Source organism: Lytechinus pictus, chromosome 3, assembly GCF_037042905.1.
Source record: "Lytechinus pictus isolate F3 Inbred chromosome 3, Lp3.0, whole genome shotgun sequence".
Classification (NCBI taxonomy): domain Eukaryota; kingdom Metazoa; phylum Echinodermata; class Echinoidea; order Temnopleuroida; family Toxopneustidae; genus Lytechinus; species Lytechinus pictus.
The window spans coordinates 55,302,061-55,374,149 of record NC_087247.1 but is presented as its reverse complement, the minus strand read 5'-3'; the positions used below and the strand labels follow the sequence as shown (position 1 = coordinate 55,374,149).

At 35.1% G+C, this 72,089-nt stretch overlaps 3 protein-coding genes across 7 annotated transcripts in view; 2 read left to right on the top strand and 1 right to left on the bottom strand.

Moving 5' to 3' along the window:
* Nucleotides 1–13,946: 13,946 nt before the first annotated feature.
* LOC129256963 (tafazzin-like) lies at nucleotides 13,947–41,476 on the bottom strand. Of its 2 annotated transcripts, none has more exons than XM_054895192.2 (8): nucleotides 41,227–41,476; nucleotides 34,330–34,461; nucleotides 33,885–33,930; nucleotides 32,900–32,985; nucleotides 29,572–29,652; nucleotides 28,934–28,975; nucleotides 20,877–21,070; nucleotides 13,947–15,783 (listed from the first exon to the last, which is right to left on the bottom strand). In XM_054895192.2, exons 1-8 carry the CDS (start codon nucleotides 41,336–41,338, stop codon nucleotides 15,679–15,681), a joined length of 798 nt encoding a protein of 265 aa, XP_054751167.2. In that variant the 5' UTR covers nucleotides 41,339–41,476; the 3' UTR covers nucleotides 13,947–15,678. The 2 variants fall into 2 exon arrangements, with proteins under 2 accessions (XP_054751167.2, XP_063953464.1); XM_064097394.1 differs by having other exon boundaries at nucleotides 41,305–41,435.
* A 76-nt stretch (nucleotides 41,477–41,552) lies between these two features.
* LOC129256964 (ras-related protein Rab-7a-like) lies at nucleotides 41,553–59,961 on the top strand. Of its 2 annotated transcripts, none has more exons than XM_064097393.1 (5): nucleotides 41,553–41,758; nucleotides 50,420–50,513; nucleotides 53,027–53,153; nucleotides 55,391–55,609; nucleotides 55,962–59,961. In XM_064097393.1, the coding sequence occupies exons 2-5, from the start codon at nucleotides 50,461–50,463 to the stop codon at nucleotides 56,178–56,180; spliced, it is 618 nt and encodes a 205-aa protein (XP_063953463.1). In that variant the 5' UTR covers nucleotides 41,553–41,758; nucleotides 50,420–50,460; the 3' UTR covers nucleotides 56,181–59,961. The 2 variants fall into 2 exon arrangements, with proteins under 2 accessions (XP_063953463.1, XP_054751168.1); XM_054895193.2 differs by having other exon boundaries at nucleotides 41,609–41,806.
* A 7,331-nt stretch (nucleotides 59,962–67,292) lies between these two features.
* LOC129256211 (uncharacterized) overlaps nucleotides 67,293–72,089 on the top strand; it is a 10,418-nt gene continuing 5,621 nt past the window's right edge. Inside the window, exons 1-8 of one of the 3 annotated variants that reach the window (XM_064097392.1) lie at nucleotides 67,293–67,310; nucleotides 67,617–67,850; nucleotides 68,333–68,401; nucleotides 69,044–69,130; nucleotides 69,477–69,512; nucleotides 70,169–70,214; nucleotides 70,661–70,797; nucleotides 71,590–71,733. In XM_064097392.1, coding sequence (XP_063953462.1) covers nucleotides 67,803–67,850; nucleotides 68,333–68,401; nucleotides 69,044–69,130; nucleotides 69,477–69,512; nucleotides 70,169–70,214; nucleotides 70,661–70,797; nucleotides 71,590–71,733 — 567 coding nt within the window. In that variant the 5' untranslated portion in view covers nucleotides 67,293–67,310; nucleotides 67,617–67,802. Of the gene's footprint in view, nucleotides 67,429–67,616; nucleotides 67,851–68,332; nucleotides 68,402–69,043; nucleotides 69,131–69,476; nucleotides 69,513–70,168; nucleotides 70,215–70,660; nucleotides 70,798–71,589; nucleotides 71,734–72,089 lie in introns of all 3 variants that reach the window. The other 2 variants (XM_064097390.1, XM_064097391.1) reach the window with 2 other exon arrangements.

The window sequence follows — 72,089 nt, the reverse complement described above, 5'->3', positions numbered from 1 at the left end:
GCTTACGAACATTTTGGTTTTAGATAAGCGAAAGACAACAATTTGAGATGAAATAAAACGACAAGTATTTGAAAATATGATGAGAAGTGCATGAATGAGCGATCTTTCTTTCTTCTATATGTTTAGGAAACGGATGTTTGTATTCCTTCTAACCTATCTCAACACGGAATTACAAAGTTTTTTGTCTTGGGTCATGAATGTTCTCCAACTTCCCTAAAAATCTTATTGCTTGCCTTAACTTTGTCATTTTGAGATGTTTTCACCTATACATTTTAATGTATTCTCCTATGTGTTTATGGGTTTCAAGTAATCTACCTTTGCATAAATGAATAGCATAATGCTATTCGAAATTAATTCAATACCACTTTGAACAAAAATTGCCCACTCCGTTCCAAAATTGGCATATTTCACGAGAGTTTGGCTTTCCATATAATATTCCATACCCAATTGCTGGTATATTCATTTGAAGCAGCTCGCTGTGCTGATTGAAATTATAATCTTTCAGGATAATTGAGTATGGGTTTTACGACTCAATATTGTCGACATACATTCTAACCGAATTTACTCCTGCGACATTTGCTTCTGTCTTATTATCCCCGAGGGCATGTATTTAGAGTCAGGATTGTAATAGAGTTTTTGGTTCAGAATAAGGTAAAGATAAGGATTAGGGTTTATTTAGTTAGGTTTTATGTTTAGCTTAACGTGCAAATTTTCCATCGGGGCAATTGCCGCCGGAGCACAAGTCTTGTAACCGATTTCAGTAATATGACAAAAGGGGCGTACATTATCACAAAACGTTCCTTCATCAAACAAACAAAAATAGGCATACAATGTTGGTTGGAATGGGTCTCGGCATTGTGTCTAAATTCGCGGTAAACAGCATCGCGTCTAAATTATAAAAAAAAATCCAACTCCCTGAAAAAATAAAAATTCTATTGTCCACTATCATGGTAAGTTCAGGTACATCACGAAGTCAATAGTTAGAATTGAGGTCCCACAGATCTCGAAACCACTGGTCTGTGATAAGGTACAATACGGAGAATTTTATTGGACCAGTCACACGAGATGCAGTCAAATAACTTCATTTATTGTTCATTCCATTTTTATTTACCATCATTCCAATAGCTGATAGAAGAAATACTCTCAATGGTTCGCCACACAGCGTCCCACCCCATGAGCAGAACTAGGCCAGTCTAATAGCGTGTTCACAATGTTAAAAAATAAAGAGGCTGCTCTCGAACATGTCAAAAGAAGTTGAAGAGACAGAGAAGGTTATTTAGCTTATATTTATTTTACATTTTGTTAGAAGCATTAACGATCGTATAGCCAAAGTAGCACCATGTTAGAAAGCATGAGTCTTCACCATCCTAGTAACTGACCTAGTATATGCCTACCATGTCTCGAACCTCTGCATGAAGTATTCTTAACTTCCCCGTGTTGCTTGGATTTCAGGCACTTGCCGTCGCGCAAAACATGCAAAATTGTAAAATGTACCTGATATAATGATCTTGCTATAGTTGTGGGTTTTTTAAAGAATATGTTTCATAATTTTTTTAAATGTTAATCCGCCAAAGTTTACCGTTCCACTTTGTTTCTGGCACATTCTTATATTTTTTGACGAGATATAAATAGTCATAATTGCACAGGGCAAAGCGAAATACTAATGGGAAGTAATAGGGGAAGAGGATAAGAGAAGAGTATAAACCAAACAAAAGTCTGTCAAGTTTCTCTGGGACACCATGTACAGTCTATCGTATTCTCATTTCTCTCCAGTGTACAAGGCCAAGTGTATAAAGTAAATAGGGTATTCAGAGCCCCATGAACCAAGCTCACATTGTCTTGAATCAAAAGAAATCCTTCGTTGTTCAAAGATCAACAGAGTATTCTTTTGTTGATTTATTTGTGAGGTGAATGGACCACGTACAGATTTTTGCTGTCCCCCCCCCCCCTCTCTCTCTTTTGAGCCACATATTACCACGTACGAATATATACATGTTGATAAAATGGAATATTATCCATGTTGATGTCTTGTTACTTCATGTAAAAAGTGAAATAGTATTCAACCTGATATGTACTTTCGGCAATTTGTCAAATGAGTAAAAACGCAGAATAGATCGCACTCGACGAGTTGCACAAAGGGCGATAGGAATAGAACTGTCCCCTGTCCAGGCACTTTATGAAGAACGCCTATATTATTAAAGTCTAGACCATATTCATGCGCGTATTATGGAGGTGCTTTCGGCCCCCCCCCCCCCCGATAGGCGAAAACTACGGGCGCCAAAAAAGTAGAAAATAAAAGGGGGAGAAAAAAGGAGGAAAAGAAGAAGAGAAAGAGAAAAAAGGGCGCCGAATGATTTTCAACCTAGGGGGGGAGGGGGGGGGGCGCCGAATTGGAGTTTGATATAGGGGGTGCCGAATTTATGTTCAATCTAGGAGGGCGCTGTATTGATGTTCGACCTAGGGACCCTCGAATTGATGTTCTACCTATGGGCGCCGAATTAATGTTTGACATAGGGGGCGCCGAATTGATGTTCGACATAGGGGGCGCCGGGTTGATGTTCGACATAGGGGGCGCCGAATTGATGTTTTACTTAGGGGCGCCGAATTGATGTTCGACATAGGGGCGCCGAATCGATCTTCAACCTTGGGAGGCGCCGAATTGACATGATTGATGTTCGACCAGGGGGGGGGGGGCGAATTGATGTTCTACCTGGGGCACCGAATTTATGTTCGATATAGGGGACGCCAAATTTATGTTCGACATGGCGGGGGGGGAGGGCGCCGAATCGATATTTTACTTAGGGGTGCCGAATTGATGTTCGACACAGGGGGAGGCGCCGAATTGATGTTCGGCATATGGGCCGAATTGATCTTCAACCTATATAGGGGGCGCCGAATTGATGTTCTACCTAGGGGCACCGAATTGGTGTTTGATATAGGGGGCGCTGAATTTATGTTCGATCTAGGAGGGCGCCGAATTGATGTTCGACCTAGGGGCGCCGAATTGATGTTCTACATAGGGGCGCCAAATACATGTTTTACTAAGGGTGCCGTATTGATGTTCGACATAGGGGGCGTCGAATTGATGTTAGGCCTAGGGGCGCCGAATTATTGTTCGACATAGGAGCACCAATTTTATGTTTTCCAGAGGCGCCAAATCATGTTCAACCTATGGAGGCGGTTGCCAAATTCATATTCGAACTCTGGGGCGCCAATTTGATGTTTGACCGTGGGCGCCAAAACCATGTTTCACATGAGTTTGGCGATCGCATCAAATGCATAGTTAGATGCCCATCCAGGTGGGTGTTTCATAAAGCTGTTCGTAAGTTAAGAGCGACTTTAAGAACGACTGGTGAACCTTTCTTGTAGTAAATGGTATATAGAATTGGCGATGCTTTAGCGCGTAAGAAAGGTTCACCAGTCGCTCTTAAAGTCGCTCTTAACTTACGAACAGCTTTATGAAACGGCCCCCTGTTCATGATTATCAAAAGTGCTTAGAAAGTCTAAATTTTAGGTCAGAATATCGAAAATTTTCAGCTCGCGCTTCACATGCGCATCAATTATTTTATAAAGATGCCTAACCTGTCTTGGTTTCAAAAAGTGCTTAGAATGTCCAGTTTTTGGTCGGATATTCAAAAAAATTTAGCTCGCACTTTGCGCTCGCATAAAATGTTGAAATAGATACCCATCCCCTCCCTGATTACCAAAAGTGCTCACAGACTCTATAAAATTGCACTCGCATAAATTGTTTAGATATACGTATATACCCATCATGTTCACGGTTATATAAAGTGCTTTGAATATCCGATCTGGAAACATATAGATGAAAATATCCCCCCCCCCCCTATTCGCGAAAGCTGGATCCCCCTGGTAAAGAAATATCATAATATATATTAATATATATAATTTTAGAAGGGCCTATCCTGATGAGATGTTGAAACCCCCAAATGCTTAAAATTCTATACTTTCAGGGGGCCGTTTTCAGAAAAAATTATGCTTTTCAATAAGTGGAATGACAACATATTCATGGATATCTTTTTTCATGAACACATTAAAAAAATGGTCTTCAATTGCCCCTTTTCACATGATTATGAAATAAGATCATTCATGCATTTAAGGCACCTTTGTCTGCCTGGCGGCAGTGGCGTAACTAACGCTGGTGCCCTCATGCCGTGACCCACAGTACGCCACTGCCTGACGGGAGGGGGGCGCCATTTTCCAAAAGTTCACAGGGGCGCAAATTTAGGTCGGACGGGGTTGCAAAATTCTGGATACGCGCCTGATAATGACAGACAGTTCTCATTCCCTCAATGATTGTTACAGGTTAACCAATTCTATAAAAACAATTCAAAATGTAATACGATGTCTTCTTTTTATTCCTTCTTCTTTCTGTTAAAATTTTCAAATCCTTACTCTGTCAAATCTCAACACTAGCATTGTGTTTTTTTTTGCTGATTCATTGTTTACTTTAGTCAGTCCACCTGTGCGCTTAATTTGAAACACCCGTATAAAGCGCCCTATAAATTTTAGCATTATTTATTTATTTATTCACGTTTTCTTTAAAAAACAGGGTTGTCCCATTCAAGCCAAATGGCTTGCTTTACAAGGGAGCCCTGTCAAAATGTACATACATAATGAACATAACATATATACAAAAAAAAACAGTGAACGAAAATGAATAAAGACAACGCTTTGCATTATTATTATTTTTTCTCCTTATTCTTCTTCCTTCTCTTATTTATACCAGCTACAGTCATTCTCACTTTTGGACATGGTAGATGCAAGCGTAGTATACAAGTGCTTCATGGACCCTCCAGGACATTATATACTTTGGCCGAGTCAATGAATAAGATGTAGGCCTAGACTATGTAAAACTCGTTTGTGTGAGTGTGTGAGTGGGGAGGGTTGTGAGGGTGTGTGTGTGTGTGTGTGTGTTTGTGTGCGTGGCTCACATATATGTCATGAATTTTGTTTTCTATTATTTGTTAAAGTATACATCCAAAGAATCAAAAGTATTTTATAATGACTTTATGTGGTCATCATTGTAAAGGGGAAGTATTACTAATCAGATATATAACTTCACTTTTCAAAATAGTGATCAGAGATTGCAGAAATCAGCTCTCAAAAATGATTTATTTTCATGCCATATTTCTGCCTTCCACCGGTCCTCTTGCGAGCTCCAGCTGAGTGACGTCACACAATGAGCAGTGAGCAGCTGAGCTGACAGCAGCCCATTGGAGACGATCTTTCCAATCAGCGTTTTTTGCTCTTAGAATTGTTTATTCCTCTTAAGATTGGTCTTGTTATATAGATAAAAGTTTGAATTTACTGAACAGTGAAAAAAAGTGCACATTTAACGTATTTTGGTAACCGATATTTAGCTTAGAATTTTTTTTTTTTTCAAGAAATATATGTGAATAAACAAAGCATATTTTCACGTAGAAATCACACTTGCGTCACATTAATGTTATAGTCAATATAAAGCATAGACATTCTTCTTTATGACTGAACAAAAATTATGAAATTTCATTAAGTAGCAAAGTCAGGAACCACAAAAAAAACACGGCAATATCCATCGCGAAATGACTGAAATTGCAGTTGAATTGCCGAAGCATTATTAGGAAACAGCTGCGAGCGGACTTTCTTTCATATATCTTAAAAATGACATCAAGTTAGGGCGATGGTCTGTGGCCAAATGCGTTGGCCATTGTTTTGTCATGTGCGAGGACCCTGGTTCGAAACTCGAATTTTTTTTTCTGGGTATTTTTTTTTTATTCCTTCCCCGTCCCTACCCATCTTTTTTTTTCTCTTTTTATTTTCTTGTGAAATTCTATTCAGACCTGTATTTATCAAATCTTGCTTCTTAATTGCTGCTTTTGATTTTCAAGTTCTTGATTAGATTATTTCTACTCTTATTTGGGATGGGAGGGGTAGAGTTAAAAGTCAAGTCCACATCAACTAAAAATTATTTGAATAGAGTGATTTCCCTTGTTGTTTTTACTCAAAACAGTCATATACACAAAACAATGATATGCAAATTAGAGTTGTCACTCACATCACATTCGTTTCTATTTTTTGTGGCATTTTGTTTTTTATTCTTTGCAGATTTGACGATAGGAAACTCTTCATCTGATCACAATAGGTTATATTTACGGAACTGTTAAAATAGTAATTATATAAATTTGAATCAAAGTTTTTATGAAATTTCCTGCAATATCTTGTTATTTTTCTTTAAATTCAAATGAATTTTTGATTGCGTGGACTTCTCCTTTACTCTTAATGTAGGGAATGCAAAGCAAAATTTATCCAGAAACAAAATTGTCTTAGAATATGCAAATCAGTAATTGGACACATGTTCACTTTTCTTTCATCCAGGCCACTTCCTCACATCCACCAGGCTTTCAGTCTTATAACAAAAATGATGAACCATCACACAACATTCACAGTGCTTAACAATAAATATTTCACTTCTGTTCATACATGCAATAAATATTGTGGAAAACAAATAAAAGGCGTACCCATATTCAAATACCGTTTAAAAGGACAAATATATTATACCTTTCGAGAAAAATCAGCACGTTAAATATCTGATAACAAAACATAATTATGGGGCACTGCAAGAAACTTATGTTCAATTGCAAATCAAGCGTAAGTCTTAAATTCAAATTCAAGCGTAATAAGGTCGAGTTGCAATCGCAATTCAACTACATGTTTAATCAAAGGACTTACCCTTGATTTGGGACGTGTGATTGAGTATAACATTTCTCGCAAAATGCCCTAGTAACATTTAAATTGTTCTTTCGTTTTAAATTGTGTGTTATTATTTTTGACAAGCTGTATTCCTGTCCAAGTCAAATTTCTTAGTTCTCTCCAAAACTGTGCTCAAAATTGTTTCCAAGATTGATAAAGAAATTTTTTCTTTTGTATCATTATCAGTCCACAACTTGCAAACCGTAGGTCCTGGAAAGAGTGAAGAAAAAAATGGCTATATCCAAATCATAGTAAAAGGACATGATGGAATCTCCCAGATTGAGGTAGCAAGCAGAGACCAGAAGTCACCAGAGTCAGCAATTGTGCAGATCTGTGTGTAGAAGAGAGAAAAAAATAAATAGTTTAAATAATCAAATCAAAGTATGAATTTAATTATCGTGATGATTGATGACGTGCGGTGGCATGTAATTCCCGGTCAACAACAAATGATAGTAGGTTTAGACACCTGAAAAGTTCCACTCAGAACACTGGTGCTCTACCTCAAGTGATGTTTGTGTAGGCCCCACTCCACTTCACTACCGCTACACTACCGTACATGTACGCCACACCTACCCGGGTAGGTGTGTAGCGTAGTGTAGGCTGTAGCAGTACTCCAGTAGTGAAGTGGAGACTACACGAACATCACTTGAGGTACGGTGCTCTCTGAGTCTCTGTGTCATTACAAAGATTGCATTTATCTTCATTGTTGAAGGCATTACGCATACATATATGCAGCAACACTCTAATCAGAAAGAAACACCAGACTCTAATTTTGGCCCACCCAAGGGTTCATTACATGCCGCCGCGCACAGAAAATTCAAGCCATAGAAGTCGTGGACCCAAGAAGTGAGATCCCAGCACGCGCGACCCACTAGTTAGAAATCCACTGCCAAACGCGGTTCGTGGTTAGTATACTAATACTATAACCTCGCAATACGTACTAGTAGTATACTAATACTAACCTCGCAATACGTGTGAGTGATTTTGGCCAGGAATCAGGGTAATCACTGCTGAAAATTTGTCTGGCTTCATGACATCGGCATCATGGTGATATAATTCTGTGTATAATAAAAACTTAAACATTCCTCTAAAACAGCAGATTTTCAGCCATGGTCCATACCACTCAGTGCTCCTAAATAATTTAATCGCCTGCCTGAGGCCGAGTCCTGACCAGTTTTAGAAATCTGAAGAAAAAATCTGCTGGAATTGTGCCACTCACACGTATTAAGTATACTAACCTCGCACCACGAACCGCGTTTGGCAGTGGATTTCTAACTAGTGGGTCGCGCGTGCTTAGCCTGGAGGCGTCTGGGATCTCACTTCTTGGGTCCACAACACACGACTTCTATGGCTTGATTTTTCTGTGCGTGGCGGCATGTAATGAACCCTTGGGTGGAATTGTGCAAAAACATTATGTCTAAAATAAAAACTTTTTAATTTTAATAGTAGTTATGCCAAAATGCATGATTCTAAACTTATATCAGATCTGTATCTGTCATCTGACCTGAATGCATCGTCAGAACAAGTACAGTTTCCAAACATGCTTACCTTGACTTTTGACTGGATCAAACAGCGTAGCCTGCAACATGCATCGGGAGCAAGTGAATGGGACCGTGCAGCTTGGAGTTTTTCAATAGTTAGTAGAGCAACACAACGAAGACTGTCGAGTGGACAAAATCGATCTTTCCAGTTCACAATTCAATAAAAAACGGGCAAAATAACACAGTTCTGGTTCCCTTATAGTCTGAAGTTGTCGAAAACAGAATTCGGATGTCACATTACATGAAGAAAACGGTAAATTCGGAAGATATTGAAGAGGTCAGTAAGGTGATTCAGTGTATTATGCACAGAGGGATGATGAGCTCGATTATTGTGTGACGTCATTATTCTCGACTGTTTTCACTGCGTGAACTGTCGGTCTGGGGGCGGCTGAGGGGCTTAGAATGGTCTCTAATAATTTCATTTCTTGCATTTCCACGACATCAATAAGACTTTTTAGTGACATATTTGTGTATAAAAAGACAAGACCTTTCCATTCATATATAATTTGTCTATAATCATCACTTTCGTGAATTTTCTTTGGATGTATACTTTAATTTCATGTTTATGTTCTTTCCATGTCTCATCTGGTTTTGAATATGTTACTATCAAATCGTTTAAGCGCGTAAAATACTTTCGCTCCCGGATTTTATATTTTAATTATCATAATTTCGTGGCCACCTTTCAAACAACAATATATCAGGCACATAATCAAGTCTTTTTTCGTCTTTTATTGTCTGGCGACGTTGAAACAAATCCCGGTCCGAACTATAAATTCCCTTGTGGTCATTAAGAAACCCGTTAAAAATGACCACAATGGACTGTTGTGTACCACTTGTCAAAAGTGGTATCACACTAAATGTCTCGAGATCTCTTTAAAGGAATATACTAGGCTGTATCAAAAGCCAAATGAGAATTGGATATGTTTAACCTGTTTATTGCCGCCATTTTGTGACTCCATTTTTACACAATCCTTGATTGATGTTCAACCCACCTCAACAATTAATGCACCTCCTATTCCTGAATTTAACACACCTACTGGAATTGATAAGGCTGTTTTATACAAATCATTTAATGATATATTTAAAGCAAAAGGGTTGCATTTCGTTCATTTAAATATCAGATCCATTAAGACGAGATCGTGCAGGCGACCATGGTGGTGGGGTCTGCCTTTATATTAAAAATTATATTGCATTTAATCTAAGAGAAGATCTTACACCTGATGGTATTGAATCATTGTGGATCGACATTCTATTACCACATACAAAGCCTATTACTTTAGGTGTAGTCTACAGACCCCCGAGAGACAATCACTTATTGATTCTCTCCCTGATATATTGGACATATTAACAAAAGATGATGAGATTATACTTTTAGGGGACATGAATATTTGTCTATTACAACAATCAGCACTGACCAAAAGATACAAGAATATTTTGAATTTATATGGTTTGAGCCAACTTATAACAAAACCCACCCGAACTACACCTACCACTTCTTCATTAATAGACCATGTAATTTGTAGTAAAGAAGAAAATATTTGTCAAAGTGGTGTTTTTGAAATTGGCTTAAGTGATCACTTTTTAACGTATTGTTCAAGGAAACTTATCAGGCCTGTATTCGGGCAGCATAGAACTATAAGCATTCGATGTATGAAAAACTATTGTGAAAATGATTTTAATTTCGTTTTATCTCAAATCAAAAGTATTTTCATGTCAGTAGTTGATAAGTGTGCACCTTTAAAACAAGTAAGAATTAAGCAAAGAACAGAAAGATGGATGAACAGTGAAATTATTGGTTTGATAAGACAACGAAATATAGCTTTCAGGAATATGAAAAAGGATATTGGTAATCTAGAACTCGAAAGGAAATTTAAACTATTGCGAAATGTTGTACAAAGGAAAGTGAGGAAAGCTAAAGACGAATTTTTCCAAAATCAAATTGAAGACAATAAACTTGATTCTAGGAAATTATGGAAGAATCTCAAAGAGTTAGATTTAAAAAACAAACAAAAAAAATATTCAGAAAAGTGTTATTAATATTAAAGGGGAATTATGTCATGATAATTTAAAGATAGCCAACGAATTTAACAATTATTTCACAACAGTGGCCGATAAATTAGCTTGTGAGCTCCCCATTACGGACAGAAGTGAGTTTGGGGCCGACAGTCCTAATCTAAAAAAACTATACGACAATAAAGGTATACAAAGAGGCTGTTTTAATTTTTCTCCTGTCACAGAAAAGTTTGTATTTGATGAATTATCCAAGTTGAAAATATCAAAAAGTACCGGACTTGACTTGGTTCCTGCTAGATTTTTAAAGGATGGTGCAAAAAACGTCTTTATACCTTTAACTTACATTATTAACCTATTTCAACTTGTACCTTCCCTGATGAAATGAAAATCGCTAAAGTCACACCACTACACAAAAAGAAAGACAAAACTCATGTTGGGAATTATAGACCTATTAGTGTGTTAAGCATATTGTCGAAAATTTTGGAGAAATGCGTGTATTCTCAAATTGAGAAATACTTTAAAGAATACAAAATCATTTATGAATTTCAGTCTGGTTTTAGGAATGGTTATTTTACTGAAACATGTTTAATTCACTTGTTGGATTTTGTTAGGAATGAAATTTCCGAAGGCCGTTATGTTGGGATGGTTCTTCTTGACTTACAAAAAGCATTCGATACGGTTAATCATGAAATACTCTTAAAGAAATTAGAAGTGATGGGTTTGAATTCAGCATGCTTGAATTGGTTTAGGTCTTACTTGACCAATCGCCGTCAAGTGGTATCCATGCAAAATGTACTTTCATATTCTATGCCTATAAAGTGTGGAGTTCCACAGGGGAGCATATTAGGTCCCATTCTTTTTATGTGCTACATCAATGATGTGTATTTGTGTTAATGAAAGTAAATTACTTTTATATGCAGACGACAGTGTTTTACTCTATTCTGATACAAGTCCTAAGCTGATCGGTGAAAAACTTAGCTTAGAATTATCAAAATTGTGTTAAATGGATGACAGATAATAAGCTTAGCTTACATGTTGGTAAGACTGAAAGTATTTTGTTTTGTTCGCGGGGTAAGTCTAAGCATACAGATGATTTCAATATATACTATAACAATCAATTAATTGAGAGACAGAATTCCGTGAAGTATTTAGGCCTGATATTAAAAAGTGATCTCTCATGTACATCTATGGTTGACTCTATTGTCAAAAAAGCTAATGCTCGCTTGAAATTTCTATACCGGTACCAAAAATGCATGAATACGAAATGAATTGTCTTCAATTACTGATGTAAGGACCCCATTGGAAATAAGCCATCTCGGCTTTCATGGGCAATCCTGTCAAGGTATACACTTCTGTTCATATTTTCTTGTACTTGTTCATAGTTACCTGACAAATAAAATCAATCAATCAATCAATTTCTTCCCTCCATTTTGATCTTTTTATTCTTCTCTTCCTTCTTTTTAATTCCCTTCCTCTGACCTCTGTTTTCCTCTCCAACTTACTTTCACCATTGTCTTGTACAAGTATTATATCATATATACTATTTCTTCTATATATCTGTTGTTTTCGAAATGAATATATTCCACATAGCAGCATACTGACCTTTTATCATCATCCACATGCCTTTATGACATTTTAGGGGTAGTAATTGCATGAAGTTATTAATAACTTATTTTGTTTGTTTATGTACAGTTTTCAATATTGTTATGTATTTTCATCTTTGTGTATACTTATTGTATAATGCCATTGGAAACCAAATATCTTTTTAGGCAGGGGGCGCAAAAACAAGCGAAAGGCCAAAAAAGAGAAAATATATACAAAGTTTAAAAAGGGACAGAAAAGGAAAGGAACCGGTAAGTAAAGGTTAGTAAAATAAATATTAATCTGCCTAAATGTCTTGTAAACTGAAATTTAATTTGCACGTTTCAATTCAGTTCCGTTTGCCTTATTCGTTATCAAGAGAGTGCTCACGATTTTATTGAGTAAATTACTGAACAACAAATCAAAATTTCAGTTCAAATCAAATACCAAATCAAATTCCTGCTATTTTATTGTTTGAGATACCTTTCCTGTTCATCATGATTGCAAAGATGCTACATCTAGTTTTTTTTTTCAGATCGGAATATCAAAAGTTTTCAGAGCGCTTCGCACTCGCATCAATAATTGTTCTGTTAGATACCTATCCCTTTCATTATATGCGAAAAATGCATAGAACGTCCAGTTTTCAGATTGGAATATCAATAATTTTCAGCTCGCGATTCGATTCAATATTGTCTGGTGAGATACCGATCCTGTTCATAATTACAAAGAATGCTTTAAATGTCAAGTTTTCAGGACAGGTTGTTGAAAATTTTCAGCTCGCGCTTCGTGCTCATATTATTCGATTTGTGAGATATATTATGGTTTCACTCAAATATAATTCAATTTTATTCATGTATGAGTGATTTTCACCTAAAGATATGACTGAAACATATTATCAAACAAGACTATGAAGTCACGGTCTCTTGGTTTAAAACAAATATCATATAAGAATGTTTGTCTCAATTAAAGAACATTTTGGGAAGTTCATCCCGCATTTTCTCCAGTTTCATTTCATTTACCTACTAAAGCATGATAACGCAAGGATATTATAGATTTCCAAAGTTATGTAATATAGAGCAGAGACAAAACTCAGGAATGCTCAACATACACAGATGTGCAGCAAACACAAGTACATATTTTATGTAATTGCCAGTTTAGAACCCACAATCAACTTTGGCTTTATGAATCATTGGAGGTAAACAACTTTGACAATCAATGGTACTGAAGGTGTCTTTAAATAAATTCAAAGAAATGTAATGGAGGAATGAACATGAAAAGAAATTCAACTTTAGCCCGATATTTAAAGTTATGAGTTAAGTATAACATAAAGAACAATCAGTGTAAGGGTGCACAAGGTATATCACAGCAATGTTTGCACCAAAAACAACAATGTATTACCAGAAAATTCAATATATCAAGTAATGATCACTCAACGATAATGGATGAATTTATATGAATATATTTTCATCACTTTAAAAATAAACTGGTGTATTTTTGTTTTTTAAGAGCCTACAATACCTTGCACTTTAAACAATGCAGGAACACATAATATACAGTATCCAACACAAGTAAGTACATACACCCAATGTAAAAGCTAGTAAATATCAATGAAACTCTTCACATTGCTGGTTTCAAATGTTTAACTTTACCAAAAAATGTAAAATAGACTTTGTGTAATATTAGAAGAGACGCCTAGTAGTCATTCACATACTAATTATCTTAAAATTGCTAATATATGAGAAAATGGTAGCAATTTAAGTTTAATTGCTAAATAAAGTGATGAAACCATCTCACACAGGAAACATCATTTTTAAAGCATCTACAGTATTTTTAAAATTGATTTGTTGGTAACTATTATGAGCCTATACTCATATCAAACAATGTCCAATAGAAGTAATGTACAATACAGCATCACATGTGATATAATTCCAACAGGTTTAGAATGAATTGTTTGCATTAAGGTGTACTTACGTCTGTTGGATTCTGTACAATAGGTTGCAAGTCTTCTTTTTATTCTTATCATGCCTTTCACTCAAATAATAAGGCACAAACACTTTGTCCTTCATGTAGAAATAAATTGGCATTTTATTTTCTAAAAATCAAAATGATTTACTAGGAAACAATACAAAATAACACAATGCATAAATGGTTTGAAACAAAAATTAAAATTATGCATACCCGGTATATCTTTATCTTGGTCGAAATCCTAACAATAAATGTTCATGTAAAATCACAAAATACATCCAATAAAATACAGTCTTATTTCACACCATACAATCATCCACACCATAAAAGATTAGAAAATTCATATTTAGAAAATATAGCAATAGGCCTATTGTAACTCCCCAGCAACATTTTATGAGAGATAATTGTTTTATATTTCATGAATTTAATGAATTAATTGGATTCAATTGAACTGAAAAATTTACGATACTTTGGGAGTAATTTATCAAAATTTATGGTAAGCTATAAAGATTAACTACATTGGATGAAATTTATCTACTACAGGAATTGGAATCCCTGAGAAGTAACAATCATTCTGTGAGGATTACTAGAACATAACATAGATTGATTCGTGACTCTGTGCAGCCAGAAAGTGGGAGCACCCAAAGGGAGCCCTATCTCTTTTCTTTCAAAATTCTGCGATAAGCAAAGTAGGAAGGTTATCAATCCATTGGACCATCAAAAAAGGCACAACTTTCTTAGTTTCTAACTAGTTTAAATGAAATTTCAGTGATATGCTGGTTTGATTTTCAATTGTTAATCCAAATTTATTGTTGGGGTGGTCTTGACCTGTAATATTTGTGCTTGCATTTTAACAATATCGATCATTATCATCTACATAGAGTGTTTAAGTGATGCATTAAAAACGCTTATTTTTGTCTGATCAATTGCCTGTGCAGTATCAGAGCGTATCCCTAAAAAGGACCCAAATCTGACGAATATCCCATTGGCTCCTGTACAAAATTTGCTATTGAATATGAGAGCATATTCAACAGTTTAGGGCGTGTGCGCGAATGTGTGAAATATACAACATGTACAACAATGAATGCAATGTGATGCGCAGCATAGAGCACACTACGCTCAATGAGGTAATAATGAACTACATGCAAATCGCATGTCACAACCAAATTTTATCCTATGAAGTGATAATGGCATTATGTGATAAGTGATATGACTTGTTAAATCAAATTGCTCCCTCTTTGGGGGGGGGGGTGGGATAGATGATAATAATTATATTGGATGGCTGTATTTCATGAAATATCAGAAATATTCCACTCTTTAGGGCCTATATTATCCCAAACTCTTGGAATATTTCTGTTATTCCATTCTGAGCCATCCAATATATTGTATAAATGTTTTCTTTATTGAACGTAATGAGAGTCCAACCTTTTATTTGTCGGACCATTCCAAAATGATTTGTTGTATTTTTATTCATATCAAAGGTTGAAATGCTTTGATTTCATCATTGCTTAGCAGTCCATGGAGTTAAGTTAAAATGGATGAAAAACAGAGGATAGATATACAAAAGGATGATTCTTTATAGAATTGTCCAACTATGAAAAATCAACACCAATGTTGCTCAACAGGCAATGTAAATTGTGAATCTACCTAGCAGCAATTCATAAAAAATTAATAATAATAATTCAAAATTTGACAGCATTTTAAGACTTCTTTTCATAAATTTTGTGAAGGAAGCCTTTAAGATCAGTTGGAGAATAAAATTATTGTATAGCACACAAGGACAAATGATTTTATACACCCTCTTACAGGTGTGAATATGGCTCTACTGTCACCTCTGTTGATGTATATGGAGAGTATGCAAGGCTTCTGCTCTGGCTTTTAAAAGTTTCATCTCTTCTTGTATTGCATCTGTTATCTTCTTTCTCATCTCCAACTGGTAAAAAAGAAGAAAAAAAATATCAAGATATAATTCATATCACAAAGTAGAGCCCCTAAAGTGACATATGACACATATTTTATCGTTCCCTTGATTTACCAACTCACTATCTGAACTTATAATGTTTTCTCATGCCTACTAACTCGTTCCCTTAACTTACCAAGTCATTAACTGAGCTTAATAACAATGGGTTAAATAAACAGGTCAAGATAGTTGAGGTCAAAATTGCTGATGTCTCCGATGTCTCCTGCAAATAAGGTTGCAATATCATACACTATTTGTCACCACAGAGGGCGCTATGAAATCCCAAACTTACATCGTGATTGACTCACTGATTTGACTAATGGCTCTGTACAGAGCAATGGATCTATTGCACAACCATCACTTTCACCCTCTGTGGCCAAAAAGAAAAAAAAACACATTGCATCAAATAATAGTGACCACTACTGAGGAAGAGATCTTATCAGAAATAAGATCAGACAAGAAAATCCAAACTTATGAAATGCCACTGTCACTTCCATAGTTTAATTTTAATGATGTAAAATTAGAATTTGAAGGTCAACATTGTGAGAAAGATTAAATGAAAATGATACCAATCATTTACTCTCACAATTTATTAGAATAAACCATGGATTTGTCAATTTTTTAGTTGGAAAACGTCAAAGGAAAACATATGATTCCATCAAGGGGCGAATCTAGCTTTTTTCAAGGAGGGGGGAAGGTTTTGACCAAGAAATTTGACAAGCAAAAAAAAAAGAAAAAAAGAAAGGTTTCACTACCAAATGAAGGTCAATTTGGTACCAAAATCTTTTGACAAGCACAAAAACAAAGGTTAAACTTTAAAATGAAGGTCATTTTGGTCCGGAGAAATTCAAAAAGCACAAAAAAGGGGTTTGGCTATAAAATATTGGTCAATAATTTTTTTGCTTGGCAGCCCTAGGGGTGGGGGCATTAAACCCCCTAACCCTCCCTGTAGATCTGCCACAAATCAAACAGAAATCTGTGACTTACGGAAATATGCTTCCCCTTTTTTCTATGATGAAACTGTTCACAATGTGAAATATAATTATAGTAAATTTACCTTTTGGATCTAGTGAATAAGAAAAACTATTAGCAATAAAAAGGTAGATGTTACAATGTAAATCTAAATCACCTCAGAAATAACAGCTTATTTTATAACTTTCACCAATGGTCAAGGGTGTCGATCCCAGGGGGTATGGGGGATATATCCCACCCAACAAAATTCAGGTGGGGGGATGGCCTGTACAATCATCCTCCCCCCAATATTTTGAGGGCATGAAAAAAATAACAGTATATCTCCAGAAAACAAGAGTGTCGATAGGGCCAGCACATAATACACCCGCCTGTAACGCGGAAAATGGAGTTATTGATAGTAGGTCCATGGGTCAAGCAAGAAAAGTGAAAGGTGGCGACTTGACCTTTGACCTTCTGACCAAAAAATAAAAAATCAATAGGCTTTCTGGAATCAATGCTAGTATCATACATACCAAATTACATGTATATGAGCCTAGGTTCAAGGACAAGTCCACCACAACAAAAAGTTGATTTGAATAAAAAGAGAAAAATCCAACAAGCATAACACTGAAAATGTCACAAAATCGGATGTAAAATAAGTTATGACATTTTAAAGTTTCAATTTAACAGTTATATGCACATCCGCGTAGGTATGGAAATGAGGAGACTTATGAGGTCATCCACTCACTATTCCTTTTGCATTTTATTATATGTAATATGAAATATTCTAATTTTCTCCTCATTGTCAAGTGAAACAATGATTAACTCCTCCCTGAACATGTGGAATTAGCATTGTTTAAATACTATATGGTTCAGTCAAGTTGGTCTTCATTGTCAAATTTGTAATAAATGAAATATTGTATAATTCAAACAATAAAAAACAAAATAAATAGTGAGTGATGGACATAATCGACTGACTCATTTGCATGTCACTGAGTTGTGCATATTACTGTTTCGTGAAAAATAGGCAAAACTTTTAAATGCCATAACTGTAATTATTTTACATCTGATTTTGATGAAATTGTCAGCGTCTTGCTAGTTTGATTTTTCTCTATTTGTTCAAATCAACACTTTCCTTGGGTGGACTTGACCTTTAAGTATGACTAAAGTTATCGTGTTTACAAGGACTTCAGAAGGGTAAGATGAAAACATGTCACTGTGACATTTGACCTTTTGACCTCAAAATCAATAGGCTTCCTGGGATCGACACTACTGTTATACACACTAAATTATATGAGCCTATACTAGCTTAAGTCAAACTAAAGTTATCGCGTTTACAAGGACTTCAGAAGGGTAAATGAAAGCATGTCGCTGTGACATTGACTTTTTGACCTTGCCGATATAGGGTAATTTCATGAGGTTCCACGAGCCTAATTACATCAGGAGGGCTAAAGATATTCGTTCGACCCAACCCATTCGAATTTTTGTCAATTTGATATTGCTGATTGACAAAAATGTATGAATGTGATTCAAAATCTAACACTGATTCTAGAAATGGTAACTACTGAACTTACTTCGCCCAAATTGGGAAGATAAATAAGTGACTTGGAACTATTTTTTGACTGGCGGAATAATTAGGGCTATTTTACTGTTTCAGTTGATGAATTCGATCGATTCATAGTTATCTTCATAAATGGCGATTTATTTTTAAAATGAGCTGGCTACGGTACCCTTTCCTGGTCAGATTTGGAATGTCAGATATATATCCTATCCATTGGTAGTAAACATTCCACCCTCTAATTTCACATTTTATTTTTTATGAATTTTTCAAAAGTGCCATTTTAACACACAAGTCTGTGGGGAATGTTTTACGCGCGTGACACCTGTAAGTAATATGGGAAATCCCTAGTAGTGGATGGCATACCTGGCCAAACTCTTCAGTAGCAAACAATTTCTCACTGATATCAATATGTTTAGTCATCAAGTGGTGCAAAAAATGGATTTAATGACTAGCAGGGCTACATCAGGTAAAGTTAGTAGGTCTGTGTATATGTAAGCCTAGGAATGTATGTAGATTGGTCAATGTATAGAGTCAAGGCCTCTTTAGGTTCTGATTTATCATTGTTTTGTGTTAGTGTACATCAACTACTTAGCATTAGAAAGACCTTTAGAAATTGCTCATATTAAAATTGTTCTTAGGAAGAGGGTAGGTAGAGAGGAGATAGAACTTTGAGAACTTTACTGAAGAGAACTAGAGTGGTACCTTCAAGAAGGTATTTAGAAAAGGGCACAGAGTAAGGTAAGGTATCTTAATAGTGCTCAACTAAGGAGGGAGGGGGGGGTTGCTGTGTGCTGCAATCTTAGTATAGACCCCCCCTCTTTATTAAGCCATGCCATCTATGAAATTATCTTTCTTTCTCTCTCTCTCTCTCTCTCTCTCTATCTATTTATGTATCTCTTCCTTCTTACATCTGAGAGGCAACAGCCCTAGGAAGATTTTGAATAGGTCAAATGCAAATATACTAAAGTAGTATCTCATTCTTTTATTGTTTCCTCATCTAATCTCATGTATATTTGGTAATTATGTTTGGGGCAGTTCTGGTATCCTGATATCTACACAGAATTTACATACACCTTTATATTACAATCGATAGGGACCTATATTTTCATTGCATTCACTGTTGGGCTATATGCAGGTAGGATTTGTATACATCCATATATAGTGAAAATAACATGTATGGGTAACACATTAAAATGGGTCATTGCATAGAAAATAGGCATTTTCAATGCATTTCTTTGTGCTAGTGTGAGTGTACAGATATAAAAGAATAGCAAAGTAGCTATTCAAAAAAATAAAATACATAGGTCATATAATATAGGTTCCACGAGCCTAATTACATCAGGAGGGCTAAAGATATTCATTCGACCCAACCCATTCGAATTTTTGTCAATTTGATATTGCTGATTGACAAAAATGTATGAATGTGATTCAAAATCTAACACTGATTCTAGAAATGGTAACTACTGAACTTACTTCGCCCAAATTGGGAAGATAAATAAGTGACTTGGAACTATTTTTTGACTGGCGGAATAATTAGGGCTATTTTACTGTTTCAGTTGATGAATTCGATCGATTCATAGTTATCTTCATAAATGGCGATTTATTTTTAAAATGAGCTGGCTACGGTACCCTTTCCTGGTCAGATTTGGAATGTCAGATATATATCCTATCCATTGGTAGTAAACATTCCACCCTCTAATTTCACATTTATTTTTTATGAATTTTTCAAAAGTGCCATTTTAACACACAAGTCTATGGGGAATGTTTTACGCGCGTGTCACCATGAGCCATGAATAAATGCATATGTTTAGGCCCTGTCTCATTTCGATGGTGCATAAAAGAAAAATTGTTTTAACAACAAATGTAATTTTTATGTTATCAATTTAGCAGAAGTTACACAGGTTGGGAATATAGCTTCATCATTTATGAATAACACAATTTTTTGCTCATGACACACTTGCCTTGAATATGTTTGAACAAAGCAATAATCCAGTCGTAAATTACACAGCCTAAAATGTCAGGCGATTCATTAAAATGTGAGCTTATGCTATAACCTCTTCTAAGAAGATGATATATAGGCCCTAAATTTCACAAATAGATTTGATTTATATATAAACTAAATAAAAAGTTTGAACTTTGGTGGTACTTCTATATTTTGTTTTTGCCATGTTAACATTAATGTCAGAATCTGACACGAGATAAAAAACTCATGTAGTTATTTCATAGAAATGACATTTTGACCTTACACAGAACTGTATTTTCATGTTTTTACATTATCTTTTCTTATTTGTTGTTTTAAGCACTGCTTGTGCTATTCCATGTTCAAGTAGGCCTACTTTCATTTATCTTTCAATGTTTTGAGTTGTTCTTTTTCTTGTGTTCTTTTTCTTGATATAAAATACTTGTAAACTTGAAACTTGAAACTTGAAAGGGATTTTAGTATGCTCTAAAATGTGATTTTCGCATGTCAATTTCTTTAAAAGTCCTTCCATGGGAGGGGGGATACCCCCCCAACCATGAGAATGAGAATTGAGAAGTTCATATGCGTACTCACAGGTGATAAAATTTCTGCCTTCATCTTTTCCACTGATTCTCTGAGATCAAGAGGTTGACCTACAATGACCGTCACTTTCTTGTTCCTACGAGGAATGTACGGAGGGTAATTAGGAAGGATGTCATCCATTCCTATATGCCATATAGGTACAACCAAGGGTACCATCTTACATTCACTGATCAAACGACCAACACCTGATGACAGAAAGGGGGAGAAAACTAAACAGAATTACACAGTATAACAAACATTCTAGATTCTATCCTTTGATTGTTGAAGAAGCACAGCAGTGCTCAAGTCTGTGAACTAGACAGTATGAAAATTGGACTGGTTCCACATGCATGGGTTGTTTTACAATCAGGGTATACTAAAAAAAAAAAGGCCTTCTGTGCACCATTTAAGAGATAGATGTACTGTTAAATAAAATCTATGATGGAAAGCTATCTGTTAGAGCAACTTACGAGAGAACAAATATTGAAATAAATGTCCAGTTCTCAAAATATACTATATCTGGCATTTTACATTTACATTACATGACTAGATTAATAACATTTTTGTCTTTCAGAATTCTTTTCTATTTGCAACAAACCTAGAATGTTCACTTTGCCCCCATCCTCTAATTTTTCAGACTGTTCATGTTCAAATATTGTCAATCCAATTCTATACAAAAGTGTCCTCTCCGAAAAATAAGGCAGTCATGGTTGACAGGACATGTAATTAATATATGGAACTCCTTTAGAAAAAAAGGTGGTTGACCTTATGCCTCAAAATTTAAAGAAATATCATTTCAGTTGCTTACAACTCACAAACAAAACAACAAAACAAGTTTTTGTTTGAGTAAAATGAGACAGTTTGGTCACCTTAATTGTAACCCATATCATATTTTGTAGTTCATTTTTCCCCCTGTAGCGCTCTAAAGGTGTGTTTATGAGCCACTCTCATACCCTACTACGATAATGACTTGAAACATGTTTTGAAGCACATTTCTGCAGAATCACGGTTGCATTTAGTCAAAAGTAAGGTAAACCTGTTCCAAATCACAAACATAAAACAGTGATTTGAACCCTTGAATATTTGCTATACAATGTGTCGCATACTGAATTTTCCAGGTCTTACTCTTTAACACCTGCTTGTATTTTCTTTCCTGACAAATTTTTAACGTGATATGCAGTTACAACGTTCTTATTTTGATGTGCCTTCTTTTAACTTAAAATATAAAGGTGATGAATTTTCTACTTCATTCTCATTATTACATTTCAACTGTAGAAGTCTTGTGCAGAATTTTGATAACTTTAGTTTATTTCTCAGGAGTATAACTCATACATTTAAAATAATAGGTTTGTCAGAAACATGGTTGAAAAAATCATCTCCATAAAATCTTTATGATATAAATGGATATAACTTAATATGTAATAATAGAAAAAATAAACGAGGTGGCGGAATGGGAATGTATGTAAACTGGCCAGCAAAAGAAAGTACCCACTTCTTTCAAAGGCTGCATGCACACAAAAATTCACCCCATAGAAATAAACAATTTTGTACACAGGTATGGTGCAATATCCATTAGTAATCACATACCCAACAGGAAGTGATTATCTTTATTACAAAGAAATAAAATGACATGTACAGCATCTTGGCCACTGAATCAAAAGTCACAAAATGTAACAGAATGAGCCGTCCAGGTTTTACACAAAAGTCAATGTCAAAGGATGAAATAAACCAAACACATATCCATAGAAGGAATAGACTGAGGTGGTGCAGAGAGCATAGCTCGACCAGAAGACAATGGAATGCAGTATTGTTTTCAGATGAATCCAGGTTCTGCGTCAATACAAGTGATGGACGGGAGCGTGTGTGGCGCAGAGCAGGAGAGCGATATGCAGAATGTTGCATTCCTGAAGTTGATCGGTGGGGTGGACCTTCTGTGATGGTGTGGGCAGGCATTTCAGCCAACCATATGACTCATCTGGTTATCCTGGCAGGTAATCTGACAGCTCAGCGCTATGTTGATGAAGTATTGAGACCCCATCTGCTCCCTTTCCTGCAGGCACATCTTGGCATCACATTGTTTCAACAGGACAATGCAAGACCCCATACAGCACGGTTCACCACCAACTTCCTTCAGGAGCAGGACACTAGGTGGTTTCAGACCGCCTCGAAGTTCGTCAGTTCCAGGTATTCTCTGATCGGGAAATTTACCCCGATCAGAAAATACCAGGTATTTTGGTAATGTGAAAGCAAACTACGCGTAATTTCCCCGAAAGAAAATACCCGCTAAATAGTAGGTACTTGGCGAAATTACGAGAACTTTCGCAGGGATTTTTCCAAGGTCGCAGGTATTTTGGCAATGTGAAAGCAATTTACGGGAACTTTTAGCCCAGCGTGTCGTTGGGCGCTGGCGCCGTGGGTGGCTGCTGGGCTAGTGGTTTTGAATCTCGCGCCTTGCCTACTTATTAGACCATACTGCGCATGCTCCTAACTTCAGGAATTTATCCCGAAGGATATGTTTCGGGGCGGTGTGAATGCAGGAATAATTAATGGGTATTTTTTAGCCTAAAAATGTTCTCGTAATATAACGGGGATTCTTGTGATCGAGGCGGTTTGAAACCGCCTATTGACGTCATCCCATGGTGTGCATGCTCTCCTGACCTCAATCCCTTTGAGCATCTGTGGGATGAACTTGGCAGACGGGTGAGATCAAGGGAACAGCCTCCTACCAATCGGCCAACATTGATCCAAGCTCTGCAGGAGGAATGGACAGAACTTCCCCAGGACTACGCCAGACAACTTGTCCAAAGCATGCATCAGAGATGCCTGGAATGTGTCCAGGCACGAGGAGGACATACACATTATTGAACATTGTTGTTTGTGTCTGGTTTATTTCATCCTTTGACATTGACTTTTGGGTAAAACCTGGACGCCGGGCTCATTCTGTTACATTTTGTGACTTTTGATTCAGTGGCCAAGATGCTGTACATGTCATTTTATTTCTTTGTAATAAAGATAATCACTTCCTGTTGGGTATGTGATTACTAATGGATATTGCACCATACCTGTGTACAAAGTTGTTTATTTCTATGGGGTGAATTTTTGTGTGCAGCCTTTGAAAGAAGTGGGTACTTTCTTTTGCTGGCCAGTTTACATAATTCATTGAATTATATTGTTAGAAATGACTCGTCAGTTGTTTCAGAATCATATGAATGTATTTTTATAGAAGTGTGCAATAGTAGTCAATGTAAAAAACTATTATTGGAGTTGTATGCCGTCCTCCTGGATATGATGTAAATTTGTTTCTTTCTTCCTTTTCTAATCTGTTACATAAATTCAATATGAATTCATGCAACTGTTTTATCATGGGTGATATGAATATAGACTTGACTCAAACTAGTGTCAACTCAAAGGTTGACTCCTTTTTAGATCTTTTACATAGTTTCTACTTGCATCCAACCATTGAATGTTCTACTCGAGTTGCTTCAAAGACTGCTACCTTATTAGACAATATTTTTATGAATACAAATATCTCTGTAAATTCTGGTATTATGCTAAGTGATGTTAGTGATCATCTCCGAGTGTTTTGTATATTCTCATCTTTCAAACATATTTCAAATAACAAGCCAATTCCTTTTACAACACGAAATATTAATTATATAAACTTGCGATCTTTTTGTAGCAAACTATACAATGTCAAATGGAATTTTGTATCCTCTAATGCCACTGTTGATACTATTTATAGGACTTTCTTACAAATATTTACGGAATTTTATGAAGACTGTTTTCCTCTCAAAATCCCATCTTACAAAACAAAAATCTAGCAACCCATGGTTAACCAAGGACTTGATAAAACTATGCCATAAAAAATCAGTCTTATGTAAAAAACAATTTGAAAAATTGAACTTTATATAGAGAGCAAGCTTTCAAATTTTTTTGTAATTATGTAACTTTAAAGATAAGACAGGCTAAGAGAGATTATTATAGTAGAAAGTTCCATGAAGTAAAATGCAATATTAAATCAACTTGAAAAATTATAAACAATCTCTTAAACAAGAAAAAGAATAAAAAAGGAAACAAAATTGATTTGCTTGAAGTTGATAAAGTTAATATAATAAATAAGAAAGACATATCTAATATTTTCAATGATTTCTTTATTAACATTGGTAAAGATTAACACTGTTGATGATTCTTTTAAAGATTATCTTAAACACCAAAATATACATTCTATTTTCTTTAAACCAATAACTAAACGCGAAATAATATCCATAGTTTATAAAATGAAAAATAATACTAGTGCAGGTATAGACAATATAGATATAAAAGTTGTAAAATTTGTCATTCATCTTATTAGTGTCCCGTTGTGTAAAATATTCAATAAATGTATTTCATATGGAACTTTTCCCTCTGATATGAAAATTGCTTGTGTAACACCGATTTTTAAAAAAAGGTAATCACAAAGATGTCAATAATTATAGACCAATTTCAGTACTAACAATTTTCTCTAAAATTCTAGAAAAATGCATATACAAAAGTCTTAGTGATTTTGTTGGTAAAACATAATACTCTTATAAATAATCAATTTGGATTCCGACAGGAACATACCACAGCTACTGCAATACTTAATCTTATTAATAATATTAATAAAGCAATCAATGGTAAAGAATACGCTCTTACTATATTCATAATCCTTTATACTTAGGCTTTCGATGTTATAGATCATAACATTTTTTTACAAAAAATGTATCATTATGGCATTAGGGGTACTCATTTACAACTTTTATAAAGTTATTTATTTAATCGAAAGCAACTTACAATTGTTAATGGAATCAAATCCCAATTTAAACAAGTCAATTGTGGAATTTCCCAAGGTTCAATCCTCGGTCCCCTTATGTTTTTAATTTATATAAATGACATGCCATATTCAACCCAACATTTGAACTATATCATATTTGCGGATGACACCCGTGTATTTTGTAAAGGTCCCGACCCCCCAACTTTATTCAAATTAGTTAACACCCAATTAGCCAACATAAGTAATTGGATGAAGTCCAACAAATTAATCTTGAACATCACTAAAACTAATTATATTATATTTGGAACTAAAACCACAATTTCACCTGACTTAAACTTGTTTTATAGAAATGAAAAAATTACATGTGTATCTCATACCAATTTTTTAAGGAATAATCATAGGAACAACCATGTAAATAATTTATGTAATATTCTGTCTAGAAATGTTGGAGTTCTCTATAGATTATCTATAGAGAACTCCAACATTTCTAGACAGAATATTACATAAAATTAGATTGCAATTCTTGCCACAAAACGTCCGGCTTATGTTATTTCATGCACTCATTTTTTTCTCATATCAAATATTGTAGCATTGTCTGGGGCTTTACATCTAAAAAAATATAGTACAGATTTATAAATTGCAGAAACAACACATTCCGCATATCTTGCCCATAGTCTACCTTTATTTTAAAAAATGGAGGTTCTACCTAGAAATGAACAAATATCATTAGATACAGCTATTTTTATGATTAATTTATCTAAAAATTGTCTTCCAAAAATTCATAACTACATCTCTACTCTGAACTGTTCTATTCATAGTCATAATACAAGGAATGCTAAAAATATTCACCTTCCTCTTAACTGCACATCAATAGCACAAAAGTCAATTTTCTTTATTGGTCCAATGCTTTGAAACAATCTCCCATTTCATTTAAAAAATAGTAAGACTGAAAAACAATTCAAACATCTGTATAAAAGACACCTATTTACTTTACCAGATTCAGAATTCACATACCGAATGTTTCCTTTATATCTTTCTTTGTTCAGTCCCTCCTTTATTTTGTATTATACATTGTTGTCATTTGTGTTATTTTATCTTCGTTTACTTGTACTGTAAGGGGTCATTTTTAATAAGCCATCATTTGTGCTTTTTTATGATTCCCCACTATACTAATATTGAGATGTATTGAACATTGTATTGATTAGTACATATTGTTGCTTTTTAAAGTGGAAATAAATTTAATTGAATTGAATAAATATATACCGCGTGGTGTGAAAAACAAGTTCTACGGAACAGAATCGCGGCACTGTAGGTACGTTGCACCATAGCCCTGTGCATGCGTAAGCCATGCATGGAGCGGCTACTAGCTATATGTAGGGAGTTGCAAAGCCGTACGTGCATCTCTCACAAGCGGTGCTCGCTCTTAACAATTTTGGTAGGGCTGGGGAACTGAGATGTCTGGTAATAGGGGTCTTGCGAGCGGGGCTGGGCGGCTTCTGAACTGAAATTTTGTCATTCCGAGTATCTAGACAACTGAAAATTAGGTCTGAATATATCATGACGAAAACCTCCATTTGAGAACACTATACCCCTGTTTCCCTCTTCATCAATTCTCTTCTCCAAGTACGACAAACCCTAACTGCCCCAAGCAAGCAATTTAAGTATCAAAACACCTGTTTCGTGACCTCGGTCCGAAGATAACACAACAGCCCGGCATATACAGTCACAGCAGGGGGCAACACACGATGGGATGCATGCGCAGCGCTGAGCGCGGTCCCTGCAAAGCATGCCGTCATTTTTATTCGCTTACTTTCCTTATTTCGAGGTCGATTTTCTTCGTTCGAAATTGAAAATGGACTAACATTGGATTTCTGAATACAATATGCCTTTGAAAACGTGATTAAATATCGAATACAATAATTTCATTCCGAAGGTCCTACTACAGGCAGAGAAGTCTTCCATAATAGCACAGCTGTTGTTTATCATTTCGTCCTTGGCTCAACGCTCATATACTGGCCTGTGGAGGTGAAATTGAGACAGCGGGGATTACCTGGCCAAGCAGGGTTGATCAGGGCTTGGAAATGATTTTTGGGATTTCCAAACGTAAAATGAGGTATAAAACCGCAGTTTGCAATCTGAACTGCGGTCTTTCTCCAAACGGGGGTTTGACGTAATGTGTGAGTGCCTCCCCTCCCCCCGGTTACCATGATGCATGTCACTAGCCTAAGTTTGTCAGATTTTCAGAATGAATTCTCTTCTTTATAGGAAGTGAGGGCTACATAAAAACAAAATTTCATTAACTTTCATAGATGCTGATAAGATGAGCCAAAATAATATGACTACAAAAGCCCTGTTCCTGGAAGTGAGCCTACCATCTAGTCTTCTTAGAACTTAATATAGAAGCATAACCCTGCATTCAGCATATTCCCTAGGTATACTCATAGTATGTGTGAAATATCGTGATACACTGTTGTAGCAAAGGGTTATGGGTGTGTTTTTGATTTTCTTTCATTACATTAAAGGTTCTAAGACACAAAGGCCATCTTATTCTAGATACATATCTATTATTAGGTAGTTTTGAAAAATACAAATTTGCCATCGGTTTCTGTGTACAACGAACCGGTGTTGAGTTATTCCATGGAAATGAACTTCAACGGGAACGCCCACTAAAATTTTAGAAAAAGTTGGCCGATCGACCTGTCAATCATTGTGACGTCATCGAAGGAAGGCTTTCTCAGCTGTGCAGCCGGACCCCTAGTTATTGTACATGTTTCTCGTGTAGTTGCTGTTTCGACCGAGCTCATCCTTAACAGATTTTTTAGATTTTTACGAGGTTTTTATCATGGCTGCAGCATCGTCATCAGCTGCGTCTGATTCTTCAGACTTTGAAGATTCAGGTTCTGAATATTATTCCAGCAATTCAAGCCGACCAAGTTCATCAAGTTCTGACGACGACCACAATAGGCACTTCACGCTCCAAACATCAACAACACTCAGCAGCTTCCTTCCCTGACGTCATAATGGTCAGTGATACACGACACAAAATCGGGCAGAATTTTTGGCGGGCGGGGCGAATTTGGCTCAATTTTCAAGATAAAATTGCCTTTGAACCTGATGTGGGATGTTTTTCGGGTAAAATTTTGATGGAATCGTAATTAGTAACCACTAAGCTAACAAATAAATCAGCATCTTTGCTGTATTTCATGGGACCTTTAAATATATATTAGGTTGCCGCTTCTAAATTTCATATATAAAAATGTAATGGTATAATACTTACCCCATTTAAATCTGAGAAAATCATTGGTCATATTTACTTTGCCTAGAAAAGTAATCAAATACAAAGAATAATGATTTAAAGAATAATTCTAAAATACAGTTTTAAAGAATCTAATTTTGTAATACATAAGAAAGTAAGAAACTAAATAAGAGGCAAAATTTGTTAAATTCTCAAAGTATCTATACCAAGTTTTAAAGATACTCTTTTACTTTTCTGTAAATAAAAATATAGAGAGCACAATAGTTAGCCAACTATTACTTTACAACAACATTTGAATCTTTCTAGTGAAGCCACCCTTTCAGTGAAATTTCTATAAATTGATTGAAACAGTTTTATTTTCATAGCTCCATTGAAAATTGCTCAGAAGTCTTAAGGAAAGGTTATTTACCAAAGTTTTTCATGCATACTCTAATGTATAAACTGTAGCTCATATGGCATGTTTCACCTTTCATAAATCTTACAAATTAATACCAGTAAATTAAAATTAATTATCATCAAATATTTCAAAATAAAAAATAACTGAATATGTTTTTAAAATACATGAAAACTATATAATTTACAATGTTAATATTTAAATCTTTTATGATCTTTCCCAAAATGGACTAAACTTAAAAAATAACAATTACACTGTGTTATACCTTCTGCATATATGTTGGTCCATCCACAGTTGTTAAGTTTCTCTAAACAGAAGTCCATACCTCGTTGATATACACCATCACCTGACAGATGGTAAAATAATTGATTGATTAATTGATTTTATTCCTATATATACATCATTGTCAACATTAAATAAAAATTTTCATTGAAATAATCACATAGATTATATATATCTAAGAGCTTGAGAACAATGTCCAAAAAATATACATACATAACATTTTCTTTTTAAACAAGTACAGGTAATCAAAGTTATTATTGCCCTTTTCAATTTCCCTTTTTAACAAAAAAGGAACAAATATGTTTGGATATATCATACTAATTTTAAGTCATTGTCTGATGATAAATGGATAAATGTAGAATTAAAGATAGATAAGATGTTCATCCAATACATATTCCAGTTTTTACTTGTTGCAAGCCTCATGTTAATTATGTTAGTTCCAATTCATCTTCTTCCAGGATTTTAGTTCTTACTACATTAACATATTTACCTATCCAAGAGGTGTGAGATAAACAACAAAAAAATTATTTTTTTTCTTTCCAGGGCTCTTTTTGGAGAAACTTAAAAATTTTCCAGGGTTACTTTTTCATTTTCCAGGGCTCTTTTTCCACTTTCCAGGGCTACAATTTCTGGAGCTATTTCGCGGCTTTTTTGCGTTTGTGTGTGTGTGTGTGCCACATTGAAGGGATGCTGGTCAGCAGTTCAGGGCTGCTCTGCTGCAGGCTCTGCTTTAACAAGATGTACTGATTTATTCTAATAATTCTAGTGAATTTTGTCTACTACTCTACTGTCTCTTCTTCCAGTATAATTTAACATCAGTTACATTTTCATTATTTACAAACAAAATTGAGGGGGAGATGTGATAGTATCAGGTAAGTTCTCTTAGCTGACACGATCCTATGATGGACTCGCGTGCGCTGAAATGAGCAATGTTATTGTGCCACTGTATCTTGTATTTGCTTGTGTGACTCTGCGGGCAGCTCCGCGGTGATTTACATACATATATACGTGATGTTCGCAACTGCAGTCGGGCAATGAGTTTGGGATTTTGTAGCACAATTGGTGTGCGCGTAGGAAACAGCTCAAGATTGTAATATAAGCGGTCACACGCAAATGCAAACAAGTACACATTTAAATGCAATATAATGTATAATGTATAATTTAAATGCAATCACGTACGTATGCATGAAATGCTACATAAATATACAGTGTTGACGGGGGCGATTATGAGTTTTGCAGTCGCCCTCGTGTGAATGTTTTTAGCCCTTTTCCGGGGCGAATTCGCCCGCCGCCCCCGTGTAATTTTTTGGTTGGAGATAAATTGGCTTAACAGTGTCTTTACATCAATGAAAATTGTTCCCATGAATCATTTCAAGCCAAAAAAAATACTGATCAATATGTTTGGCTTTTAAAATTTCATAATGAAACTGTGATAAAAACCTTCTGTAAATCATTAAATATCATAATCTTTCACAAGATGGCTAAAAAAATTATTTTACATTCCATTACAATCATTGTAGGCATCTTTAATTACCATTTCCCAAGTATAACATTAAAGCAATTGAATTCTCATAAGAGTTCAAGGGCAATATCCAACCTTTGATATAAATGATTTGGATGAAAGAAAAAAAATTGCTGCTGTTTGAAATGCAATTGTGACAAAATCTGTGGATAACTCTCCCATAACTTAAGTTCTTGCTATTGTTTTGAATTGTTGAAGAAACTGGCATACATCATAGGGATTTTTTATAACTCCCATAAAACCTCTAGCTTTGCTGTAAATAAGCAAAATAACCAAAATTGCAGTTACTTGATGCAATTGTGCTGTAATACCTTGGTCACATTTGCTCTATGGCGGCCGTACGGCAAGTCGAATACAAATGTTTTATTAATTTTAATTCAAACCACCTATATGTAGTTGGTACAAAAATGTTGAAACGGCCGCCGTAGAGCAAATGTGACCATGGTATTAGTCACATGTACTGTACAAAAAAGAATGAACATGATGTTATATATAAGAATTGTAAGAGTAATTACATTCATTTGTTTAGTTATTTCCTCTTTAAGGATATTCATAGCATATAATGATTAAGAATATTCCAGAATGTCTCAGTAAGTTTTGCAAGGTACGCATATTTAGTGAGTGAGTGAGTAATCTTTGTTATTTCTAAAATGTACAAAGATACACAATAGACTCCTAGTGGTAGTGGAAAATCACAATAGGATTAGCTATGTTGTTTACATTGTTAATTTAACTGAGATCATTCAAAAGTTTTCAAGAATTTAACTGCTCTGGAAAGAAGGAGAATGTTCTTTTTAAAGACGATACTAGAAGCTTCCAGAATAGTGGAAACTTATATATATATATATATATATATACATATAAGCTGGCAGTTTCTTCATCACATCAGATCAGAACTCAGAGTTTCACACCAGACTTTATGTCAGAGCATAGTTAATTTCTAACTGGAAGACAACATTTATCTTCTGTGGAATTATTCGCACGCCATCAATGAACTGTTTGCAGTTACTGTACTTTGAGAGAGGAATTCTCAGTTCTCATCGAGATCATCAACCTCTTTTAATGAACGCTCTTCAACCCATGGATTGCTGAAATTGACTGTTAATCATCATCAATATCGTCTTCACAGACATTTCAACTCGTTACAGTGACTCTTGTTATTCATCGTGCTTCAACATCATTTTCATCATCGCCATCATTGTGAACTTTGATTTAAGGAATCTTCGCCAACCAACTTGGATTTTATCTGGATTTAATACAGGACTATCATAACTTTGGATTGCACATCTAACTCGAGAGATGTAAGATCATTATTTATTTTTGTTTAGTGTATGATCTATTTCCTGTAATGAAAAAAAGGAAATTACATTTAAAACTAAATTTTCATTGTCATTTGTTGCAGTATCGTATCAATGAGGTAATACAGATTGTCGGGTGAACAGGTGTGTTTTGGGGAGTGGGTTTTTATCATAATTTGATTATGAGGGAATTTTAAGCGCAATTGTTTCATGGATATTCTACCGGAAATATGGTAACAATTGAAAGCTATTTCTATCATCACTCCATATCTGGAATATAATTTTTGTTACAGTAGGAGGTGTAACCACCTACAACATCATTCAATTAAACAACTTGAAATACTTGCATATGCTTCATGATTAAAACTCTTTTTTTCTCTCCTTTTCCTGCTTTTTTCTAAAAAAATGGATTTCCATATATCAAAATGTACGCTGCTTCACACAATGCAATTTGGTGTAAAATTACAAAAAACTTTGAATAATTTTCTCACCTCTCAAGACTGGAACCACTTGGCCTAATGAGAAGTAATAATTGTATCTTCTTTTGATGAATGCTATCTCACTTGCACCTGGTGTCCTTGGGTAATGAAACAAATCAAAACAAGAGATAAAATTTTCAAGATCCTCTCTACAATACAAGCACAAAGTCCTAATGCAGCCATAATTGTTAGCCATCTTATATTTCATTTTGTTGACCCAAGAAACATTTCAAACTATTACATCAAATTTTAGATGTTGTTGTTGTGTTTTTGTTTTGCTTTGTTGGTTTTTATTGTTTGCTTACCCATAATTACTTCCACTAGTTCTTCCATCCCCAGAACTTGTGGAACACTCCAAGGATCACAATTATCAAAAATAGAACCATGCCTCTTAATCATTATTTTTTTCCAGATGAATGATATGCCCCTTTTTAATAAATTTGATCTGCTGGTAAGCTCTAAAAATTAAATTTCATTATTTTCAAATAAAAGAGATGACCAATACCTGGAAATGTTACATGATTCCTTTTCTTTCTGCAAAGCTTTTTCATGTTGCATCATTGAATGCAAATTAATTCAAAGAAGCAAAATAAAGGATATGAACGACTATGCCATCAAGAAATCCATCCATAATACTCTCAGCAACTGAAGAAATTGCAGTTGCCACCTCCTAAAAATACTTTAACCCCCCCCCCCCATACTAGGGTAAAAAAAAAAAAAAATTAGTCATTTTACATTTAATCACTTTCTAAAAATGCAATGTTACTTATTGCTGATACATTTCAAATTGCATTGATTCTCTTGGGTATCATGGTGGGTGTTTCACAAAGCTGTTTGTAGACTACAAGTGACTTTACAAACCACTTATTTTTTCTTATGGTAAGTGATACACATCACATTTTCAATGGTGTTGATGTAGTTCTAAGAAAGGATCACCAGTCGTTTGGAAAGTCCCATCTCAAAATAATTTCATCCTAAAATACTTTGTCCATCTTACCATCTTGCTGTTTTCAAGTTGCAAAAGCTTGTAAACTTGAGGAGACCTGTTAAAAAGATGAAATGAAAATATCTGTCTTCCTAAAATATACCTTCTATCCTTTTAAATAGTGAAATCTTTCATATTTCTATATTTCGTTACCTCAGTGTCCCTTCTAATGACATCAATAAATTCATAAATAGTATGTCTATCACATAACTTGCCATATTTTCAACTTTTCAATTTTAACATTATAGGAAATATGCATTTATCTATATATCAAAGTCTCTTAAACAACAAGAATATAGAGTTTCAGTGTAAAAATAAAATCCTGATTTTGTACGTAGCAAACAATCCCTAAAATTGGGTTTGAAAGGCATGATGATTTATTTAAGAGCTGCTTTCTGTTTTAACTGTAATTCAATGACTGGTAAGAGAAATAGACTGAATTTGAAGTGAATCTTACCACATAAGATGCAATCATCCAAAGATGATGTATGGTTTGCCACAGTAATTAATGGCCGTTTCTTCAAACGCAATTGCTCAACTTGTTCTTGAAGAATTTCCTTATGGTGGACCTGGACTTGATTAACCCAAGCTGAATCAAGAAAAAGTTAGAAATATACATGAAAAACACCAGTATGAGGATTTTTATCATTTTGATTTGTGAGGATGTGTGTGTGCTAGGGCTATGTCTTATACATGACTTTTCATGGACACGTTCATTCACATAGTATTCATGTACGATTTTTTTTTTTTTTTTTTTATACACACACAAGAATAGTATTATCCTATCAACAGTGCTAAATCAACATGTTCATGACTCCTGAAGTTATCCCCTTATGATTAAGGTCACTGCAGTATCATATTGTCAAATTCACTGATTCAACTAATGCAATCATATCAGTTACATGTATGTAACTTCCCCTTAATAAAAATTAGTTGTCAATATGCCAGAAAAAAAGAATTAAAAAACTATTGAAGGTTTGAGAAAAAACCATCAAAGATGAAGAAAGTTATGTATTTTTTTATTGGTGTGTGTATACACCAAATAATGAAATATGTTCTCCATCACGAAAAGAAAATAATGAACAAAATAATCAAAGAAAAGTTGAAAAAAATTCACTTTAACTGAGTAGTTTCGATATATTCTTCCTAAAGTGAAATATGATGAACAAATTCATACAAAATTATGCTCTGGAGCCATATACGCTAGCCAGATGCATTGCGTAGTAACCGCATACATGTATGTCATAATCAGATGACATCACATGCATTATGATACATGCAGTGGCGGACCGTGACCCGGAGGAGACAAAGCATTGGAGGGGCACAGCATTGTTCACAAACAATACAGTGCCCCTCCAATGCTTTGTCTCCTCCGGGTCACGGTCCGCCACTGGATACATGCATTGCATAGCAACCACATCACTATGTTAATATGTTAACATAATTACATCATAATCAAAAGACATATCATTTACATCTTTACACTAATTGAAATAATGAAAGACCCATTCTCAATTCAAATTGCAAGGAATAGTAAATTTCACGGTCTATTCAAATCCAGCTAAAATATTTTCATCAATGAATGAAGTAGCGTAAAGAACCCAAATATCCGACACTTAAGCATTATTGTACCAAAAAAATGCAATCATTAACCAAATAAAAATCATATGTATTATTGTTGTTAAAATGTTGAATATTAATGTCATAAATAAAGATTGAAAGAAATACATAGTGAATGGATTTTTTAAAATACTTCCTACCAGAAACTTGTGTTTTCCCACTCACATTAATGTGAGCCTAGCTATACTAACCTCGCACACCCAACATGTTTTGAGTGCAAATTTTGAAGCAGTTGGCTTCATAACAGAAGTAATGTTTGCCAAAACTCTGTCATTAGTATAGTTACTTACCGCGATTATTCCCGTTAAGTTATAACTTTATATCTAATTTCAAGTTGTTTTTCTTATAAAATGAATTATATAAAACTGAATTCGCTTACCTCGGCCCTGATGGTGCTAACAAAATTCACAATCTAAATTCAGCTTGTCGGTAGTTTTATAAGTTTGTCTAAATTCATTATATGCAAAATTCTTTTGAGTATTCAATAAAATACATTGTAGGGGCACCAATAAATGCAATACCTTGAAAACATACTTGAACATTATTACTGCTGATGATAGCACTACTTTGGAAATCCTAATGCCTAAATGCTTATTCCTTCCCTTGTAATTTCTTTGATAGGTATAAAAAGGTATTAATCGCACGCCCTCTATTTGTGAAAATCTCTTATTTCATAAATGCAACAGCAAGAAAAGTCACCTCAAGGAGCTATGGAAAATCATACAATTTAACTACATTTTACTAAATGTGGAAAGAAAGTCATTTCGTATTCGGTAAGTGTCATACAAATTCATATGTTATTCTTATGTTATCTATTTCACTTTTCGTAGGGTTATCAAAATGAAAATCAAAATTTTGAAATCAATGTCTAAAAGGATTAAAACGTACCTGATATGTATCTGAATCACCATATTTAACATTCATTATTCCAAAGAGATCTGAATATCCATTAATCTGAGGCTAAAGTGGGTCCAATCATGATAGATTAGTGAACAAATTTCAATTTCAAATTTCGCATGACACAAATGCACAGAGCTCAACTCTAAACGAGAGATTGTGGGCGTGTCCTCCCTCGCCTCTGCACTATTATTATGCAAATACGTAACTGAAACAATAGTGTTATAGTCTCAGATCAGAGCTTATCCAAATAAACAAATTACAAGAAAAAGAAAAGGCAATGTGTGGTATGCTCATCTCTAATGCTGATATCAGCAGTAGATATGAAATAAGTTTACTGCCGTGGTGGCACTATAACTAACTCATGGGGCGGGGGCACTCTGATTTTTTCAATAAATAAATGAAATTAATGAATGAATTAATTGATTAATTATTTCTCTACAGCAGTCATGTGTCAACATATGACATTTTCATATCTTATGCTGAAATTGGCAGGGGGAATGGGGACTTTGATTTACAAAATCGATGAATTATTTAATTTATGAATTCTTTTAACAGATGATATTTTAATATCTAATGCTGATATTAGCATTAGATATAATAAGATTACTGTTGTGGTTGTGCTACATCTAGGGGTAACTCTTTTTTTATATAGTTTTATTTGATATGGCTTCTCTGGGAGGGCGTTCTCGTCGCGGTAGCTAGATAGTCCTACAACAGAGTACACATCTCTTGCAGAATTAATTGACACTCCAAGAGACTTTTAATTTGGCCGAATACAAAAAATAGGAGCTTTAACAATACAAACCAAAACAACAAACACTTAGAGATCTACTTTTTTTTATAATAAGTTTTCTTTTCATTTAATTCTGTATTGATTTTCAAGATTCATAGAAGTAATAAGCATAGCAATCAATAACAAATTACAATAATTACAAACAAGCGAAAGAGATATAAAAAGAAAAGAAGGCAGTATAAATAACATGTACCCCAAATTATTAATAAGGTTTTTACAGGAGTGAGTCCATCCATGCACCACTGCCCTTCAATCGCCTGATTGGAATCATCAAAAAGAAGGAAAAATCTCCACAATAGAATAAATCAAAGCACAAGGGAATGAAATGATAAGAAAAGTATCATGCTGTGAAAATTCCCAAAAGCCGACGCAGGCATGGTTACTGAAACTTGTTTAATTTATCCCATTCTGAGAACGAAAGACGTTATAATCCCTTTTGCACATAGAGGGCGGCAAGGCGGCAACATGCCACCCCTTTATATGCGTGTACGCGTGTCGTAGCTTAGCCTTAGTTAAGTGACAAAGAGGGCCGAGGGCAAGATGGCGACGTAAACATCAGTAAGATACATCTCATTTTCTTATAATAAATTTCTGGGTATTTTTTTGTACATTGTTTAAAAGTTGTAATCAATAATGTATAAATGTCGGAAATGAAGTGGCTTCCACAAGTACCAGCCCATTAGGCCATTTACATGATTAACTTTGTTACTACAGTGCGTCCAAAAAAACTATACACTTTTGAAATGGCTGCCAAATAAAAAAATAGGCTTATATATATGGAAAGCCAATAAAGTCAACTTTCAAATGACACCAAAAAGTTGGAAAACGATTCATGCTTGAGCGAGCACTGCCAACTGAAACAAAGGGTATGGAAATTAGGCTGGGCTGGAATTAGCCTTCCAATTTCTTTCAGGTTTTTTTGTTTGGAATTTGCAAAGATGAGGGTGTTGTGATGAATTAATGATCAATTGTGATCAGTTTGTTGTTTGAGAAAATGTCATGCATTACATGTATTCATTTGAAATTAATGCATGAGTGATCATCAATTGCAATATTTAGTGCAGCATTTTGAGATGGGACTTAAGTAGGTAAAGTACAATGGGATAAAGGTCAACAGAACATTTAGCAACCCCTCCCTCTATCTCTACCCCCCCCCCCACTTCTCTCCTGAGAGACTAAGCTTGGCAGCTAGGCGAGGCAGGAATTTTCCTTGCAGTTTTTGAGTGGTTAGTCCTTTGGAACTTAAAAAGCTAAGGGTGTTATGCTAAATTACTGAGTGAGATAAGTTTTGGTTTCTTAGGCAAATTTCATGAGTTACTAAATTGAAATTTAATGCATGAATGAACAGGAATGGTAATTTTATTGCAGCATATTTATCTTGTGGTCCTCAGCAGTGTGTTCGTGAGAGTCAGAGTAATGTGATGGTACCCGTTACAAGCAAGAAGGTGAGATATGGTAAGACTTGGTTAAAAGGGCATTCCTCTTCTGTGTCCTTTTACAAATTAAGTCATATGTACCCCTCCCCCAACTACACCTCCATTTCCCCGGCTCTCTCTCTGTCTCACTTCCTGGATTGTAGCCTACCGGTATTCAAAACTTAACTGTCAAGTGACCGGTGGCTGATGGTCAGTTATTTTTTCATTAAATGATTACCAAGAAATTGACTGATTATGATGATTTATGAAATAATTTATTGAAAAAAATGAATGTTCGATTGATCACTTTGCACATTGAACGAGTTGATTTATTAATAAATTGTTGACTAAATGATTGATGGGAAAAAGTTGATACCCCAATTCGGAATTTCTCATTGAATCAACATTCTGCTCTGGACTTAACGCGTACATGACAATAGCAATCAGTCTCTCAACAGGAGGGGAGGGTGGGAGAGAGGGGGTGGGGGCTAAATGTTCTGTTGACCCTTATTCCATCATCCTACTTCTCCCACTTAAGTCCTATCTCACCCCCTATTCTCCCTACTCCCATGAACACATTGCTGAGATCCACATGATATAGTTGAAATGCTGACCAAAAAGTGTAATTTGTTTTCACTCATGCATTAAAGTTCAATTTGATAATTTATGAAATTTGCTTAAACAACCCAAACTGGTCACGGTTGATCATTAATTCATCACAACACCCTTAACTTTGCAATTTCCAAAGGATTTGCCTCTCAAAAACTGACAGAAATTGAAAGGCTAATTCCAGCCCAGCCTAATTTTCATACCCTTTGTTTTGGTGGGCATTGCTCGCTGAAGCATGAATAGTTTTCCAACTTTTTGGTGTCATTTCAAAGTTGACTTTATTGGCTTTCCATATATATATGTCTTTCCCCCCAAAGTGATATATTTTTTTATTTGGCAGCCATTTCAAAAGTGTAAATTTTTTGGGGGGATGCACTGTAAATACTAGGGCTAGAATTCTTACAGTACAGACTACAGTTGTAGATCTACAGGGCTTAGGGAAAGTAAAATTTGTTGTGGCTTTATTTTTAAAATAGCCCATCCTGTGCGCACATGAAATATTTATAATCCCTGGCTCCATGGAGAGTAAGAACACGTTAGTGAATGATTTTTACTCTCTAAGTTAGGAGCCTCCTGGCTACTCTAATGTTAGGCCTAATATTAGGCAAGGCAAGGTCTAAAGATCTAGGCGTGATCATTGACACAAAGCTTAATATTGACCGACATTTTCAGGCAAAGATCAATAAAGCTAAAAGATTAATGAATCTGATAAGAAAATTTGTTTATCTCCACAAGGAGAACTTTTTACACCTAGATATAAAGCCTTGATCAGGCCACAGTTAGAGTATGCACATGCCGTCCTTACTTGAAGAAACATATTCATGCACTAGAAAATGTATAAAGGGTCATAAAGTGGTACCTGAGGTAAAAAAAAATTCCATAAATCAAAGATTGATTCAACATAAACTCCCTACAAAAAGTACATTGACATATCGCCATGCGCGAGGGGATATGATTGAAACTACTTACAAGTTAATTCATAGATATGACCAGGAGGTAGTGCCAGATCTGGGTCAGGTGCATGGGCGTACCAGAGGTTATGATAAAAAATTGTTTATCCCAAGATCAGTCACTGAGAAACGTAAGAAATCTCTTATACATAAGAATGAGAAAATACGGAATAGTCTCAGTAATGAACTAGTCAATGCACCCAGCAGTAAAGGCGCTGGTCAGAAAATTGCGATCATCCCAGTTTACAAGGACTGTCTCTGTTTTCAAAGATTTCTCCACACAAGAAATCTAGGAAAATTCATTCTCCTGTCAAGTGCAAGTGCACTAGTCAATGTAAATATATCAGGTTTCATAACAAGATTATTGGAAGACAGCAAGTAGTGAAAAATAGACAGTGAACAGTCTGGGGGGAATTTAGATCAAAACAAAACTAAAGCTTCGGTCTCTGTTATATCGGTTGTTCTGCTGAACTCCGTTGGCTCCACTCACCAAATACAAAGACCGAAGTTCTAGTGCGATCTCTACCGGGGACTCTATGGCCATATGTTTATGTATTAAGTTCGGATAAAACAGGGAAGTGAAGTTGCGCGACAGCCGTAGCTTAGTTAATCATTGTTTTTTCCCCTTTTTAACTAAGTTTATTTTTAGTATTTGGTGCATTTCTGGCCAAAACGGAATGAAAATCTTTATTGTGGTAATTCTTTTTATATATTTTTACGAAATAAAGACAAAAATTGTTGAGCCCCGTCGGGGGGATTTTGGATTGTTAACCCCCTAATGGTGGCTGCACGATAGCGAGCCGTCTGTGACGAGAAATAAAAAAAAGTTAAAAAACTCCTTGAAACAGACGGCTGCCAGCTGTCTATATAGATCTATTTCTTTCAAATTTTTATGAGATATTTGGTACACTTACTCATAATAAAAGGAACATTATTGACCCAAATATTTGTGAGATAAAAAGAAATTCATGTAATCTTATTCTTAACTCAAATTGACAGGTGGGCAGACTGGGGTGACGTGAATTTGAATATGTGGGGCTAGCCTAACGTTAAACGAACCAACTTACAAAGCCAAAACTTCGAGAGTAAATATGTTGTACAAATTGTTATTTGAGATGCAGTTTTCCAGATAACACCAGGCTTACAAGGAAAAACCCATTGTCCTTTCTCCAAAGGCATGATTTTTACTTCTCAAGCTCTGCCTCTGGACTGAAGATCGAAGATCCAGCAAAATTCGCAGCAGGTTTGACGACTTTCATATCTAACGCTATAGTCTTCTGTAAGCAACAGTTCTAATTTTGTTGTAATAATGATTCTGAAAGTAGATACTTTTTTACCTTTTATTATTATGATTATACAATCATTAATCATATTAAAATTTTTGATTCATTTTGATGATTTATTTACTCAAAAAAATGATATTTGATATTAAAAATACGGGTAGACTCTACATTTGAAAGCTTTTGTGAAAGAATAGTGATCTTGGCGGAGCAACCCACTATATGACGTCACAGATCTTATGACCTCCATTGCGGACATATTGATAGAACTGCGAAAAAGTCGTCACAGATATCCTGGCAAAAACCTGTAAATAGCAGTGTGAGTACTTGCCACCAACACTTGAAAACTGATTTTATAGTATTTTAGGTAAATATGAAAAACTTGTAACTTGATGAATTATGACAATTATGTATTGATATCATACTATTTTACTTGTAAAATAAGAATTATATTTCAGAGATCTTTTGTATTTTCCCTACCGGGTAGGCATTAAAAAGTGCAATTGCGGGCGCTGCTGCAATTGCAATTTCAATTCATTGGCATTGCATTGCAAGTGCATGGCCATGCAGCTGCAAGTAAGTTGACTGGAGTGCGATGCAATTGCAACTGTAGTGCAACTTCAAGTGGATATTGCAGCGCTCTTTCTTCTTTTGGAAACAGTACTACACACTAGGGAGGCAGCGTAGCTCAGTCGGTTAGAGCGCATGTTTCGGATAAGATCGTAGATCTCAACGTGAGGGGTTCGAGTCCCGCTCATGCCGAAACGAGTCTGACCAAAAAAATCTGATGCTATAACGTTGTGTGTTAGCGTGCCTCACCACTGTATTCAGTGCAGGTGTGAATGCAGTTGGAAAACACTCCGTCCATCGGAAAGGACGCAAATGTTGGTCCCGTGTATAGGAGAGTCACAACCTATGCACGTTAAAACCAATACACTATTCGTCAAAGAGTAGGGTGTTCACCCGGTGTATTGCACCTGCCGATCCCGGCAAAATTCAGGTCAAGTCAATCTTGACGTTCATATGCCATAATAATCATTGTAATGATTGTGGGCATTAACGGAAAGACAAGACAAGACACTACTAGTACTACTACTACTAGGCCGCCATCTGGTGTATTGTCGTACTGGTGAAGTGTGCAAGTGTATGTATGACTATGGCAGTGTATCCTAGTGATTTAATTTATTACTGACCAGCCTAAGTTGTAGAACGCGCGCATCATACGCGTCAGAAAATAATTTCATACGCTCAAAATTTTGCAACATCCTTCCAAAGAGAACTTGAATAGAAAGATGATGAAATATGGTCAAAAACACATTTTCAAAGTCTTCATAATCATATTCAATGATTTTGTTGTTTTCTCAAATTTTCCCATAGAAAACACACGTTCGGTAATTAATAGGCCTAGTACAATACATTTTATGATTTTTCAAGTGACCAAAATATTTCACATGCGAAGAGGGGTCCGATTGGAAGCTAATATCGTAAAAACGAAAACCAATTTCGGCAAAATGTTTACATATTTATATTTTGTAGGTAATTCTTTGTGTATTTATGGTGAAAGTTTGGTGAATTTCATGAGAATAATGTGCTTGATATGATTGAATTCATGAAAAGTGTTCGGTAATAGATCCACTACCATACCGGACACCTTTATTTCAGTGCCTTAAACAATGACAACTAACGTTAGAGGAAATACAATCAAGAAAAATTTGCACTTGCTATTACAAATATGAAAATTAATATGAATTCAAATTACCAACCGTTTTTTTTGCATCGCACTTGCCGCATACCCCTCCACGAAAACCACCCATGGTTGCATTACTGCCGCCGTGCTCGGTAAAATCAAAGCATGTCGCATGCAACTGTCTCTATGAGCTGATCCTTCCACAGAATTTGGAGATTCCTGGAGTAGTGCTGTAGCCGAACTGCCGAACCGAACGGAAGTTCGCCGAACCTGGCACTTCCGAACCGAACACAAAAGCTTGGTTCGGTGGTTCGGTAAAAAAAAAGGGGAAATTTATTTTACTAAGTGATTTGAATAAAAGCGAGGACTACATATATTTAAATATAAAATGAAAAAAAATATTGGTTAGTGATTGTGCACAATAAGAATTCCACACAAAATATTTTTTAAATCCACTATTTAAGCTCCCATCTTGTCTTTGATTGAATTGTTATCAACTTAAGAATATTTTATTAACATGAATATATTTTTTCTTCATTAAATGAGGGGACATTTGAAGCTAAACTCGGTATAAAGGTGTGGTTGAATTACGTATTGCCGTAATCGATCGTGATCGTAATCGGACCTAATTGTTTTCTATTTAATTAAGAAAAAGGACAAGACATAAATTCATTCCTCGTAAATGACAAAGTATGACAGCTTCGGTCTCGTCTTTGACTGAATTTTTATCAGTCTCAATTATTTTATTACCATGAATTTATTTTTTTTCCTCATAAAATGTGGGGACATTTTAAACTAAACTCGGTTAAGAAGTGTAGTTGAATTACGTATAACTGTAATCGATCATGATTGTGATCGGGCGTACATGTAATTGTTTTGTATTTAATAGAGAAAAACTGACATAAATTCATTCCTTGTGACTGACAAAGTAATGGTAAAGTATGTATATTTCACCTTCTGAAATGTACATATCAATATTAAAGATAAATAAATAAGAGATGAAGGAATGAGGTTAGAAAAAACAGAAAAGATAAAAATTCAAAGCAAGCCAACGCATGTTCCCTGATCGTGAACCGGAAATGGTTGATAAGGAAAGTTGAAACAGGAAGTCCAAACAACCTGCTCTCAGTTGCTGTTATGCTGGTAAAATTCATATTCCGAATTTGAAATGTTTTTCCATTGTCAATATTTTCTAAAAAGTGGTTTAATCTGGTCATTTACTGAAAATGAAATGATAAATTTTCAGTTCCGTCTTGGTTCTGACGATCAACGTCGAGTGATTTCATAACACTAAAATACACAGTACAGTCCCATGTACTCATTTTCGTGTTGGAACTATGTTTGAAGTCACTCTAGTGTCGATCTTTCGGGACCAAGAATGGACTGATATTTTATCTTTTTAAAGTAATTGATTGACCAGATTTAACCACTTTTCAGAAAATAGGGTCTTTCTAAAACATTTCATATTCTTTGGAATGTGAATTTTACCAGTATAATAACAGTTGAATGGAGGTTGTTTGTCTAATGTTTCGACATTCTCGATCAACACTTTCCAATCGGAGAAGCTGCGTGCAGCGTTTGCAATGACATTGTAATCGATCATGATCATAGCTACATGAAATAATCATGAAAAAAATATTATGATCTTTGTAATTCCATTTCTGTCCTGATTCTCTCGTTATCAATATTTTTTATTTTTTTTATTTTTATTTCATTTTAAAAATGAAAGTAGAAATGACTCTTATTTTTGTTTAAAGATTAAAATAAATAAAAGAAAGTTATGCAACAGTTTTTATAACTATTCTTTTTAGAAACAAAATTTATTATAAATATATGACAGATCTTGGTTAAAAGTATCTTTACGAGGGTCGGCATTTCCTTGTTTTATGAGTTAATAATTTTATTTGGCATTAATTGCCGAACCGAACCAAAGTTCGGAAAAAAATTGCCGAACCCTGCCGAACCGAACCGAACCTGAACATGCCGCCTGACTTGCAGCACTATCGGAAAGTGTGTAATTCCTTGATGTTACATATAATGTTCTATGTATCATGAAATCATTCTGATTAATTGCACCTGATGTTAATGGTCAGTACAGTATGTAGATGTTCTATCACAGTGATAGTTAGTTTTGTACAGTTTTAGAAATGATATTGAAAATTTTGTTGTAATGTCGTGTAGCGGTTTTGAATCTCGGCTTGTAATCAGAGGGTCGTGTGTTCGAATCCCACCATGGCCTAGCGTCATTTGGCAAGACGTCAATCCACACCTTGCCACTCTCACCCAGGTGCTAATTGGGTACCGGTAGAAAACAATGTAAAAGTCATTGTGGTTGGTTTAGCAAGTGTGCACCTAACAGGCTGCTAAAAGCTATGAATCCAGTGACCGGATAGTAATAATTGTGAACCACTTTGAGTAGATTGACATCGCGCTATATATAAAAACCAATATTATTAAAATCCAACTTTATGAACAGTCATAATTTTCTACCTAAATTTATGCATTTACATGTTTGGTCTGCAAATATTAGAATAATGATTTTCAGTTTGTTGAAAAAAATCATTAAATTTGCGACAAAAATTACAAACCTCTACATGTAGACGAAATGTCCCTGACTCTGCAACAAAAAATGTTGAATTTGCCACAATTGCGAAGTTTGTAACTAAAATTGCAACTAGAATTCTGAAGTTTGCAACCAAATTTGTTAATTTTGCAACGAAGGTTGTGAGCTTGTTACTTTGCGATGAGTTGCGAATTCATAACGACAGAAGTCATGTGTCATCATCCGTACTTCAGGGAAACTACAGAGCCGCCATGAAGCTATTAAGAGAAGGAGAACCATCTTCCAGTTTCTCTCCTAATCCTTTGTTATCGCTTCCTTTGGGCGAAGGAACGATATCTAACATCAATCGGCGAGCCGCCAGGCGAAAGTTAGAGCCCGCTTACATAACGCGATAAGCCCCTTCGTAAAATCTGAGGTCAGAGATTTTTTGAAGGACCATGCGAGGCACCGCCGTAAACGACGTTCTCCCACATAACTTCTCTCCGAGCTCAGTTTTTGTTCAAAATTGAAACACGACTTGCAGTTCTTCTGACATCTATATCTCTTCGTACGGATTCCTGATGTACGTCTTTTATGAATGGTTGAACTTCTGAGATACATACCAAATGCTTCTTTGCATACATACCAAATACGTCACAATCTGATTTGACTCAACAAAATTACAAACGGAAGAAGTTGGAGATTTTAGGTATGGCTGACTTTCTCCCTTATTTAAATCTTCACCTACCCGTTCCTGTTTTAGAAATTATAATAAGGTGAAAGGGTAGACTTTGAGCTCAATTTTAATGCAAAAATCATTTGTGAGGGTACGATGGCCTTGATAATATAACGACGAGTCTGCGGGGCATTTCTCTGGCGATTGTCGCATCGTGAAGTACCCTCCGGTGCCCAACGTACTCCTATTTGTGTTAGTTGAAAGTGAGTGTAATGAATGACGGGAGCTCCGAGCTCAGCTCGGGTCTCTGGATCGTTTTTGGAAAATAGCAGGGGCCGCGGAGCGAATAAATTTAATTTACAAACAGTAAAAAGGAGAACTAATTACAAAAAAAAAATTAGTCTACATAATAAAGAACTTAAAAATAACATGTATGGGACCACGAAGAAGTATACCCAGTTCTGTGTTAGGACAATTCATTTTAAGTTACAAAGTCATTTGGAAAAATTTACAAGCGAAGTTTTACAATTTTTAGTACAAAAAAATAATTATTATTTTAAAAATATCATAGAGAACAAAATAAAAGATGATTACAACTATTGAATTCATATTTTTAGTTTAATCTAAAAAAAAAAGGAAGCTTCCAAAATATAAAGTGTCCGGACACCCGACCCCCCCCCCCTCATTTCTAAAACATTCTATTTCTATTCTAAAAAAATATATTTAGAAACACCAAATATCGTTATGATTTTTGTCAGATTATGGGATTTTTTTGTTTGTTTTAAGATTGTACTTTTTTCTATCATATCTTTTTTTCTTCATCATTCTATCCTTCCTCTTGCCCCCCCTTTTTTTTAATTCCCTATCTTTCTTTCCTGATCTTCTCTCTCTGTTCATTTTTCTTTCTTCTTTGTCTTACTCTCCTTCCTTTTTTAAATTACCTTTTTACCTTCATTTTTTTCTTTCCTTAAACTTTTCTTTGCTTCCTTCTCCCTTTTCTTTTCGTTCTTTCTCTCCTTCCATTATTTTCTCTTTTTTATTCTTTCCTCCCTTTATTTTTTCCTCCCTCTCTTTCATCCTTTCTTTCTTTCATTCTTTATTTTATTATTCCCTTCTACTTTGTATCCTTTTTTCTTTCTTTCCCTCCCTCCCTTCCTGTTTTTCTTTTTTTTTTATTTCTTTCTTTCAAAGAATGAAGGAAACATTTTTCTTTTATTCGTTCTTTCTATCCTCCTTTTTTCTTGCTTCTTTTTTTTTAATTTTCTCTCCCTTGTGTTTTCTTTCACACATCTTCCCTTCCTTCTTTTCTTTTTCTTTACTTAATTCATTTCAAAGAATGACGGAAACGTTTTTTTATTCTATCTTTCATCATTTTATTCTAACATTCCTTTTTTCCCTTCATTTTTTCTTTCTTTCCGTTCTCAAGTCAACTCTTTTCTTTCGCCTTTTCATTCCCTCCTTCATTCTTTCGTTCACCCCCCCCCCCCTTCCAATTCTGTACATTTTTTCCCAAGTCGAACACCGTGTAGCATCCTTTGTTGATCTTTTTTTTTTAAGACCTGGCTCGGTCGATCCGCTCATGCAGCGTACTTTGTCGATTGTCCCGTATTTCTATTTGTGAAATCTGGTCACCCTGTATTCAGCTGGTTCCAAAACCAGATTTTCGTCTTCGAAATCGTGAGCCGCCATGTTTGCATAAAATTTGTGAAGCCGATGTGAAATGCATTATGGGTGAAAACGCTACTGCGCAAGCGCAAACCCGAGCTGTCGACCGCGTCGATCAACTTTCCTTATCTGATTTACGAGCGGCCTGTGTAATGCGCCGTGAGGGACCCAGCTGAGAGGGGATTAGCGGTGCCGCGCATGGGGCAAAGCGTTTGAGAGAGTCGGATCTCCTTCTCTTAATAGCTTCATGGAGCCACCATACCTTTCTACATGTACATGTATGCTCTGACAATTGTGAGATAAAGATAATTTCTTAGCTTGCCTTTAAATTGGCTATGTTATGGCAGCGTGTATGTGTAAATGAGGTGTTTTTTTTTTCAAATGTGTATCAATCAGATATGATTGTTATATCTGGGGACCAACCTTTAGCCTCATGAAAAGACTGTGACCAGGGTTTGAACTATAAACCTCTGCATCAATGTTAACTTTTTTACAGGTGCATGCCACAACGCCCAGCAATCAACAAACAAAATATTCATAGATCTTGATAATCGTGTCACAGTTAAGACTGTGAAAAACAGACCTGATGTTTTATATTGCAATGAAATCAGGAAACATGTGACTCACCGTTGCATGATCAACACCATCATGACCTAAAATAAGCATTTGTCTGATTTTGTTTTTTGTTTTTATTCTTGCAGTGTACATGTACATGTACCTTAGAAATGTGCAAAGTCCATTTCAGTATGAAAATATAAGGTCAACCCACCTATATAACAACTTTCTTTTGTACAACTACTTGTATGTACATGTAGCTATACATACCTACGTATACATGTTCATCATATATGTACATGTACATGTATATTGTGTTTACACACAGGTACATGTACATGAAAGGGATGTAAATAGTACCATTTCCCATACTACATCATGTGTATATTGTGCACGTAATAGTTAATCAGAGACCTGTCTAAACCACTGCAAGACTTTTATATGTACATTTTATTATATAGGACTTTCCTTCTTTTTTATATGAATAACAGATTGTAGAGTGAGTATTCATCAGACTTGATGATCCTTTTAAGCAAACATTTTGAGAGACTGCTGTATTCACACTATTCATACATGTATGGTACATTCACACATTGTTTGCTGATGTTGCAGATTCATGTGAATGTACTGACAATGTAGGTCTAATGCCCATAATGCAAAAGTGCTAATATGTTGTACATGAAACTGTAAGCTGTATATACTGAAATCCTGGTATTGTACACTGTAGCCTATAAAAAGTTGACTTCTTCATGTCATACAGTACATGCATACATGTTGACACCTCAAAATCTATGACAAGTCACTGGGAAGGAATGGTCTCTGTAAAGAGCCAAATGAAACTTCATGCTTCAAAAATTGAAAATTTCAACAACAGGCACAAAAATAATTATTCCTCTACCTTTTGAGTCGTTTTAACAATAAATGATAGTTTCTTGTTAGAATTGTTGTTGAAAATAATTTAAACCAAAGCCAAGATCAATATTTTGTGTTTAATCATTTTTTTGTTTAGATTTATTTATTTTATTTATTTATTATTATTATTTTTTTTTTTGGGGGGGGGGGGCAGGTAAAAGTTTCAAAAAACATTTAGGTCTTGATTGCACAGTAACCATGTATCATGGTTGGTTGAACACAAAATCTGAACCCTGATATCTCCTTATTCTCTGAATATCTCCTTTTTTCATATATCATAATTCATATTGACTGACTTATTGTGGCATTCGAGAATTCAGATACAGGCTGTACAGTATTTCACATACATGCTTGAGATTGAGAAATAAGATTAATTAATGGAATATAATTCTCTGTCTAGAAATCATGTGATGAAAAAACTCACTTGGATATTACTAGAAAAATGAATGATTCATTGGCCTTATTTTTTCAAATTACATGTACTAGGTGATTATTGTTGTGTCAAGATTTCTTTAACCCTTTCCATGCATACTCGGTGCTTCGCATTTCACACACAAGCAAACAATGCATTGTTTTCCTCCCTGAAAATAATTAAGCACAGTAGGGTTCATGTCCCAGCGCACAAAGAGTTAAAATGATGCACGTATGAGATTCAAAAGACATGCTTCAATTATGATATGCACAATTACAGAGATTACAGAGAGATTTGCATGTTTCAGCTCTTTTTATTACCAAAAGGTGCAACAACAAATATGATAGCTACTTATTTTCTTGATTAATCCTGCTATTAAATTTCCCCATTTTGTTTTATTGTATTCTTCATCTCTCTAGAATTACCTTCCATGACTGCCTCATCCAGAAGTTCAGTTTAAGGTCCAAATTCTAAGATTGCTTAACAACATTTATTTCTTCATTTTCTTTTGTAATTTATCCTTCTTTTTAGGATTTTCAACTGGATAGTATATCTTATAAAGAAGACACATAATGACTTCAAGAAAGAAGGTCCTCCTTAAAGTTATCATACTTGGTGACAGTGGGTGAGTACACAATCACAATCAACAGTTATAAACCATAGTTTAATTGTGGTTTAATGTTAATAGCCAAATTTGACATACAACATCTACATGTAAATTTTTTAACAGCATGAAGTGCTCATTCAGAATTTTTTTTTAGATAAAACTTCTGTGCTGACAAGACAATAGTTTTCTTGACTTATATTGGGATAAGAAGTCTTGGAAGTAAATATAAGGACTGATTATGTGGGCAAGGTTGCTGTAGTTGATTATCCATTCAAGTACATGTAGGTTAAATATAAGTGAATCATTGTTTCAGACTTCAGTTGTGTTAAACATACACCTTTGTAAATAGAAGTTGTTTGTTAATTGGTTTTAATTTGATTTTATTCCTGATGTACATGTACTTAATATTTGGTTTAATCTATGTACTTGTATGCTAAATAAATGTAAGTTTTAATCAAGTAATATTTATATAGTAATATTATCAATATAATGATAACGATGAGAAAATAACAAAAATAATAAAAATAATAAGCCCGAGTCGAATCGATTTTAAAATCGGTGTTCGATCGATGTCATCGAACACCGGTGCAGATTTTGCAAAATCGGTGCATCGAAAAAAAAATAAAAATACGTCGGCCGGCCGATTCGTTTGGTTCACACAATCAATCATCAAAATATCAGTAATGTCCAACTTGACTACTACTTACTTGATTTCTATTGCCCCCAAAATGAAACCGATTGTGTAATTATGATGCCTATTCACCATTAATTTGAAGTTCATTTCGATCATAGTTCGAGTCTTACTCGTCTGCTCGTGCCGAGATAATTCATGCACGATGAATTCATGAATGGAAGTCATGGCCATCGATCGTGCATGCGCAGTACTGTTCTTTAATCAAACCAGAAAATGGCCGGAAATTGACGCAATCAACGTAAAATAAATCTTGCTTTCATGAACAATATTAATATCATGACCACAGAACATTATTTAATCGTAATATTTAACAATAATTTGCATATGATAATCATTAATATGAATTTAGATCTTGATGTGAAACGTTTGTATTTCGTTTCAATTTTCAATGGCGGACATCTCACGACGATCGACTTGACTTCTTGAGTCGAGTGAGTGCACTTGTCTAAAAAAAATAATTATCACGTCAGGATTGAATTTCGAACATTGTCTACATGCAAAAACTCTTTTCAAGTTCGTAATATCACCATATAATAACATTTTACATGACAAAACAGAGAAAATTGCTTTATATTTTTTCCCATCAATTTGAAGCTAGTTTGTGCCCAACTTTGGGCTCTGATTTCATGAATGGAAAATATGTCATACGCCATCGAACACGCATGCGCATTGTGCTTATCGCGGAGCTCGGAGGAGACGTCCAGAGATGGAATAACAATAGAAATAATGTCAGTATTAATTCTTCCATATGAACATAACATACTTTGCTGACATCGTCAATATAGTATGACCATAAAATCTTGTTAAATCGTAATAATTTATATGAATTTAGGGCTCGATTCGAAACATTCGTATTTATTTCGATCGCATGCTCAATTGTGTCTAAAAAAATGGATTGTCATTATCAGGATTAATTCTCGAACATCGTCATAATTCATATTCCACAATCTTTCCTCACAATCGTTATATCAGCATTGAATAGCAATTCAAATAATCATCCAGAGAAAATTATGTATTTATTCCCATAAATTTATTTGGAGCTCATTTTGGATCCAACTACACAATCTCAGGCAAGTTACAGCGCTCTCCGTTGGTTGCACTAGTTTGCTGGCGCTGACAAGCACGCCTGTCATTTCGGGAGAGTGAGTGTACGGGGCTGCGGACGGGGCTGGTGAATGGACTGCGAATGCTAGTTGACCGAAAATCATTCGGATCGACTCTGCGTGATTCATGTCTTTATTATTGTTTCATTTTAAACTTATATGTTGTCATCTGCAAATATCGTTGTTGAAGATATTTTGGGAAGAATTCTGCATTGGTCCCCGGCCTTTTTTTGTGTTTTGTGATCATGGAAAATACAAACGAACTTTGCTCTGTCATCTGCATGTGCAACGCTCACCCGGCCAACGCCAGTGCATACCGTCAGTGCGTAGTGCATGCATAGCGCATCGACGCCGGAGCAAAAAACAAAAGACTAAATTTTCCCCGCCTTCGATGCATCGATGTGCGATCGAATTAAAGCTGTCGAACACCGGTTTTCAAAATAATCGATATGACTCAGGCTTAAAAAATAATGCTAATGTGGTGATGATGACGATGATGGTCATGATTATGATGATGACAATGACTACTGTATGATAATAATAATATTAGGCATTTATTTAGCATCATCTATAGAATAGAAATAATCTATTCCGATGCTAATTGTTATTATTTTTATTACAATAATAATAATTATGAGTAGCATTTATTCACTCAATTTTTCATTTATGAAAAATATCACCGTAATAGGTGTTATACATATGAATGTTTATCATTTTATCTTGAAACTTCTCAGAGTTGGCAAGACTTCACTCATGAACCAGTATGTCAACAAAAAGTTCAGCAATCAGTACAAAGCAACTATTGGTGCAGATTTCCTCACAAAAGAAGTCATGGTTGATGACAGATTTGTCACAATGCAGGTATGTGATGTATATTATTTACCTGCGGTACGGTTGTATAGCAGGTAAGTATTGTTTGTTTCGTTAATGTTCGTAAACTTTGCAGGAATGCATGGTCAATGGGGTTCGAAGCCTCCGTGGAATGTAGTTAAAAGTGCATTGGTGCATTGGAGCGCGGAAAGAAAGGATAATATGCGGTAAGGATACGTTGGGCGTATCATTCTAGCTTGTTCTCTTCGTCACGACAAATTTACAGAATTTAAAATTTGCAAAGTGAAAGTGTTCAAATTCTTACATTTTATGGTAAATCTGATAAACAAATTTACAGGGGGGTTTTGCAAAAGTCTCTCACAGTTTTTCCAGAGTTTTTGCTCATCGAGTTTTACCTCTGGTTTTTTCAACTGGTCTGACTTGTCGCATAATATAGGATAAGAGGTCGGTTCATTTGTCACTGTTACTCTACAATACACGATGTATTTTATGTCATTATAGATTCCTAATATCTATCAAGAACGGTGTTCTGCAAGTTCGATATTTGTTTTATCATTTACAATAAAAACGGTCGGTCGGCTCCTAGTCGTCGGGCAAGCTATATCCATATGATATTTGTGATTAGAAAGAGTCTCTTTTATGTATTACTAAATGAATGAATGAATGAATGTAGGAGGTGTGAGGATTTTACAGAAATTATAGAACAGACTGTATATTATGCAGTGGAGGTTAAAGTTTGTAAATTGTACAATGGTTTGGGAGGTTTCATACAGTACATGTATACACATATCCAATAAAATTTGTTTTTAAGTCCTTTTCAGCGACAGTTTGAAACAGTGATAACATTCTGTGAACAAGTAAATATTTTTATACGCCCGTCTCGACGGGACGTGTTATGGTATCACGCTCGGTGTCCATCCGTCCGTTAACTTTTCCTTGTAAACGCAATAACTTCAGTTTAACTTAACCTAGGCTCATATAATTTGGTGTGTATTATACTACCATGGACCCCAGGAAGCCTATTGATTTTGAGGTCAAAAGGTCAAAGGTCAAGGTCACAGTGACATATTTTCATCTTGCCCTTCTGCAGTCCTTGTAAACGTGATAACTTCAGTTTAACTTAACATAGGCTCATATAATTTGGTGTGTATATAACTAGCATGTATCCCAGAAAGGCTATTGATTTTAAGGTCCAAAGGTCAAGGTCACAGTGACATATTTTCATCTTACCCTTCTGCAGTCCTTGTAAACACGATAACTTTAGTTTAACTTAACCTAAGCTCATATAATTTGGTGTGTATGATACTAGCATAGATCCTAGCATTTCTATTGATTTTGAGGTCAGAAGGTCAATGGTGAAGTCGCCGTCTTCCACTTTTCTTGCTTGACCAATAGCTCCATTTTCAGCATTACAGATGGGCGTATTATGTACTCGCCTTAGCGACACCCTTGTTAATGCAAAGCCAAAGGTAAAGTTTGGCCACAGGAAAATTTAAATGTCGTAGGGAAATAAGGTAAGGCATCATTCTAAAATTTAGTATGAATTTCATGTAACACCCCTCCTTCGGTAATTCATTGTAGTTTGTGTACCATCTCTCTAATAGGCCTACTCTCTTATCCATTATGTTTTGGCCTCTCCCTCTGCCTTTCCTTTTGCCTCTACCTTTCTCTCACCTCAATGTACATTTGTGCTGTGCTTGGCAGAGGCATTATTTTTTCGGGACATTCCTCTGTTCATCCCATTTTTGTTCTCACGATAACCAAATAACCGTTTCATGGATCAACATCAAACTTGTTCCAAATATGCATATACTAGGAGTGACGATGATCTTATTAGTTTTGGAGGTCAAGAGGCTTCAAGGTCACAGGTCATGGAGGTTATTACATGCTTTGGAATACCATGTTCTTGCGATAATTTAAGAACCTTTGTGAGAATCATTTCAAACTTGGCTCATGTATGCGTACATGAGTGAGGATGATATTTTTTCATCGCAAGGTCTTAAATTTTTACTGTGTCCAGTCAAGAATATTTTTTTTCTTACGAAAGAAGAAGGGTATTATACGAAGTATTATGATTGTAATTTACTTTTCCAACCGTCAATCATTACACCTCCAAGCTTTTGGAAGTAAGGGTATACATGGATATAAATGATCAAATGTGTATCTGGTATTTATGCACCGATATCTAGCTCTGGTGAACATTGAATCAATGCTTTATTATGTGTTATTGCATGTTCTTTATACAATACCTTCCTTCTTTTGTACAGATATGGGACACTGCTGGGCAAGAAAGGTTTCAGAGCTTAGGTGTGGCCTTCTACAGGGGGGCAGACTGCTGTGTACTGGTCTTTGATGTCACATCACCAAATTCTTTCAAATCACTGGACAGCTGGCGAGATGAATTCCTCATCCAAGCTAGTCCTAGAGACCCTGAACACTTCCCATTTGTCGTATTGGGCAACAAGGTTGACTTGGATAACAGAATTGTGAGTAGTTCCTTTTCAAGATCACTTTCCAGAATACACTAATGCTTTGAAACCCTAAAATTCCTTTGTGACCCTGAATTATTTTCACATAACAAGCTTATTGTAAAATGAAGATAGGCATAACATGTGAAAGAAATGGTCTCCTATTCCCATGATTTGAGCCCCAACCATGCCAGCGGCACCTTACTCCACTGGCATCCGTCCTGGCCTGGCTGATGTTGCGTAGCTCCTTTAGATGATAATCTCAAAATAACTTGCTTCGACGGAAGTAAAATTCGTCAATAGCTCACCTATAGTCCGTAAACATAGTTGGTAATTGTTTTCTTTGTCTTTCCTCTTCTCTTATCAACAGGTTTCTGCCAAGAGATCTCAAAGCTGGTGTGACAGCAAAAACAGCATCCCATACTTTGAGACCAGTGCAAAGGAAAGCATCAATGTTGAACAGGCCTTCCAAACAATAGCCAAGAATGCCCTTGCACAAGAACCTGATGATTCAACGTACCAGGATTTCCCCAGCCAGATCAAACTTGATAATGACAACAAGGGAAAATCAGAAGGATGTGCATGCTGAGGAATGCCTACATCATATGATTTACCCCATATTTTTATTTCTTTATTTCTTTGTTCCTGGTAATTATTTTTCTATTTATTCTTTTATTACCTTTTTTTTTTGTTCAGTTGAAATGTTTGTTATTCAAAATTGGAGAATATAATACATTTCATTAAGAATTATCCCAGCTGTAAATAATAGCTTCCCATTTAATCATTCTTATGTGTTAGAACTCTGTTTTGCCATTGCATTATCTCAATTATCACTTCTTTCACATTCTTTATAGCATACTCATGCATCACCCTTTTTTCATTACTTCTCTTTCATTAGAATATGGTGTATAGCTTTATTCGGGCTGGCGTAGCATTATTTTTACCAAATGATCTATGTTTGTAATCATGATGTAATACTGTAAATCTACAAATGGAACTGTTTTCAGGGGCTTGTAGCATATATTGTATTGTTTTGACAATGGCACAGTGCTATAAGTAATTTCTATCTCTAGTCTTGTAATATCTTTAAATGATAAATTTTAAATTTCCAAGAATATTTATGCTCACAAATCTAGATTTCAATCTTCATCTCAAATTAATATTTTGTGTTTTTGTTCAGTATGTATGTGTGTGTTGGGAAGCATATTTACAGCTGGGGAAAACATTTACATGCATTGCTACATGTACTATAGCATGTATCATGTTTGTTTATTTTACCCCATTTATTATGTCCTTTTGTATAATTACATGTTATATTGTAGAATAAATGTATACTCATAAATAATGTTTTTGGAAAGAAATCTCATTCAGTCAGGCGGAATCGAAAGAATGAGGGGAAAATTGTTATGAAACAGAGCAAAAACATGAAAAAAAATAGTCAAATTACATTTATATTATAATGAGGAATGTGTTGTGATACTGTAATTAATATTGATGATAGGTTGTACAAAGCACACATTACATTATGTACATGAATTAATAATGTGTTAACGTGAATGACTGCAAAGAAATGAATGAACATTTATATTAAATACATGTAAGTATCTTTGTAAAGGTTGTTTGCCAGAGTTAATTTCCTCTCTTTATCTGTTCTCTTGTCTGTACTATGCTAGTGCAGAAAATATAATTGGTGAAGAGAAGAATTAAATCTTCTGTAGCAGAAGATGAAGTGGTATATTATAAATACTCCATTACTCCCTTTATGCCTCTTTCAAACATCCCCTTCCTACAATTAATGGATAGTGATCATACAAGATATTTGCATGCTTATGCAATCATTAGCGATTAATGAAAAAAGTGACCCTGAAAAAAAAAATCTAAATAGATGTATAAGACAATAAGGAACATATTTCTCTAAACATGAATGTATGTTACCTTAACCCTAATATTTGAATGTTTTGACTTACACTTCTTGGGTTGTATTGCATTATCTAGTGTATGGGTAGGTTGGTAAATACTTATCACAATGGGCTATGCTTTTTAATATAATCTGTTGTGAGTTGGGCCAGTGGCTTTCATATTGTTTTGTCTGTAATTGCATTTTAGTATAGGAAGTTCCATGAAGAAAATAAAATATAGACTTTCGGATACAAGATTAATGATAATAATAAATGCAATTTATTAGGCTCCATATCCATCTCGTAAGAGATGCTCATTATATGACCATTGCCTTAACAGTTAATCATATTTGACCTAAAACCATCAGTAATAAGTTTAGTATCTTAATAATTAAAAAAGAAAATATTGTTATGTTGTATGTTTTATGTAATTTTACAGGAGATTATCTACGTTGAGTTTTTTCCTAGCGCAGTTCTCTAGCATCTGTAGGCTGTTGTGAGTCAGCCAATAATACCAGCCATTGTAGGGAATTTTGCACATGTGTTTTTTGACAAATAAGACAAACCTGTCTGAATGTATATAAAAGTGATTTTAATTGATATTAAAACAACAGCAAAATGGAAGATATACAGTGAGTCCCACAAAAAAGGAAACCCATTTTCAGAGAAAGATTTCACAATTATTAAATTTGGTTTTACTATAAATTTGATACTCGTGGCAAGAGTGGTATCTCATCTCTAATTTGAAACCAACAGCTTAGCATATTGTTCACGCATGGCAGATTACAAACAAATACTGAAGCTTATCAGTAACAATTTGTGCAGAAACTCACGTGTGAATCTGAATCAACTCTCATTTCAGTGATCAGTTAGAGAATCTTATCAAAGAATAAAAAGAAATGCTAATGAGCCATTCGTCGAATAAGCACGTTTGTCGTATCACGATCCAATCTTCAAAATCGTTTTGCTCCTTAATGCATGAGTGTTCGTCACATATTAGGTATCAAAATAAAGAGGAATAACTGAATATGATTATGTAAATTATATATCATAATTTTATTTGCATTTGAAGAAAAAAAGACATGGGAATCTTGGTTTCCTTTTTTCTGGGACACACTGTTTAGTGTTATAAGAATTGGAAGTTTTGAAGCTAGAATGAGATCAAGACTGAATACATCATATGTACTCATTACACTTTAAATTTCTTTAAAGTGGTAAGATGCACTTCTTTAATTTCTATTTCTCTTTTATTATTTTATTTCATTTTATTTACATCTTGACACAGAATGGTAGATGTGTATCTGATTGGTACTTGCTTGATACTTGTAATTGAGTACATGTCGACTTGAGAATAGGTGCAATACATGTTCAAGCAGAGGAAACAAACAGTTCTTAATCTGGTCTTAATGAAATAATTATTCTATCAATTATTCAGTTAATCCATTTATAGATGGTTTCTAATAGAATTTATTTCAGTTCTATGATTTTGGTAATATTTTTTAGTGTTATTATGCAGAAGAGTATGTGAGATGAATGTAATTATGAGCAAAAAGGGTTTTATTAATTAACATTCCACTTACAATGTTAAAGTAAATTTACGATATTCAAAAAAATAAAAATTAGTATGTTATGGAAGGATTGGTATTGAAAATGACCATTATAAACATAACTCTGGATTCAATACTCAATATTGATCATGTTAGAATGTCTTCAAACATTTATATTGAGAGGGAAAAAATGAACTGAAAACTATTCCCACTTATATTTCAGTGGTAAATTTGAAAAACATACCAAGTATGTCTAATACTGTGATAGTTTTAAGGGCTTTAGAATGTACCAATTTGTATAAATACATGTATACTATGCTGTGTACAGATAATGTGCTATATTATATACTTAACAACAAATGAAGATTTGATTGTAATTTCTATGTTTGTACTTTTCCTGTGCTTTGGATTAACTACTTCAAAACGCTCTATGTAAAGAAAGATTTCAATATTAATGACACACCTTCATTTGATGGAGAGTTATATAGAACATGAACATATCCGGAGGATGTTTCATAAAGCTGTTCGTTAAGTTACGCACGACTGGAACATGTTCCTAGGTCAAAAATCAATTACATAGGGATATCACATAGCACAAGAAAGGATCACCAGTCATGTGTTAAGTCATTCATATCTTACAAACAGCTTTATGAAACACCCACCTGGCACCACAAAAGGCCTATTTGATTTCTGCCTATGTCAAGGTATAGAGGTTTTCATGGAGAACATTACCTACAATTTGCCGTGTTAATGGATCAGTGTAAAATCATAATAGTGTAAAATAAATTACCATTGATGTCCCAAGCTGCCCTGACCCTATTGCCTGTGACGATATGAAGTCAACCTTTCGCTTACTTACTTTGTATTACACAGGGAGGATGTATAAATCTGGATTAAATAAAATTATGTAATAGTGAAAAAAATACATGTATAGAATTTTGATACTGTTTTACCTGTCATATACTTGTAGAGAGTGACCGTGCAAAATCAACAATCTTTGAAACAAGATGGTGAAAGTGATTGGTAAATAGATATTAAATGAATTGAATGATTTGAAAGTTTGTTTTTCAATGTAGGAATATAAATGAATAACTCAATGGGTGAATGAATGAAATAGAAGAAATGAAGAATGTAAACGGCGATTCCATGCTAGAAAGATCAACCATTTTCACAACACTTAAGCCTGCTATCCAAACAAATGACGATTTTTTAATTTGCTTTGTGGTAATATTAAAGTACTACAGTACTAGGTAGTCATGAAAAAAAAATGACAACCAACAAAAATATGTTTTCCATTGATGAATTAGGGGTGAAAATGTTGCATGTCGTACTGGAAATTTCTGAGTCCCGTGCGACACACTACATTTTTACCATTAATTTACCCGTACTCAAATATTTTTTGTCTGTTATTGGTTTTTCACATCACTACCCGCTTTAACTTTATCATTGACAAAAATAAAGTTTTATTGCTCAAACATTCAGCTAAAAGACTATAAATTGTTGTCAAAATGTCTCGTACGACATGCATAGAATCGCCCTAAAGGTGACTAGAAGAATAAACGAATGGATTGTAAATGGATGTATTGATTGGTGGATAAATGGAAGGTCAATGCGGTTGATGTATCATAATGACCTGGATAAAAATTTGTGAATATTTTTTTATTTATATTCTTTTTGGAATTTTTTTTTTTTTCAAGTATGAATGAGAGGTTAGATTTTTTTTGTATTTTTAATCCTTTATACTCTATAATTCAAAGACCTATGAGGCCAAATCACAGTTATGATTCTGCATTCCAATAAAGTTTTAGTATAAAAAAAATCATAACTAGTTCATGTTCCTAGGTTTTGGTAGAAGTGGCTGAACCTGATAGATATTACCCTGCAAGACAGATACTGCTAAAATACTGTATTCAGGGGTTGGGCAACCCTCTCATGAAAGAGGAGTAGGGGTCTGCATTGGGAACTTTACTGTATATACTACCCTGTTATTAAGTTGAAAAGGAAAAAATGTTAACACCCCCCCCCCCCCCCCCCCCCGCCGCCTATCAAGGGGGCTGCACCTGGCTGTATTGTACTAACTAGAATTACCTCACTGTAAAATAAAACAAAAAATCTTTGACTTCATTAATCTATCAGAAGTATGCAGAGGGGAACACAAGGGTGTTTAAACCTGTTTTAATTAATGGGGGTTAAGGAGATTAATTTAAAGTATATTTTAATAGTAAATCTATGGTACTGTACAGAAATCTGCTTATCCTCAGCAATAATCATTTGGAACACATTTATGTCTAGTACATGTATATAGGTCGGTCATCACACGACTTCTCTTTAAAAATAACAATTAGTACCATGAATGCCCTAATGACTGCAGTGTGCAGATCATGACTTAAGTGAGAACTGATATAGTAACTCGTGGGAGACAAAAAGGTAGAATTTTTTCCATCAGCTTCATTTGAAGACGTGCTCGCACACAGAAGCCTACTCCCCAACAGAGGCTGCCGAATCCCCCCTTTGCCTATTTTCCCACTTTATTCAATAATTCGCAGTTTTGACCCCCTCGTTCAGGAAAATTAGCATTCCTGCTATATAATGAAGCCAGTTTATTTTTTTGAAGCAACTTAAAGATGAAAGAATACGCTTTCTTCTATCAGCTACATGCAAAAAAACGTGCTGGCGCATCGAAGCTACTCAATTCAGGGGCTGCTGAAGTCACCCCACCTTTTTGCCTATTTTCCCTCTTTATTGGAAAATTCGCAGTGTTTAGCCCCATTGATGCAAAAACGTATTTCTGCTATGAAGTAAAACCACTTTTATTTTTTTAACTCCCCTGGGTTTGGGGATGAAAGGGTAGACTTTTTATATAAAGAAGTGCTGGCACATCGACGCCTGGCCCTCTTCAGGGGCTGCCGAATATTAAGTCACCTCATCCTGTTTGTCCACTTTGTCTAATTATTAGATAATTTTGGAGTCACCATTGGGGCAAAGGGCGTTTCTGATATAATAGTAAAGTCACTTTTATTTTTTTAAACCACCTGGAAATTAAAAAGAAGGTTTTTTTTAACATCAGCTACAATCATATAACAAGTTGCTGGCACATCGACGCCTACCCTCTTCAGTTTCTCCAAATTGACAGATTTTCCTATAAGTTGTTAAAATGCGAAATAGGGGCTGGGTGACTTCAGCCGCCCCCTGAGGGGGTATGCTTCGATGTGCCAGCACTTCGTTATATGTAGCAGATAGAAAAAATATTCCTTTTTCTTATCCAAGTGGTTTTAAGACAATGGAAGTGATTTGCTTTATAGAAGAAGCACAATTTTGCCTCAATATGGGCTCTAAATTCGCAGATTTTCTAATAAAAAGGTAAAATACAGAAAAGGGGTGGGTAATTTCAGGAGCCCCTGACGGGGGTATAGGCTTTGCTGTACCAGCACCTCTTTATATTATGTAACTGATAGAGGAAAGGCAGCTCTTTCGTCTCCATGTGGTATTAAGACAATGAAAATGGATTGCTTTTTAGCAGAAACACCCTTTAGCCTCAGTGGGGGCTCCAGATTTTTCCATAAATTTGCAAAATACGGAAAAAAGGGATGGTGTTTTCGGCATCCCACTGACGGGGGTGGCTTCGATTTTCCAGTAATTCTTTATATGTAGCAGATAGAAGAAAGTCTACTCTTTTGTCTCCAAGTGGTTTAAAACAATAAAAGTGGTTTCACTACATAGTAGAAACACTTTTTTCATCAATGTGGCTTCAAAATGACGAATTTTCAAAAAATGGGGAAAATACGAAAAAGGGGGTGGGTGACTTGGGGCAGCCCCCTGAGAGGGTAGGATTTGTTTTGCCGTCACTTCTTTCAATGTAGCTGATAGAAAAAGGCCTACTCTTTCGTCTCCAAGTGCTTTTAAGAAAATAAAAGTTTTTTTTTTTACCTAACCGAAGCATCATTTTGCCACATTGAGGGCTCCAAAAGGCAAGATATTTTAATAGTTAAGTTTCGGATAAGGGTGGGGTACCTTCGACAGGCTCTTGCGGGGCTGTATTTTAAAGTGTCCGAATGTAATTGCTTGCGACATGCAGAGCAATCCCTCCTCTAACTTTTCCAAGAGGTTTCATTAATATTAAATATGTAAAAAACGCCTTTTGCCCTCATACCCATATATGTAATATACATTTTTCTATCGCGACGCTCATTACATGCATTTATGCGTGCTAGTCACACCAACAAAGGCGAGGCAAGACCGATTGAGTCTGTTGTACTCTTTTGAAAGGCAAGCTAACGAGTGCATTGAAGTCGGTATCACTATAGTGTGACTATGACGGAGGTTGCTTTTTGGTGTCCGATTTTATCGCAATATCGGGGCCCATACATTTGCAGGGACCTGGGAACGATTTTTTCAGTGGGGGTGCTGAAATCTCTCCTCAGATGTGGGGGGGGGGGGGGGGACAGACACAATTGAGTTTAACATAATTACACACACACACATACCACACACACATATATATATATATATATAAATATACATATATATGACAGTCACTTCTTGGCTTTCTTCTTATAAAAGAACATAAATATATAATTAGATAATTCGAGCGCGAGCTATTTTTGGTGGAAATTTCATGTATTTTGTCCTAAAAATTGAACATTTTGAGCAATGTTTGTGGTCCAAGATGCGTATGTAACAAATAATAATTGTGAGCGCGAGCAGATATTTTTTTATATACGCTCTGGCCTGATCGAAAGGGACGTGTTATAAGGACTGTTTTGCAGTTACCCATGAAGACGATACATATATCAACAATCAAATAATGCGAGCGCGAAGCGCGAGCTGAAAAATTTGACATTCCGACCTAAATACTGGGCATTCTAAGCACGTTTTTTAATTATGAGCAGGATAGGTATATTTACAATTGATGCGAGCGCGAAGCGCGAGCGGAAACAAAATTGAGATTTCAGACCAAAAAAACGAGAGATTCTAAGTACTTTTCTAATCATGATGAGGAAAGGTATAAAACTATACAATTGATACAAGCGCGAAGCGCGAGCGGAAATAAAAATGAGATTTCAAACCTAAAAACGAGACATCTTATGCACTTTTCTAATCATGAACAGGATAGGTATATAACTATACAATTGATGCGAGCGCAAAGCGCGAGCGGAAACAAAATTGAGATTTCAGACCTGAAAACGGGACATTCTATTCATGTTTTGTTAATCAAGAAAATGATGGGTAATTGGATATATTCTTAAATTAATAATGTGAGCGCGAAGCGCGAGCAGAATTTTTTTGATATTTTGATCTGAAACTCCACACTGAATGTAAAATGGTTTGAACAGATCAAGAAAACTCAGACGAACATAAGAATAAAGATTTGATCAAAATCAGACAAGGAATCGCAGTTATTGCATTTTAAAGATTAGCATTATTCCCCATTTGTTCTGCTGTATTTTATTATATAAAATTAGGTTTATTCAATATTTTCCTTTCAAGAACCAAAACAGTTGAATTGACAACTGATTTAGTCCATTAGATATTCTTTGCTGCAACTTATTTCATTATAAGGGAGACATATCATTCATTCTGGTATGAAAAAAATGAAACAATTTTTATTCCACAAGGAACAGCTAGGATAGTGGGGATGTGACAGCATCAGCCCACCTATTATATTCATGACGACATGCATATCACCATTTTCATAAAATATTGCTAAACTTTAGAATTAAATAACTTAACTAATCGTTATCAGATTTTGATAAAATTTATTCATTTTGATAAAATGTATTTGATATAAATATTTTCAGCCCGGTATCCCCCCCCCCCCAAATCAAGCTGCGTATCTGAATAAACATGCGTGCGCGTGTTTAGAGTTAGAACTAGTATATGGGTATTCTAAATACATTTTTTATGATAAAAATCAATAATGCGAGCGCGAAGCGCGAGCAGAAAACATTTGAACACTATTTCAAGTAATGTGTCGGAAAATTCTGAAGTGGGGGGGGGGGGGTTCTACAAAACGTCGTTCATTTTCATTACATTTCTGTTATTTATCATACCTACCACTAGATTTCCAGGAGGTGCGCTGCCTATATATATGGAAAATAACACACGCAGCACCCCCAAATTTTGGGGGTGCTTCACCCCCAGCACCCCCGCTTCCCAGCCCGTAGGGCCATGGGGCAGGGCGAAAAAGACTGTGAAATTTGAATTCTATTACTTGTAATTTTTGTATACAATACACGCGGGCGGTCGGGCGCGCGCTCACTTGATTCGACATAAAACCTGGAAGTTTCAAGTCCAACCACCCCAGTGTGTATCACGTATTGCGCGCGACTACGTCTGTATCGGAGTGCTGCCCCGCTGGAGCCTGATTGAGTCGCGTTATATAGGAGGGATGTTATTGGAATATGTGAAAGACTATGTAAATGATTTGCGATTGTCTGGTGTGATAATTATGTACATTATAACATATTTAAAAAAATACAGGGGGGAACCTGATTTCGTGGGGGTGCTGCCTATGGAAAATAATACACGCATGCAGCACCCCCAGCACCCCCGCTTCTCAGGTATTTTCCCTATATCTAAGCAAGTTAAGACATTAATTCTGTCATGAAGCATATCCATGTTCTCGTTAATGTATTCTCTTTCTTGTTGAATGTTGATATTTTGCATTATTGTTGATATTAATGACAAAACAGAAAGATGATCAATGCACATGCAAATTTTTGCCTAAAAACATGGAAATTTGGGCATAAATTCTTATATTTTTCAAAAAATATTAACCGGACTGTCCAGGAAACGATTGCAATCGATTTCTACTGTCTAAATCAATGTGAAATGCGTATTTATTTAATATTTTTCCATTGTTTGTGCAAAAATATGAAAATAATTGATTTTCATGAAAAATCCAAGATGGCCGACAAAAATGGGGTCCTCTGGGCCTTCCGTACAGGATATGCGCGGCCCGGCAGCAACACATTTTCTTGACCACTGATATCATGCCAACATGTTGGGACCATCAAACCTTATGAACCCAATCAGCTGAATAAACTCCCCCAGCCCCCGGACTAATATTCGACGAAGGCTTACTCTCGACTTCATTTGACGCTAGTCTTCATTTCAGAAGAGCGCCCCCATTATACTAACCTTCGTCCCGCTCCTTCCTCTCCTTTTCCCTTCCAAAGCCATATCGATACATTTATCTCAACATTTGTACATTAATGCTTGTCTGGATAATCTAAATTCGTTTAAAAAGGCTCTCCTCATTAGCTGTTAATATAAAGAGAACATTAGTAATGTTCTCTTTATATCAACAGCTAATGAGGAGAGCCTTTTTAAACGAAACTTGACAATTCCTTTGATAAATCCTAGGACTAATTAGCTGGTGTTCTAATCTTTTCTTTGTGAGGGTAGGGGTGTATGTGTGAGTGCGTGTTTTTTTTCTGTTGTATTGTTCTATATAGTATATTGTATTGATCATCAATAACAATATATCGATCGTAGTTCTTGTCATGATTGTATTCCTTGCAATGAAATAAGATAAAAAATGAAATAGGTAAAAATTGTTCTTTTTAATACTTATTTTTCCGGAATTTCATTCATTCATTCAATAATTTTTGTTTTCTTCCATTTTCACAAAACATATTTTTTTCAATATAAATGATACGAGATCATTTTTCATAAAAGAGTATAAATTTATAACATATTTGTTAACAGAAAAGGGCGGATTTCCCTGAAAGTAAAGTCTTTTGACGGCCGGGATATACGTATGTTGCTTAAGATATACGCATGTAATACAAATAAAATACAAATACACAATACGAGACGGGAAGAAGGGGAGGAAAGGGTTACCTGAAAGAGAAGGGATGGATCGAGATTCTACCATCCTCTGAACATTTTTTTTTAGTAGGAACCCTACCTTCTGACACTAACCTTGAATTTATATATTTCATCAAACCAAGCACCCACAGACTCCCTAAATAAAACACACATTACATAGGCCTAAAGGCAACCCATGCCCCACCCCCACCCTCCCCCCCCCCCACACACACACACATACATTCAAATTCAAATTCAAATTCAAATTCATTTATTTCATACAATTATTACATACAATTACATTGCACACAGTCAGGATTCTTATTTCTCAAAACTTGGCTGAAATGTACGCTTGATTCGGTCATTAGGCAACATACAACTTACAAAGTGCGCACAATTTTATCACGTCTAAATATTTACTGAACGATCAGATTTGATAAAACGCACAGTCTAATTATATCGGTAACCAGCAGATACCTGATTCTAGTTGAATACAACTGTATACCTTAACAGTTTACAAATAACTTATTTGCACTCTTTGATTTCTTGAAATACTATATTCCTACAATTCTGTATTTCTGTATTTGCTTGTTTGTTTGCTTGCTCATTTCTTGTTTAGTTTGAACAAATATTGGGCAGAATATCCCTCAGAAATGCCCTTGATCTGCTGAAACTTATTCAACTTAAAATGTCCATTATTTGTCGTCATCTTATCTCTGTTTTATTTACAACCGACATAATTATATGTCTACCTCTATCATTTACCAGTGGGAGGGGTCGTTAATACACTCTTGGATTACATGTTTGCATGATAACCTGGTAAAACACAAACTGGAATTGGCACACACGTTTGGAATATCGATAACTTGGCTGCTACTGCTCTTTGAGGTTTTTTATTGTCAATATCCTACCCTCCTGCTCATCGTCATCATACGAAGATAAAAACTAAATCAAATGATGTCAATAACTAGACAGCTCATCATTTTGGTCTTATGTGTTCTGGTAAGATAATAAAGATCATTATATCTTCGTTTACTATTGAACTTGATTTTGATAATAAAAAGTTACTTATGCATGCAATTATTGTTTGCTTCAATATAACCATATTATACAGCGTAAGCAACGATGTGTCGATATTGCTCTCTTTTGGTGGTATTTTGTTGTATCTGTTGAAGAAATGTAAGAGCAGTGTTAGTTGTGGTTCACTCTTTAAAAAATCCCAGGTCTGTTGGTGCTAAACCTCGTTTAGAGGTTAGATCTGACCGGGGATCTGACCCTTCCCGTACCTTATTCCGGGTCATTTCTTTTCACCCGGATTGGGTTCATGGGGGTGTGGCACGAAAAGACCCGGTATCCTGGTCAATCTGACCCGGATTTTTTTAAGAATGACGATGGTAGTGGTAGTGGTATAATGGTGGAGGTATTTTTATCATTTTTAAGTATTGAATTAATGTTCCAAATGTTATGCTTTCTTTTTATCACAGGTTGTTTCTGTAAGCACTGATGCAGCGGAATGTACCTCCGAACTTAGTGTAGAAGCAGGGTGCGATCAGGTACTTATACGTACTGAATCAAACCGAGGTGGACCTCCTGGATAAACAATATGAGAGAAAGCATGCATGAGCTCTGAACCCCCGTCCCTTGATCAATGATGACGGGTTTATTATCTTTTTCTACTGCTTTGTTTCTCTTGTTCTATTAAAAAACAGATAAAACTAAAATAGAAAAACTTTCATGTATAAAATAGCCATTCCCCAACCCCTAAAATCCGATCAAATTTGAATAGTTTAGGGGGCCTAACCTTAATTGGATCGTCGCATTAATGCAGGATACGCTGTTGGTTTGGGCTGATAATATAGCCTACATCCGCAGCTTTTTGGTGCTATTGAATATATCAGGTGAAATTTACAATTAAAGTATTCTCATGCCAGATAACCTTACTGGTAGAACTCATGTGGGATCATAAAGATATATTACTAGTAGTGTGGGATTCACCATGATTGTCATAATCCATAAAGGATTTCTCGACGTTCATTGTGTATATCTTGTGAATAAGTTCAAGATGCTAGGTTTCCAAGTTTATACTGTGATGATGACAATTATGATGATTAAGCAAGAGGAAAACATTGATGATGGATGGAAAAATTATTCAATTGCCTCGTCTTTTTTTTTCTGTTTTCCTTCAATTCATTTAGTGCACGGACTGGGGTCATTGTGAACAGGAAACTGTTCCTGTTGACCCATGGCTTCAATATGCATTAAAGACACAACGTGAATTGCAGGTAAGAGTCGACACAACAATCGTTAAACAAAATAAGAACTACAAAATAGTTTTGGTTTAAAATCGCAATTAACTATTTTATGTGAAAATTTGTAGTGTAAAGCTCTTCTCCAAAACTGCAAATGGTGAACTTAGAAAGATATTCTGTTTGTTCTTTTTGCTGCTCCTTTTTTCATCGTCCATTTTACATGTCGTCATTAAAGAGTATTACGCTTAAAAGCTATTAAAAAAGTGACATAAACGAAAACGACGTAAACGCACGTGTGCCCACAAAATGTCATTAATTGGCCATCTTTAAATTTCTTTAGATAATGACGAATAACTTCAAATTTTACTTTTCTCATCAGATCGATGCGACCTTTGACCAATTCATCATGTTAGATGTGAGTATTATTTTGTCAAACTGACTTGACTTGACTTGCTAAAGATCATACCAAGACAATATGGATTTAAAGAAAGTAACACGTACAGCAATAATAGATAAAAGTATTGTGCTCAGTCAATAAACTTATTGTGCTGCAAACAAATTTGCCATATTTCTGTACAAGATGTATTTAAATTTGACCCCCGCTCGTGTAGATTCACATTGATTCGCGTGACGATTTTGTTGTGAACATCTTCAGTTTAACCCCCGCCCCCCCCCCCAAAAAAAAAAAGTTATCTACTTTTCATTACAATTTTCTTAATCTCTATCAGTTTAAAGAATGGAAGTATGCCTAAAACAAAAGTCTAACATGAAACTAGGAGGGTAACTTCAACCTCCTACCCCCTCCCCCCGACACACGCACACACACACACTCACAGGTACACACCATAAACAGTGTATAGGTATGAAGGATAATCCACTTTCATCAATATTCAATATTTATAAAGTCAGCCCTAGCTGAGAACAGAGATAATGCACATTCCAGTGAGCATACTTCTTACAATATCTTCGCAGTATAATGTATCTTTTCATTATGAATGTTTGTATTTGATCTCTCTTTCACATCCTCATCTTATTGTTCGTAACATTCTTGTTCATATTACTCTTACACAGTCTCACAATAGTTTCCAGGCTAGAGCATATGGGCTGAGATATGGAGGTTAGTGTTACATAATATCTTCAGTGATATTTGCTATATGCTCAGTAAGAGTATAAACCGTAATAAAAAACAGTTTACATCAAAATCAGTAAAATAAGATTTAAAATTATAGATCGGAGACTAGACATTCCTTCCTAATCGATAATACAAGTCAATAACTTTAATTCAATCTAATATTTCTGAGTCCCTGCTCCGTAATAAGACAAAATCTTTCTTATTCTCTTGTTTTTTCAGGCAGAAATGACTTCTGGCAAAATAACATACATTTTCTTTAAAGGTCGACTTGTTCAAATGATTTGATAAAGTGCAATGTGTATAATCTTGAAATAAGATAGAATGAATAGAAGAAAACGCTTTGATCTCATAATTAAACAATCACCTTGATATCTCTCACTATCTTCCACTACTTCATTCCCCTCCCTCCCCTCTCTGCCCTTCCCGTTCAGCTAATGATACTTGTGTGTGGCCACCCCCTTACCCTGAGAACTGCACATCGATTGCTAATCATGAATTCACCATCATTGACCAACTGAACCTCGGTATTAGAGGCATTGAGATTGATAACTGGTACTGCTATGGGGCGGTAAATATGCCTAAAGTTCATCATTTTCATGATATGTATCGTATCCATTAAATTATTAAAAGTTACTTTACAATATTTTACGTCATAAAAGTTAAAAAGGTCAGAATAACAATAATTACGCGGATTTATACAATCCAACATGAAGTTTGTCTATTCTAAAAAAAATTACTCTCAAATTATTATATTTTCGGCACGTCATTCCATCCTTTGCAGTCATAGAAATTTAATAAGCATTTCTGAAAATTGCACTCCTCTAAATGGGATCTACAATGTTTTTGTCTTGTAAAAAATAGGAGGCAATATATATACTCCAGGGTACAGCTAATGCTGAAGGTTCATTATTCCGAAGTTTTGTTATTTAGAAGGTTTCTGATTCCGAAAATGAAAACGAGGTTTGATAATCCTTTACACGGTAGTTCATTAAATATGCTCATACTTACGAGCCTTATTATATTTTCAGACGAAAGAACCTTTGGATTAACGAACATCAATTCATTTTAACTGATTAATTTCAAATTAATGGACCTTATATCATTGTGGGATTAAAGAACTTTCAGAATAACACATTTTCTGTTTGGATTGATGAATATTTGGAATAACTGAGATGACATAACCGAGATAACCCAAACTGTTATATCCGTCATCCATTTGCTTGAAAAAAGAAGTTCATATTTGAATACTCGTATTTAAATATTTATGTCTAATATGTTTACTTAGCAGTCGGGTATCTCCATCATAGCTAAAAACCACTTGCTTATTACTTTCCCTGTTTTATCAATTTGACATTCTTAGATGCGTGTATGCCATCTAGGTGTTCATGAATACCTTGGTGTATGTGAATCTGATCACATGTTATTTAGTGATCTCATCAGCGATATTGGACAGTGGTTAGATCAGCCAGAGAACCAAGATGAAATCATTCGACTTTACTTTAATGTGAGTTTTAATACCTCCGTATCTACATCATTATATATCTTTTTAATTATTAATAGCAGTCTTAAAACGACTTACTACTCTTGTCTGATTTGACTCAGAGAACTCCATGTACTGTACAGAACAAACTGTGTGACTATACGCTAGTAAAGATTACATACATTAACAAGTTTTTATAAATTCACAGCATACTCATAATCTACAGATACAAGATCTCTTCCAGATAAAGTTAACTAAATCTTACAATGGATATATATTTTTTAATTCACTCGGAGTTTATCTTTATGTAATAAATTGATAAGTTCAAATTGATTTGAAAGATTGAAGTGTGTACATTTTGACCGGACAAGAAAGGACAG

What these genes read in the sequence shown, in the direction of transcription:
- LOC129256963 (XM_054895192.2), bottom strand. Translation starts at nt 41,338, where the DNA reads ATGCCTTTGGAGAAAGGACAATGGGTTTTTCCTTGTAAGCCTGGTGTT. An exon ending in AACTTGAAAACAGCAAGATG is followed by an intron (nt 32,986 to 33,884) that starts GTAAGATGGACA and finishes TCATTACCCAAG; the next exon opens with GACACCAGGTGCAAGTGAGA. An exon ending in TTTTCTCAGATTTAAATGGG is followed by an intron (nt 21,071 to 28,933) that starts GTAAGTATTATA and finishes TTCTGTCATCAG; the next exon opens with GTGTTGGTCGTTTGATCAGT.
- LOC129256964 (XM_064097393.1), top strand. Translation starts at nt 50,461, where the DNA reads ATGACTTCAAGAAAGAAGGTCCTCCTTAAAGTTATCATACTTGGTGAC. An exon ending in ATCATACTTGGTGACAGTGG is followed by an intron (nt 50,514 to 53,026) that starts GTGAGTACACAA and finishes GAAACTTCTCAG; the next exon opens with AGTTGGCAAGACTTCACTCA. An exon ending in TTGACTTGGATAACAGAATT is followed by an intron (nt 55,610 to 55,961) that starts GTGAGTAGTTCC and finishes TCTTATCAACAG; the next exon opens with GTTTCTGCCAAGAGATCTCA.